The sequence below is a fragment of the Oncorhynchus mykiss genome, chromosome 24, assembly GCF_057628025.1.
Source record: "Oncorhynchus mykiss isolate SJ-2025 chromosome 24, ASM5762802v1, whole genome shotgun sequence".
NCBI classification, from domain to species: Eukaryota; Metazoa; Chordata; class Actinopteri; order Salmoniformes; family Salmonidae; genus Oncorhynchus; species Oncorhynchus mykiss.
The window spans coordinates 22,210,685-22,271,632 of NC_143045.1; the positions used below are offsets into that span (position 1 = coordinate 22,210,685).

Here is a 60,948-nt window from a genome sequence, read left to right on the forward strand (position 1 = left end):
ATTTTACATCAATAGCAGTCAACATTAATCTTCATCTTACTTCAGTCTCATAATCTGAAAGTTGTAAATTATTTTATCTGCAAGAACCCTGGCTAATAATTTGAATCAGCAATACAAAATTGGGGTTAATTATTTATTTACTAAATACCTAACTAATCACACAGAATTCACATACACACAATTTGATAACTTGATTACAAATTACGTCATAAAGGAAAATGTCCCTAGCGGGCGGAACAGATATGACGGCTTGTTACACAAAGGAAAAGGGGCTGGGTTGAGTGAAAGAGCGGGAAGACAGGAACAAAGGCGAAGCTGTGCTATCGTAAATACTGTATCTTATGCATTCTAAGTTGGTCATTACCGCCCATTTGGAAAAGGAAAATGCAATAAATATTTACTCTGAGCTGCGCTTCAGTAGGTTGGTGGTAGATGGAAGGCCGTGTTGCCAAACCGAGTCCTCTGTCCTTTGAAGAATGTCTCTGGTTGTCAATTGAATACGTTGTAGTAATGTCGTTGTGTGATAGACGGGATACTCTGTCTGTTCCTTCCTAACCTGCATTTGCAGCTGCGGTCGCTAACTCAACAGCTAGGAGGTATCACTTCTGTAGTGAATAAGAGTTCAAAAGTTCATACCATTCGCAACCAAAGCTCATGCTGATCTTGGCTTCGTTCTGTAGTTATTATCTGAACCATTCTGACATAGGACCGTCGCCCTCATATCCTCGGAACAGGAAGTTATATTGTCGTCAAGGGCTTATATAGGAAGGGAGAAGAGGGTGTGTTTGAGGAGGAAGAAGGGGGGAAGAGGTATTTATGACTGTCATAAACCTATCCCCCAGGCCAACGTCATGACACAGGTCAAGAACCTGGTGAAGACGACGAGCACGCAGTTGAGCTTCCCTGAGACAGTTTCTGACAGTTTGTGTGGAAATTGTTCGGTTGTGCAAACCCACAGTTTCATCAGTTGTCCGGGTGGCTGGTCTCAGACAATCCCGCAGGTAAAGAAGCCGGATGTGGAGGTCCTGGACTGGCGTGGTTACACGTGGTCTGCGGTTGTGAGGCCGGTTGGATGTACTGGATGTCACTAAAAGGACGTTGGAGTCATCTTATGGTAGAGAAATTAACATTCAATTCTCTGGCAATAGCTCTGGTGGACTTTCCTGCAGTCAGCATACCAATTGCACACTCCCTCAAAACTTGAGACATGTGGGGCACACATTTTAGAGTGGCCTTTTATTGTCCCCAGCACAAGGTGCACTTATGTAATGATCATGGTGTTTAATCAGTTTATTGATATGCCACACCTGTCAGATGGATGGATTATCTTGGCAACAGAGAAATGCTCAGTAACAGGGATGCAAACACATTTGTGCACAAAATTTGTTGAGAAATAAGCTTGTTGTGCATATGGAACATTTCTGGGCTATTTTATTTAAGCTCATGAAACATAGGACCAAGACTTTACATGTTGCGTTTATATTTTTGTTCAGTTTAGTATTTAGTGATTTAGGTCAACCAAAAGTTCTACGTGGTTCATGAAAGTTTTTGCAGATCTGTTCATATACCACATGTAATATACCATATTCACAAATATTATATATATATATTACAAATATTATATATATAATATATATTGATGCATATCAATTATGGAAAGCACTAGAAGTACATTCTGTAATTCAGAATATTGCATCATTGTGCAATATATAAATCTTCAGCACTTTGAGAATGAATGTAAGTTTGAAGCATCTGTTCCAATGTCCATATAAATAGATTAGACATTTTTTTTATTTTTTTTTTAATCTGCCCATAGATTTAGGGAAGAGAAAATACTAATATCTGGTACAACAATATGTGAGCGTTGAATATAATTTTCTGAGAAAGTATGAGCAGTTCATTGTTATTTCCTGTTCAGATCAGAGGGGACAAATACAACACCTGCTATTCCTGTCATTTTGCCAGTGTTTTGACTTAAAGGCAAATCTGCTCCCTCTGTTTTGTCTAAGTGTTCCTGTTATGGAGAGATGGGTGGAGGGAGGGGAGGTTATGGGCAGAGAAGGAAGGATAGAGTGACTCTTAGGTGTTATGAATCAGAGATTTGAGGGACTTCTGTTTAATTCACACAGAGCACGACCCAGACTGTGACGACTAGCTGAATCAAGTATTACCAGCTGTTGCATCTGTTTCAACAGATTCTGACTGTAATTACTAGGGGCTGAGGTTGCAGCTGCTCACCATACAATGTCCTTTGAATTTTTTAAAAATGTAACCTATATTTAACTAGGTAAGTCAGTTAATAAGAACAAATTGTTATTTTTTTACAATGACGTCCTACCCCGGCCAAACCCTCCCTTAACCCCGACGTTGCTGAGCCAATTGTGCGCTGGCTTATGGGACTACTCCCAGTCACAGCTGGTTGTGAAACAGCCCGGGATCAAACCAGGGTCTGTAGTGGTGCCTTAGACCGCTGCACTACTCGGGAGCTTTACTTGCCTAGCACTGATATCAGACATTGGACGTCACCCGGTGAGGTGGGACTACCTTCAGATGGTTAATCAAGGTGTGAACATGCTATCAAAAGGAGCGAGCTGGGTAGCTGTAACCACATGAGGGCCTACTGTACATCGCACAGAGCCATGAATAATGTCCTAAATATGAAATCGCTAAAGGAAGGTTTATTTTCATTACTTGTATGTATCTTGTTCTGAACCAAATCCAATCATATTATTTTTGGGGAAGTAATATGTTGAGTTTCAGAAAGAGACCCCACTGTATATTGAAGTGAATGTAGTATGTGTGATGTAGTGATGATTGCAGGTTGTCTGAGGTCCTTGGTGTAGGATTTAAGATGGGCCATTTCAGTGCTATTCACTAGAGATATTTGAACAACAATCAAGATCACATAGTTTGTCTTGTTGAAGTGGTTTATTTACAAATATGGACAATTATATCAAATTAAATTTAATTGTGGAAGTGTATAAAAAAAATTATGCACAACCACCAATACTGCAACTGAAAAAAACAGGCATATTTGTCACTAGTCAGTCATGTCTACGTTACAAAAATATTGACCTATTTTCTATTTTACAAGATCTACAACCAATTTGATATCACACACAAACATTCCTAATTGTTCTTCAGGATCGGTGGGTCCCCTGCGGGACAGTTGAGCTAACGTAGGCTAATGCGATTAGCATAAGGTTGTAAGTAACAAGAACAATGGACATAGACATATCTGATATTGGCAGAAAGCTTAAATTCTTGTTAATCTAACTGCACTGTTCAATTTACAGTAGCTATTACATTGGAAGAATACCATGCTATTGTTTGAGGAGAGTGCACAGTTTTAAACATGAAAAGTTATTAATAAACAAATTAGGCACATTTGGACAGTCTTGATACAACATTTTGAACAGAAATGCAATGGTTCATTGGATCAGTCTAAAACTTTGCAGGTACACTGCTGTCATCTAGTGGCCAAAATCTAAATTGCACCCGGGCTGGAATAATACATTTTAGCCTTTCTCTGCATTTCAAAGATGATGGTACAAAAAAAAAGTTGGTTTTGTCTTTGTATTATCTTTTACCAGATATAATGTGTTATATTATCCTACAACTCTTTCACATTTCCACAAACTCCAAAGTGTTTCCTTTCAAATGGTACCAAGAAAATGCATATCCTTGCTTCAGGGCCTGAGCTACAGGCAGTTAAATTTGGGTATGTCATTTTAGGCCAAATTTGAAAAAGAAAAGGGTCCAATCCTTAAAAGGTCTTATTCAGTATTATCTAGACTGTCTTCAATGTGCACCAGAAATCACAGATGTCCGTTTTGACGTGCCTCTCTTAGGCCCTTTAAAGGAGACGTTGTCAGTTATTAAGACACACCAATAGTCACACTGCCATATCTGTGATACTGTTGCTGCTTGTCACCTACATAAGTAGATGTAAGACATTCTTAAGCAGACATCAGAAACAAAGGGGATGGCTTCTGTTTACTTTGTACCAGTCAACAGTCATTTTGTCATCATTTGAACTTCATTATATCAGCCTCTGGCCCGGCAACATCGCGTTGTGCATAGATTTCTTTTCAGTCTCTGCTCTTGTGCTTTATTTTACAGTGAAGTGCTTTTGTTTGCATTTATTTACATAGTCGCTTCAGATGCGTGACGGAAGGCCGTGGGTCACAAGCCGCTTGAAAGAGATTGTGTGCCACACACTATTTTGAAATTGGTGTGTGGGCTAATGTAATCTGAAACGGGATCTTTCTGGATTGTTTTCCGGTCCAGGGTGGTTCAAGGGTGGAACGCGAGCCAACTAAATCCATGTCATCCTGGAAAAAGAGAGAGGAGAAAAGCACACACGGTCATTAGTAATCTATCTACCTAACACAGGCCAGGCAGGGACCGAGTCAGTTAAAACAATATCATCAGAAAGCTCGGCTAGGATTGCGGCCTGGCCCTATCTTTGCTTCCAGTTTCAATGGACACCACTGTCCCTGCCGATCAAAGGGTGTGCAACAGTTATGGTAAAATAATTGTGTGTGTGTGTGTGTGTGTGTGTTTGAACTAGGCTGGTAGGACACAGAATGTCTTCTCTGTCCTGACGCCTCTGTGTTATAGCCTCTGTGTTGTAACTTTCTACATGACTGCTTTGCTGGGGCTTCTGCTGCTCTGCTCTGAGCTCATTCCCACTCACTGGATTCCATCAGTTCAGGCAGTCTGCTCTGGTTCTGAAGCTCCATTTGGCAGATACACGGAAGCTTTTTCCATAAATAGTGTGTATCTGTTTTAATGGACAACCATTTCTTATCGGTTCCATTTCATATTAATCCGGTGGGAACCTGCTATGCAGAAGAATTCTAAATAGTTTTTGAAGGGAAGGAGAAGCAGTGATGTTTCTTTACAGCACATTCCTTTCATGGCATAGTTTACCTAAGGCTTTTAGTTTCCTGAGCTTAATAGTGTTTGCACTTGCATACTTTCCTCTTTTCTTAACACAGTGAAGAATAGTATGTTACTGAGTTTGTTAATCGCTCATTGGCTTGGCTCATGTATAATTACTGGGAAAGCTTACCCTACTGTAAGTGAGCATTTTAAGTATGTTAGATACCAAGCATCGCTCAATTTCAAACTGTATGTACACAGAGGACCATTCTGTCTGTGTCTGCATTAAAGGTCATACAGTACAGCAAGACACCACTGACCTTCCAGTGAAGATGGCTGCTGCTTTGGAAGGAGGACCTCTGTCAAGGCACCAGTCTTCTCCTGGCTCTGATCAGTTGGCTTCTCCTGTGTGTCCTCACTTAACGTGCAACCCTCTTCCTCTTTCTCCTCGCCCTCCTCGCACCTTTCTGTGGGTTCTGGGTTGTAGCGGGGCGATCCCAAGCTCTCGACACAGTCGGGGTTCTGCATGAGTGGCCATGTCTCGCCAGCCTCTCTGGAGATGCAGGGCTCTGGATGGGCTTTCAGATAGGGCAGGACGTTCTCCTCACAGGGGTTTATGCTGCATCTGTAGGGGAAAATGGAGGCTGTGTCAGCAGCATAAATCTCTCCCATTCCTAGCAATAATGATCCAACCACAGTCCCAGGGAGGAACTTCTCTGACAGTAATCTCCCAAACAGACCCAAAGTTAACACCATAACAAGACTGTTGTTGGCCTTGTCTGTGTTTCTCTTCCTGTTCTGAACCAGAGGTGTGTAAAGGAATGTTGTTTGGTTTTGCAAACATTATCCACCACAACAATGGTTGTCTGTCTGTCTGTCTGTCTGTCTGTCTGTCTGTCTGTCTGTCTGTCTACACTTCTAGGTCTTTCTGGGATTCCAGGAGACATGATGTCAAACAATATCAGTTGCTGTGCTTGTTACCTGTTCTTCTGACTGTCATATCTGGGCTAAAATAGATGGTGATTTTTGTTGATGAATTATGATGGTGTTGAACAATGTTAAGTGATGTTGATTGGTGGTTAATTAATGTTGGTTGATGGTTTTGAGTGGAGGTGAGTGGTGTTGTGTCATGGTCCTCACCCCTCGTTGAGGCTGATCTGGGACTGGAAGGGGCTGGTGTCTCTGCTCCGGCCCAGACTGCAGATTTCATCACAGCACAGGGAGGGGATCAAGTGCACTGGGCCTGGAAATCACACAGGAATAACCGTGTGATCGACCGCCAACCATTAGAACGCATGGATGACCTGGCCAAGAAGCCTCAGTGTACAGTAATGCCAGTACCATAGTGATAAAGTCAAAGACTCCATACCACTTGATGTGCTTGTAGAAGCCCACCAGTAATTGGACCTACCACAGGTGTGGCCTGGCCCATGGTGACATTGGCAGCATGGGCGCTGAGGGAAGTCATGGAGCTTCCGTCGGTCCAGGCAGGACAACTCTGCTCCACTGTACGGACCATCCTGGGACCTTAGAGATGCTGAAGCAAAAATACACTTTCATAATGGAGACCCCAAACAAGTGCAAGATAGCAGCTGCTATATTTAAATAGCAAAGCCACCTGTTGGTCCCAATGCTACACTGAGATTTCCACACCATTGTAATGACTTCTTTCAAATTCAAGTTGGTCACTCACCACTGGGCTTCTTCTCCAGCAGCTGTCTCTTGAAGTAGATGACACAGAGGATGAGCAGGGCCAGCAGCACGGTGGCCAGAGCGCTACAGATGACTGCTGCCAGAGCCATGTCCCGAGGGCTGGTCACCACCGGGGGGATGGGAACCAGGTTCACCCGCCCGCTGCCTGCAGGGGCAGAGATAGAGACGGGGAGAGAGAGAAGGTCAATATGAGCATCAAACGTCACCACTGCAGTTCTTCTGACATAATAACATCGGAAATTACAGTAGAAGTTGTAAAAAGTTCAATTAAATAAAACATTTCAATTGTATAGTTTTAGAATGACTATATTTTAGAGTCGACTGTGTCATGTCTTTGTCTGACCTTGGTAGTACTATCTGGCCATATTGAAAACAAGTATTTTTCTACACCTGAATTGTGTCCATTCTAGGTTTATGTTTATTACTGGCATGTAGTAGCTGTCTTTGACCCACTGAGTCCTCCAAGGAGACAGGCTCAAAGGAGAATGTCTGGAGTAGATTCCCCCCCTCCCCCTCCCTCCGGAGGATGAGTTATTGCCATCATTCATCCCCCCACCCCAAGGCCCTCTCATGCCAGTCACACAGCCCCATCATTATGTCTGTGTAGTCTGGCCAGACCTTTGAAACAAGCCTGGTGTGTGTGTGTGTGTGTGTGTGTGTGTGTGTGTGTGTGTGTGTGTGTGTGTGTGTGTGTGTGTGTGTGTGTGCGCGTGTGTGTGTGTGTGTGTGTGTGTGCGTGTGTGTGTGTGTGTGCATTCGTGCATGTGTGTTTATCCCATGACTGCAACTGCTGCCATTGTCTAGGATCCCCACCGCCAAACTGTTCACACACTCTCAGATTAAGGGACCTGGCCTTGAGGACAGCTTCTCATTAAACACTTTCCCACGGATATGGAACATCAGGGCTTAATGTGCCAGATGTCATAACAAATTAGATACAATCTCCTTATGCTAAATGAAGGTTCAATGACTAAAATGTCATTGTAATGGTTCTTTATCGGATATAACTATCTGCTTAATTCCTCAACAAAGCAAACAAACTTTGTTGGGGAATAATTTCGTACATGACGGATGTCTAGTCACAAGGCAAACATGTGCAATAAGGCCACTGATATTATTTTAAAAAGCAACAGAAGTATGATTGTGTTATCTGTGATTAAAATTTTAGGTCAATATTACTCTCCCTCATCACAATTACATTCTTATAGAATTTAAAGTGAGTCAAGAGCTGTGCATAGTTGATGTGTAGGTTTACATAGAGAGCAAAATACCTAAAGTAATACTACACCTACTATGACAAAGTGACTGGCTACCCGCCCCCTATAGAGAAAATAGTGATTATGTGAGATCTGTTTAATATATTTTTTGTTTGAAAAATATTTTTCAATAGGCCCCTTCAATCACTGTTTGCTTTTTAGTACATTAATCATAAAACAACGTGGGTTTGGTCTTTTCAAATTCAAGAGCTTTGTTGTGCAATGTAAACATTACTTTAGCCTTGGGAAAGGTTTTATATTCCAGCGGGATAGAGGATAGGGGAGAAGGGTATTTGTACATTCCATCTGAGGAAGAAAAAAATCACAAACTGCCGGTGAAGCTTAAAATGTCAGTTTGACCCGGTGGCAAAATAAATAAGCATTTAAAAATACATTCTAAACAAACAGGTGATAATGGCTTATTAAAACAAGATTAGGACGTTTCAGGGGAGATAGGTCTTCAAAACTGTTATGACAGAAACCAAGTGCCCTTTTCTAACAATGTTGACAGGAGTGCACTGCTCAGATCAAGGCAAATACATAAATTACACTAGACAGTTTATATAGCGGAATATAACTTGATATATATTGAGATGATTTTGTGAGGATACGGTAACATTCTCCACTAAATCAAACAACTTGAGAAAACAAACAACTAAAGAAAATCTTTGAATGTCCTTCCTATCCATCTTTTGGAAAGTCCTCTATCAAAGTAACCCAAAATGACTTGCTGAAAGATTTTGACTGAACACCTACACCCATGCTTACACAAGCAAGGTACATCCTTTTCTCACCATGGTGCAGAAAACCTCTAAGACTTTTTCTTCCACTGTACAGTTGTGGAAACCCCATGTCATGGCCGTCTGATCCAGCCAGCCCTCCCCACTCCCCTCCGCAGCCAGCTGTCTCCCCCACACCCCCAGCCCAGTGGCAGCCCTTATCACTCCCAGACAGCTGTCTCCCCCACACCCCCAGCCCAGTGGCAGCTCTTATCACTCCCAGACAGCTGCAGCAAACACAGATTAAGGCTGACCCATTGAGGAGACCTCACCTGCCGATCGTATCAACCCACCGCACTCTGCCAATAAACTGCTTGTTTTGATACATGCTCTCCTCTCTCCCTGTTGACTTTTGGGAATGCCAAACGTAAAGCCATGCATGGCCTTGTGTATGACAGGCCACAAAGAGACAGGGAACCACCAACCCACTGGCACAGACGTCTAGTTCAATGTCTAGTTTTGATTTACATTTGATTGAGTACTCAACTAACGTGAATTCAATTTGAAATCAACAAAAAAAATCACCTTGTCATTAGATTTAGGTTAAGAAATCAGAAATTATCTTATGTTGATTACTTTGTTCAAATCCTACCAGTTTTCCACGTTGATTCAACATCATCATGTGAATTGTTTGGTTGAAATGATGTGGAAACAACATTGATTTAACCAGTTTTTGCCCAGTGGGAAGTATGAATGGCTCCTTCTGAAAACTAATGGTGACCCCATCCACATTCATCACCTGTGAAACTGGAATGACTTCCCATTGCCAAAGAGGTATGAGCCCTCCACAACCAAGAGTTTGTATTTTTGACTAAACAGACTTTCCTATCATAAATACACCCAACACCCATTTTAGTGTTGCAAGAAAAACAAACTAGCATTGCCATGGGGTTGTGGGTTTATACATTTACATGGATACTAGATTACGGCATTGGTGAGGCGCTTTGCTGCTCTGAGCATAAACACTTTACTCATGTCAATTCTTAATTTTTTATTTTACCTTTATATAGGCAAGTCAGTTAAGAACAAATTCTTATTTACAATGACGGCCTACCCCGGACAATCCCAGACAACGCTGGGCCAATTGTGTGGGACTCCCAATCCCGGCCGAATGTGATACAGCCTGGATTCAAACCAGGGACTCTAATGACGCCTCTTGCACCGAGAGGCAGTGCCTTAGACCGCTGCGCCACTCGGGAGTCCTGATTGGCTCTTGAGTGACTTTGTTTTGGTGGACTTGATTTTAAGGGTTGACCGCTCTCATTTGGCTTGTGTTGGTTTTCAACTCAATCTAGATAACTCTGTGCATGCTGCTAACACTACTTTTTTACAGTCAGTGGTCAGGAGACATGACACAGACCTTTGAAGTTAGGAAAGTAGAAGTAGAAGAAATTAAATACTGAGATAAAGTTGTCTGAATGTAACAAGTTGAGAGAAATGAGGATGGATATTAGTCGGGTCATGAGTTTTAGGGTCTTGAGTAGCCCTGACCACAGGCCCTATCTCTAGGAAAAGTATTACAGTTGCATTAAGAGGTGATAAGAGTCTGCATTTTGCTTCAAACAAAATTGGACTGACTTCCTTTTGTGTATGCTGTGAAATCCTGGTTTGAGATACAAGTGTCTAAAAATATTTCTCTGACTGTTAAGCTTCCATCTTAAATAAGAAGCAATGATTATTGGTTTGGTAATAGAAAAAACGGACTAAATTCCCATATGACCTTGGCGTAAATCTGTTTGGAATGAGTAAAAATGGCGAAACGGTTCTGGAGCTGGGGATTGGGGGGTGCAACGGTCGGCCTCTCTCCAGACAACTGTTACAGCTCTACCGTGACACAGAAGAAACTCCTGCAGATGAAATACATTAAAGCAACTGAAGGAACCAATAAAACACAATCTAAGTTTTACTCTGCCCCAGAAACTGTCCAGGAGACTGAAGTGCGTTAAGATTTACGGCCTCCTCCAAAAGCGGCCTCCCTGCACAGCTGCAGCTTCGCCCCGAGCCAGTGTAGCCTATTATAATGATCTGCCCTTTAAGTTTTCACCACCCTACACAAGATAACACTAGAGGAAGAGAGATCAAGGCTTTCAAACATTTGGAAGACTCCCTGTAGTAACTACCAGCTCTGCTCTCTCTGGGAGACAATGGCCATTTTGATTCATGGGCTTCTGCATTCAAAATGGCAAGCCAGACAGCCAGCCAAACATACAGACATGCATAACTTAGATGTCCCAAGGCCCATGTTCAGGGTGATTTCATATGGTCAAGTCATATGTAGACTCTATCTAGACAAATACTGCATGTTTTACAGTTATGGCTAGAAAATAAATATTTATTGTCCTATCCAAAAATGGTAGTAGTTAAACAAGCTCATATTGAGGGTGTGACACAGATTTACATACTGAATGTAAGTAGATTTTTTTTCCCTCTCCAGAAAGAGCAAATGTAAACTCAGTTTGTGAGTTCAAGTTGTCTGATATCCTGGAGACGTTTTCATTTATCTAACAGAGGGGTGCTAGACCTAGCTGGATACACACACGCTGCCAAACCTTCTCAAGGAACAGCTGCGGCCTCCACAAGCATCAGGAAGTCACACTCATTTACCAAAGGTATAAGTTAGCTAGCCCACTCTCTCTGTGTGAGTGCCGAAAATCATAAGGTTATACTTAATCACTGGTAATGGCTGGAAAAAGGTGGCTAATGAGATGTAGTAGTGTCCTACTGGAATTCAATCCGCTGCTTTGTGAACAAAAAAAACTTTAAGAAATGCTTAATAGACCTCCGTGGATACATGCTAGCAAATTACACGACAAAGTTTAAGAATTTTACTGTACATGATGTGACACTACACTCTCTTATTTAATTCAAGACCTAACTAAAGAAGCATGATGTAATGCAATCATTTCCACACTATTATTTAGACACATTAAAGCTTCTTTTTGTCTTGAAATATGTGGATGGAGGCTTTTACAGTCCCTGAGAATGGAGTCCCTGAGAATGGAGCGATGATAGTGGGTCTTATTGTCGCAGCTAAAATAATCCAGTTCTGGCAAGACCGACTGTTATGCTAGCAGTATCCATTTCAACATTTATGGGCCTACTTGTAAAACTAAGCATTTATTTGGGCATAAAACATAGTTGGCTGGCTCAATGAGAATTCACTGAATGAACAGTGATTTTCTCCACCCATTGGGGTTGTGGTTCTGATTACTCTAAGGGCCTTGTGCTGGCATGTTTTAGATGAAGGAATGTGCTTTGTTATGGCATTATGGCCTGACATGTTTTTGGGGTCTTGGCTGTACTTTTAGCCTGGAGTTCAATAGTTTTAATTAATGATGTTCTCAACTTCTCATTCAAGCTACGGATATTCCTTATTTTGCCTGTAATTTCACTGGCTACATTCCTTGGCCTGATGTGAACGGTTCAACTTAATGAGAACTTTTCCTCAGAGGCTCTTCTGATGTTACACAACTTCCAGTAAAGGAAGAGAAAGTAAGTCCTCACAGTGTGGTTCATATGGAGGTGGAGGGTCCCCACATGGTATGCACTCCATATCTTGGAATCCGCTCAGCTTAGTTTTCCTGTAAAACCTGTTAAACACAACATAGCATTGGATTATTATGAAATATGTTTAATTGATTGTGTGAAGTAACGAACCAATACTTTGACAATTTATCTGTAGTAACTGAGTAGTAGTACACTGGTAGTAGAAGTAGAGTAGTTGTTGTAAGTGATTAAGCTCTTCCCTCACCCAGGCAGACAGTCTCCGCACACAGCATTTCTGGTGGTGGAACAGTTGCCCTTCTGGAAGCGGTTGTTCAGGCCACAGTCCAGGCAGGGCTTGCACTTCTGCAGGCTCCTATCTTCTTTGAAGCGGCTGCTTCTGCAGGGCACACACCGGGCATCCTCTCCGTAACCAAAGCCACATTCCTGGAGGGATTAACAGGAGAAACCCTCTGGGTGAGAGGTGGGGCTGGGGGCAGCTGGAAAAAGGCTCTGAATTATTTCTTTTTATTTAACTAGGCAAGTCAGTTAAGAACAAATTCTTATTTACTATGACGGCCTACCAAAAGGCAAAAGGCATCCTGCAGGGACGGGGGCCTGGGATTAAAAATAAAATAAAAAATACAATATAAATATAGGACAAAACACACATCACAACAAGAGAGACAACACAACACTACATAAAGAGAGACCTAAGACAACAACATAGCAAAGCCGCAACACATGACAACACAGCGTGGTAGCAACACAACATGGTAGCAACACAAAACAGAGTACAAAAATTATTGGGCACAGTCAACAGCACAAAGATCAAGAAGGTAGAGACAACAATACATCACACAAAGCATCCACAACTGTCAGTCAGTGTGTCCATGATTGAGTCTTTGAATGAAGAGATTGAGATAAAACTGTCCAGTTTGAGTGTTTGTTTCAGCTCGTTCCAGTCGCTAGCTGCCGCGAACTGAAAAGAGGAGCGACCCAGGGATGTGTGTTCTTTGGGGATCTTTAACAGAATGTGACTGGCAGAACGGGTGTTGTATGTGGAGGATGACCAGGGTGTCTAGAATTAAAGAATGATCTTGGCTTCCAAGATCACAAGGTAACATCTTACACTGGCAATAATCTCCCTGACTCTCAGAATCAATGCATGACCTTCCGCAACAGGATCCAGAATGGGCGGGTATTTCAAAGATAAAGGCCCTCGGGGACAACCACTGTTGTATTATTGCAAGTATATTGCTGGGTTTATGTATGACTGGTTCTTTCTGGAACAACTCAGTGAGTGTCCTGGTGATTGAGAGGCCAGTGTATGTAGGCAACGCTTCAGTTAGATATGGGGCAGGGATTATGGAGAGGTGCACAAGAGTAAGAAGTTGAATACCTCTCCTGGTCCTACAATGGGTACTGCACTTAAAAAGCAGAGCATCTATTACTGAATGAGTGATCTAATATGGAATCAGCTCAGTTGTCAGGCTTAAACCTCTATAGCGAATCTAAGATGGAAAATATTACTGGACCCATATTAGATATACAGTATTATCACCTTGTATATATTATCTATATAACATGAGTATATCTGTTTACTATTGGATTAATGGGTACACCTCATAAAATGGGGACAAGAGAATATAGCCTATTCTGTTTTGACCACACATGTATAATGGGGTGTATGTAGTAAGTCTAATGTTAATGCAATCCCTATTCAATAGTACTTATTTGGCACACAGAGGCTGGCAAACTTGTTTTCCTGTGGTCATAGGAACATTTACATTCCTGCTGATCATCACATCCCACGCCAAGTAAAAGGACTGTGCTGGAATGACATCAGTCATTGTGTTATCTGCAGCAGCTGCCCCCGTCCACTATTAAACCACTGTTGCCACACTGCATTCCCAGACCAGGCTGACTGATGGAGGGGGGGCTCATATATCATTAACGTGAAGGTGAGATTCAAACAGGGCACTTCTCTCCTTGACCTTGTCACGTTTCACCGCCTGGGCATGCAGTCCCACCAGAATGTGGGCAGACTGGCTAAGAAAATGTTCAAAAGTGAGGCAAAGATGGGATCCCGTGATGGCCCCACAGAGTCGGGGCAGAAGACAGAGGAATTTAGCCATTTCAGCTAAACACATATAAGACGACATTGGGCCTTGGCTCTGGCCGGAGGAAGGCTATGACAGGACTGCAGCTGTTGTTGTGTGATCTCCATATAAGGACCTTCACACCAGCAGAGCAGGGAACAGTGGAAAGATGAGAGACAGAGTGAGACAGAAAGAGGGAAGGGAGATGATGACAACGGAGAGAAGTAAATAAAGTTACAATTTTGATTCATGGAGGATGGTGAACCCTGGAGCCTGGGTTTCTCCTAGTGCACGCCATGGAAGGCTAGCTGCTGCAAAGCAGTCAGAGCAGAGCTGTTTAGAGTGGTTTTGGACAGAGGAGCGTCATCCAACTTCTAGATGAAGGGGCCTTAAGAGGATTGATCCCCACAAAGCTGGGCGCTGGCACACTGTTCATGTGGCACTGCATGGCAGTAGATGGGGCTGCCATGTACACAGGCCAGGGCACAGAACAAAAGGAGCACTCAGCCAACTTGTCCCCTCTCCACCCAGGCAGAGCTGTAACATCCCGGAATGATCTAATTCAGTCCTTTGTCTCTGGTAATTGGATGGAAACACCTTTTTTTTTTTACAATAAAGATGCTGTCAAGGTATCCCATCTTTGGATGCAGCCAGGAATCACATAATGCTACTGTCTCGTTTAAATGGAGCTAATTGGGTATAGGTAAATTAGCTTTCAAGTGTGTCATTACTTCAATGGGTTTAGGATGATCTAGCCTAAAAAGTGAGCACAAAAGCCAGTGCTTACAAGTCTCATTTTACTCCTATCTCCAGATCTAGTTTTTGGTGAGAATGCCAAGCAAAACAGCACAGAGGTAGAGCTGTGTGGAGGGAAGAGAGAGAGAGAGCTGGCTGGCTGGGGTTAAAGCATGTTCAGACGGGGAGATAGTTCAGAGATCAGGACGGAATTACAAGAGTCTCTAGGGGGGCCAGTCATCTGATCCAGTAATGAATGAGTTCGTAAAACAATATGAGTTTGTTAACGCAGTGTGCCATCTAATGTTCTCCACACACTGCCACACTCTTTCAATGTCTAGTGTCTACAAATCAAAGACATGTTGCCTCTTTGCCAGTGGCTTAATGCAGTTCCCAGCTTGCATGCACTATATGTGGGGCAGTCACTCCTATGTGTACTGTATGTACTATGTGTACTGTATGTACTGTGTGTACTGTGTGTACTGTATGTATATATGGTTTGGAATCGTAGATTTGCGCAAATGTGACGAAATGCTGGATGAAAGACAAGGCGAGGACTTCTGTATTTTTCGAGGATTTAATAGAAAGAAACCAGAGTTGTGTGATTCTCAGAAGAGCTCGCAACAATCTGACCCTCAAGGCCAGGAAGCTTGTTAAATACCATCCCTGGTCAAAATATTAATCAAGATTGTTGTTGAGACCACTTGGTTCAAAGTGAATGGTATATTAGCTATCTCTGTCATTTGAAACCACTGGTGGCTGAATTTATAGCCTGGGGGGGTTACCTACTTAATGGTGACTCCAAAGGGTCTGAGTTCAGATTTAAGCGGGACCGGGGGGACGGGGGGGACAGGAATGTAGTTCTTAACAGTATGTATGTTTGATATGGGGACAAAAACAAAGCAACCCTTGTAGCTATTAAGTTATGTTATGTTGATGAAAATGACAAATATCAGATCATTTTAATAAAAGACTTCCCTGATGCTTTGGTGGTTCCCTGAACGAAGACCTAATTGATGTTTGGGCAGACATCCAGAAGATGGTATAATCACATTCCATATGTCTCTATGGCAGCCACACAGCCTTATTAGAGCCTCCCTCCACTGTGAGATGGCTTCCCGCTACCACTTAGAATGAATGAGGCAGCCAATTATTAACCAGGACCCCCAGGGTGTCTAGCATTCATGACTGTTGAACTGGCAGAGAAACATGGGGCCCACTGAAGCGTACCACCACTGACTGCATGTCTGTGTGTAACAAGATAAAAGGCAACCTGGTAGAAATGTATGTGTGCAACAGATGATACGAGAGGGCAATTTAGTATAAGATGGACGTTTTTTTTTACCTGTGCTTAGCTGAGCACATGTTGAAGTGGTAGGAGGAAAAGCATTGCTAAACTAACTTGCTTATGGCCTCCCAACCCGTTTCTACACAGCCCACACAGAGCACCATGTCTTTGGCAAGAATTGTGATTAAAGGCATTCCCCTCTCACTGTACAGCAAGTTTATGCATGGTTTCCTTCAAACAATTGAGACAATAACTTGGACAGGGAACTTGGGGAAAAACAATGGAATCCATTCAGCAACAGAGGGTCGAAGTATGGGTGTGACTGATTAAAGAGCGGTTGGTGTTCTACAAAAGCCATTTGGCCCTTTTCTCCATGAAACAGAGGAAGTCATAAATAACCTCAGTCCCCTGGATAATATTCACTATTCTAAACACTGGAATCCATTCTATTGATGAACGCAGGTCTTTCCCAAAAAATATCTGTGTTTTGTTTTTTTACCAAGTGTATATCTTATCCAGAGGTTATTCAGGTTTATGAAGTTCCAACATGATTTAAGTGATCTGTTAGTATCCAGTTTTATCATGGTTTCACTCTCTTTCATTTTTATAGATGAAGGTTTCCTTTCAACTGTGATGAAACATGCTATAAACTTGTTCAACTGAGGTGTAATCATCTGGACTAAATTTCCTACATATTTTTTAAGTCTGTATGTAAAGTACAGTACATTTAAAGGCACTCTTAAGAAGAACATAATATGTTGATGTCTAAGTTTTACTGTCTATATAGGGTACATTACTAGGCTTCAGACCTTTGATAGCTCCTGTCCCGCGTCGCACTGCTTGCAGGGTTTACAGTTCCCAAGCTGATCCTTGTATTCCTGTTCTCTGCATTCACTGGTCTCCTCCTCCGCCGTTACAGGAACCTGAGAGGGAATAATAATTTGATACTGAGCAGCTAGGGATTCCTGCGTTTCATCATGCCTTTCATCAGTAAGAGATAATGTGAACCGAGTCCAGAGCGGACGTAATCCCCCTACAATAGTGCCACTATTTCACCCACTGGCTTTTACTCCTCAAACTATGTAGACTACTATATCTGTCCGTCCACACATTGATGTCCTGCCAGATCTGACAACACTAACTTAGAATGGAGACTGTTACAAAGGCTATTATACGTGGACATTACAGATCACAGATCAGACTATAAATGGCCTGTCAAAAGCCTGATATCACACTAGTTGGGTAAATTCAATGCAGAACACTTACCAGAGATGAGTATATTACATGAAATGTCAGCAGAAGTAACCAGGTTTGACCAAACATCCAGGCCATTTTGAGGGGCTACTGTGGAATGAGTCTGGAAAAGAGAGAGAGATATAGAATGAAGATGAGAATTTCTACTCTGTTCAACAACAACAAAAAACATAAAGGAATATTGTGGAACCTTGTATTGGTGTCAACAAGACCAATGTGTGGCCAGTGAAAATGTGTACAATAATCATGAGTAGGTACATATTTGTTCTCAGCCACTTTCCTCCAAACAGGTAGACATAGTGACCAATCACAACATACCGGTTTTGTAACAACTATTGTGGAACATTGTAACAATGTTTTTGATGAGATAGTTTATATATTCAGCGAGGACAATGATGCGACGTCATGCATCAAAACCGGTCAGGGCTATGACAGAATTATCTTATCAAAAGTCAAAACTTTTATGTTAATAGTTTCAGTTTGTTGAATGTCTCAAAATCATATAGGCTACACAACAACTGCAGCCCTCTGTACGCTTTACCTGGTATGTGCTGCTGTAGTCTGATCGGTTCTTTAGTTATCCCTTCCTTTAGTTATCCCTTCCCTGGCTGTAGTTTGAGACAGATATCCACTCCTATGCGTTCTGCATAGGACTCCAGACCATTCCAGCCATGCGATGTGCTCTCTGCCCGGCTGCGCTGCTCCAGTCCAGAGGAATCCCCGGATTGAAGACAAAATCAGCGTGGAGATCAAAGGCAGGGGATGGCTGCGATCTAAAACATGTAATCTGATCTCTGATCGGCCTCTAGGCCTACATCAAAGCGCAATCACAGGGCGGACACTAGAGCTACAAACAGGTCATTATGATCGCATGACAATAACCTCACAATTCGATACAATTGCATGCAAGACAGAGGTATCACTAAAGTGGAAATGCAAAGAGTTTGTAAAGTGCAAGGCGTCGAGATCTGGTTGTGTTGTTATTCCACTTCCAGGGCCGCCTCCCTCTGTGCGATCCCCGGTCTGTTTGTTTGGTTTATCTGAGGGCTCGCTGTTTGATGCCAAGCTTGGGTTTGAAGTTGAGCACAGCCCTCAACATTCCCTTTCATCTCAATGAGCTGCAGATGCCATGACGTCACTCTGCTGTTCTGGGATTGGTCGGGCCGACTGTCTGCAGCTTTTAGAGAGGAAACCAGCCACAAAGTTAACAATCTGAAAGAGGCTGAGAGCAAACAAACTGTCTCTACTTTATGGTGGTCAATTTGGATAAGATAGGCTGCAGCTACCCTTTATGTTTGGAGTTTATAAAGGGTTTATAACCAGCTTATTTTTAACTAGGCAAGTCAGTTAAGAACAAACTCTTATTTTCATTGACGGCCTAGGAACTGCCTGTTCAGGGGCAGAACGTACATGTTGTACCTTGTCAGCTCGGGGGTTTGAACCTGCAACCTTCCGGTTACTAGTCCAAAGCTCTAACCACTAGGCTACCCTTATAAAGAGTTTAGAAGATGTTTATAGACTTGTGGCTTAAGCCTTAATTGTTAGAGCAACAACATTGACCTGACCAATAATACCATATAATAATTTACAATTGACCTGTAAATAATGTATGCAATTATTAACAACCTATGAACCCTTACAATATAATACATGAAGGCCTAATGCTAATTTTAACAAACAGTGTCCCTTCTCACATAGGCCTAGCCTTCAGTGTTTCACAAAAATCATAATTTTACTCCTGCCCTAACTAGGCCTACTAACATTTCTGTTTTCAAAGCTATTTAAATAGGAAGAACTCAAACACACAGAGAGAGAGAGAGAGAGAGAGAGAGAGAGAGAGAGAGAGAGAGAGAGAGAGAGAGAGAGAGAGAGAGAGAGAGAGAGGGGGGGGGGGCAGAGTGAGAGGAAAGTAACATTATGCAGTCAAACAGAGCAGCCAATTAGTAGACATGTTAGGGCATGTTGTAAATAAATTCTAGAGATTTGTGTCATGATTGTACAAACTTGAGGTAGGCCTTCTGCATGTTTTCATTAATGCCCCACATTTCAAATAATGGAACTACAGTATTTCTACAGCGGAGGGTTGCTCCGCTTACTATTTCTCTAATAATGTATCTGGCAAATATCTCTAGTTTGAATACATTACAATAAACATTAAGTTAGTTATTTGAAAAGTCCAAAATGCCTACACATTTCTTATGTGTTGTATATCTTTTGTGTACTAAAAGATTGCAGTCCTTGACTTTTTAATGAATGGCACACATATATAATGGTGCCATTCACAAATAGAAAAAAGACCTCCTTCCAATACACAAGTATAGCAACCAACTGTAGGTGTTTTCATCTATACAAGTATGTGTTCATCTCAGCCTGGTGGACACACTGCTATGGGACTGTAGTTATAAAACTGTCCATCTTAGTTGTTTCAATGCATTGTTCAATATGTTTTGATATAATCTCTTTGTGGGACTGTTGACTGGGGTTTATACGTTGTCTCCATCTAGTGCATATAAACTGTCATGATATTTTCATGCATGGGAATTTGTCAGCAGCAGGATAGTTTATTTTAGCGCACCATTCTCTTCGTCATGACATTAAGAGGTTTGCACCATAAAATCATATTTTCTAAAATATCTGCTCCCTAAAGTGAATACATGAAGGTATATGCCTGAGCCTATATTTGTCTCAGGTGTGAGGGACCACTTTGAACACACTTATTTGATTATATCCACAGAAACGTCCAAAATAAGCTGGATATTTTTAACACATTAACACATTTTGATAAATATATTGTGGTTTGAGCCACCGTGGTGCAACTTGATGATTGGAACCCCAAATTGGAACCCCATGCATCTTTCTTTGGGACAGCAAAAACACGTTTTAATTGCATCTGGTGATTGGTTAATAAAGGTGCAATAACAAACAGGCCTAGGCCTATTGGCATATTCAAACAGGAAGTACCAGTGACATGCTAAATGCGGAAGTGGTCCGATGAAGTGGATGCCAAGCTACAGGACTGTTTCGCTAGCACAGCACATGTTATCAGGATTCATCCGATAACATTGAGGAGTTTACCACATCAGTCGCTTCATTAATAAGTGCATCAACAACTTTGTGCCCACAGTGACCGTACTTATATATATTAGCCTACTTTTTTATTTTTTATTTATTTTTTGTCATTTAGCAGACGCTCTTATCCAGAGCGACTTACAGTTAGTGCATTCATCTTAAGGGACAATCACATATCACAGGCATGGAAAGTACATTTTTCCTCAATAACGTAGCTGTCAGTAGAGTCAGAGCTAGAAGGGGGAGTAGGGTGGTGTCAACTGCAAGTGCTGGTTAAATGTTTGGGTGAGGAGTCGTGAGGAAGAGGATTATTTAAGATACTGTTTGAAGAGGTAAGGTTTGATATGTTTTCGGGAAGATGGACAGGGCTCTGCTGTCCTCAGGGGGAAGCTGGTTCCACCATTGGGGTGCCAGGACAGAGAAGAGCTTGGACTGGGCTGAGCAGGAGCTGCCCTCCCATAGGGGTGGGAAGGCCAAGAGACCCGAGGTGGCAGAACGGAGTGCTCGGGTTAGGGTGTAGGGTTTGAGCATAGCCTGAAGGTTGGGAGGGCCAGTTCCTTGTGCTGTTCCATAGGTAAGCACCACGGTCTTGTAGTGGATGCAAGCTTCAACTGGAAGCCAGTGGAGTGTGCAGAGGAGCGGGGTGACATGAGAGTATTTTGGGGGGAGTATTTTATTAGGATCCCCATTAGCTGTTGCAGTCCTCACTAGTCGCAGGATGTCATCTGGAGAGAGAGGGGAGAAAGAGGTCAAGGTGTAGGGTAGTTCTGTGTGAGTGAGACATGTGGACTCAATAGGCTGAGTGAATGTGTAGCGGATGTCGTCAATAGTTTTTTCAAAGTGGTTGACAAAGTAATCTGCAAAGAGGGAGGAGGGAGGGACAGAGGGTGGAGCATTAGGAGGGAGGAGAATGTGGAAAAGAGTTTCCGAGGGTCAGAGGCAGAAGCAAGTGGCTTCAGCAGTTCACACACCAAGTAGGCCACTGAGGAAACAGGCAGCACTTGAAGGAGATGGCCCTAGCTAGCAAAAAGACAGTGCTAGATCACAACAGATAAATACAAAAAATATATATACTTATATATACTATCAATCAGATATCAGGACTCCTCTAACTATAGAATGAAGCACACTGAGATGGAGCCTGAGAAGCTCAGAAAAGAGATGAAACCACTTCCCCTTAATACAGCCACTGATTACCAAAACAAGTCACAAATTGCCCTGCCCATTGAACCCGGTTGATGTGCCAACAACGATCTGCAAGTTATGAGCAGTCAGCAGTTCACACACCAAGTAGGCCACTGGCAAAACAGACAGCACTTAAAGGAAATGGTAGCCCTAGCTAGCAAAAAGACAGTATTAGACCACAACAGATAAAGACAAAAAAATGATGCTTATCACTCCTGGATATAGCAGGAGTCCTCTAGCTATAGAATGAATACAGTACCGTAGGCAACAGCCACACTGAGCTAAAGGCAAGAGCTGCCGCTTTCAAGGAGCGGGACACTAATCCAGATGCTTCTCGTTGTACGACCTCAGACCAGCAAACTCAGAGCATGCCCTGACCAGCTGACAAGTGTCTTCACTGACTTTTTAAACCTATCCTTGACCCGGTCTGTAATACCAAGTTGTTTCAAGCAGACTACCATAGTCCCCGTGCTCAAAGACGCCAAGATAACCTGCCTAAATGACTATCGCCCTGTAGCACTCCCATATATAGCTATGAAATGCTTTGAAAGTCATGGCTCACATCAACACCTTCATCCCAGACACACTGGACCCACTCCAACACACATACCGCTCCAACAGATCCACAGATGACACAATCTCTATTGCACTCCACACTGCCCTCACCCACCTGGACAAAATGAATACATATGTAAGAATGCTGTTCATTGATTACAACACTATAGTCCCCTCCAAGCTCATCACCAAGATCAGGACCCTGCGGCTGAACACCTCCCTCTGCAACTGGATCCTGGACTTCCTGACGTACCGCCCCCAGGTGGTGAGGGTAGGCAGCAACACATTCACCACTCTGACCATCAACACCGGGGCCTCTCAGGGATGTGTGCTTGGTACCCACCAGTACCCCTGTTCACCCACAACTGCGTGGCCGCAAATGACTCCAATACCATCATCAAGTTTGCTGATGACACAATGGTGGTAGGACTGATTCCCGATGACAATGAAGCAGCCTATAGGGAGGAGGTCAGAGACCTGGCTGTGTGGTGCCAGGACAACAACTTCTCTTCAACGTCAGCAAGACAAAGGAGCTGATTGTGGGATACAGGAAACGGAGGGGTGAGCACGCCCTCATCCACATAGATGGGTCTGTGGTGGAGTGGGTCGAGAGAATCAAGTTCGTCGGTGTCCACATCACTAAGGAATTAACATGGTCCCCCACAAACCCACACAGCCTCTTGCCCCTAAAGAGGCTGAAAAGATTTGTCATGGGCCCTCAAAAAGTTATACATCTGTGCCATTGAGAGCATTTAAAAAATACATTTATTTTACCCCCCTTTTCTCCCCAATTCCGGGATATCCAATTGGTAGTTACGATCTTGTCTCATCGCTGCAACTCCCCAACGGACTTGGGAGAGGCAACGGTCAAGAGCCATGTGTCCTCCAAAACATGACCTGCCAAGCCACACTGCTTCTTGACACACTGTCGGTGGAAACACCGTCCAACTGACAATCAGAGTCAGCTTGCAGGCGCCCTGCCCGCCACAAGGAGTAACTAGAGCACGATGAGGCAAGGAAATCCCCAGCCAGGTCCTCCCCTAACCCGGACGACGTTGCGCCAATTGTGTGCCGCCCCATGGGGCTCCCGGTCATGGCCAGCTGGTATCTAACCCGAAGCTGTAGTGGTGCCTTAGACCGCTGCACCACTCGGGAGGACATTGAGAGCATCTTGACTGGCTGCATCAGCTCGTGCTAAGAGCAACTGGAAGGCATCCTAATGCAAGGCGCTGCAGAGAGTACAGCCCAGTACATCACTGGGGCCGAGCTCCCTGCCATCTATACAAGGCGGTATGAGAGGAAGGCCCAAAAAATGGTCAAAGACTCCAGCGACACAAGCCATAGTCTCTTGTTTCTGCTACCGCAATGCAAGCGGTACCAGTGTACCGAGTCTGGATCCCTGCTAAACAAGACTGCTAAATAGCTAATCAAATGCATTGACCCTCTTTTGCACTAACTCTCTTGCACTGACTCTATGCTTATGTAACAGTATAACTTTAGACCATCCCCTCGCCCATACCCGGGGGTGAACCAGGGACCTTCTGCACACATCAACAACAGTCACCCACAAAGCATCATTACCCATCGCTCCACAAAAGCCACGGCCCTTGCAGAGCAAGGGGAACCACTACTTCAAGGTCTCAGAGCAAGTGAAGTCACCGATTGAAACGCTATTTAGTGCGCACCACCACTAACTAGCTAGCCGTTTCACATCCGTTACACATACACACACTGGACTCTACCCACACATGCACACATACTTACACTGACACCCCAACGCACACATACATATGTGTGCATTTATTATCTATCCTGTTGCCTAGTCACTTTACCCCTGGATGATGTCAAAGCGAAAACTGGTTAAAAATGTATAAAAAATGAAAATATGCCAAGAGTGTGCAAAGCTGTCATCAAGGCAAAATGTTGCTACTTTAAAGAATCTCAAACATAAAATATTTTTTGATTTGTTAAACACTTTTTTGGTTACTACATGATTCCATGTGTGTTATTTCATAGTTTCGATGTCTTCACTATTATTCTACAATGTAGAAAATAGTAAAAATAAGGAAACACCCTTGAATGAGTAGGTGTCCAAAGTTCTGACTGGTACTATATATGTATATATATTTAACTCTGCATTGTTGGAAAAAGACATAAGTAAGCATTTCACTGTTAGTCTACACCTGTTATTTACGAAGCATGAGACAAATACAATTCGATTTTATTTTGATTTGGTGTGCAGTCGGTTCGGTCACCCATTCATACTGTAGCTTTAAGAAATGCATGCACGAGTTCTGCAGTATAGAACTTGTTCAGAGATGTTTGGAGGAGACCATTCGATATAGGATTATGTCTCGCGTGTACAGTTTCTCGGAATATTTCTGTTGGAAAGTGGATACTGGATAGTCCTATACATTCATCTGATCACCCCAGTACAGGTCTCCCGTTTTAGAGACAGTCAAGCAGCGACGTTTGCACTACAAGCTATGAGAGGGTGGAGAGGACAGGGCAGATGCCGCACAATGCGTGAGTCTGATGATTGTGGTGGAATCTTGCTCGGATGTAAGTATCCCTGTTCGTATAGGCTTCTGCGGCATCAACCGTATTCTGAAAAATGCAAACTGGTTGATGCTGTTCTTTCCCCGTATCATGAATATGTTATTGTTTGTTTACGAGTAGGGTAGCCAAATAGGCCTAGCAATGTGCCCTTCGTTTGTTGCACACAACAGTGTCAGTCTTTCATAGATCATATTTTGCGAAAAGGTTTGTTGACATGCTAAGCATAAAATAATGTCAACGCGTGGAGATGAATCGTTTAAAGTGCTGAAAGTCCTTGATTACGGTTGGGTGATGTCATTTTTCTACGTTGCAGTGGATACTGATGCCAATTGCACTGCACCAAAATCATAAATATTATCTAAGCATTTTCAGAGATGATTACTTTATATTTAATTATACAACTACTTAATTCTAAAGACTATAACATAGATGAGAAACTGAAATTGATTTACTACAGACATAGAAAGTGTAACATATAACCTAATGCATCACCTGCAAAATATTCATATTATAACCATAGCTTATTTTGCAACCCATAATAATATGGGTTTATATGAGAAAGTAGCTAGATGGACGCAATTTGAGAGGGACTGCAATGTGTTTCTAATCTTGTTACTGTCGTGACTACAACTACCAGAGTTCATTAGCTTCTCACCAGCAGTCCAGCCAACCCGCAACAGACGCAGTTATCACATGCACTGATAATACATTATTAGAAACAGCGCCTTTGAAGGAATTACCATGTAGGAAGTAGCCTCACAAATTTGCTTGCTTACGACTTCCATATCTATAATTTTCAGAAACACAGATTCTATTGAAAAGATACAGCTGGATTACAAGATCATGAAACGAATGTCTTGGCGGGATACAAGTGAGTGGCCGTTTTACTGAATAGCTGATAACTGAGCACCGCAGTGATACATTGTAGCCTTAGCGGGGGACCCATTGAGGGGGAATGGCTAAATGAAGCTTCTTACAACCGCAACATTGGCTAACTGTACGTATCCTATGGAATGTAAACCAATAACAATAAATATACATTAGATAAGTGACTCGAGTGAAAACGTTGTGAGGTGTATTGTGAGAAAATAACGGTCCTGTTTATTTGTATGACAGTCTTTTCCCGGGTGGAGTTTCCCAACGCTCAGTGCAGAAGATAGAAAGAAGTCCAATGAATGTGTACGCGGGGACATAGCACGAAAAAGGCGTAGAAGTGATGGCAAACTGTCGAGACCCATGGTAAGTTCGATGTTTACACATTTCAAATTTAAACATGGGGGCTGAAGTAGGCCTAATCATCAACATCCCCAATCAAACGTTATGTCAACTGCTGTTAAACTATGTTGAGGTGTTAACTCACCATTATTCTCTCTATCACCAATTAGTTATACATTGCAGTATTCAGCACCTGTCTTGACACCCTGGAATCAGATGTCACAATCATTTATAAAATAAAGGCCTAATCACCTATAAAATAAAGGCCTAATCACCTATAAAATAAAGGCCTAATCACCTATAAAATAAAGGCCTAATGTAATTTCTGAAGTGTCTATAGAAGACGCATTGCCATTATAGTGAACCTTTGTCTAGAACATGTTCCATCCATCTCCCTGTTGAATGCCCCACCCATTTTTTTGTAGAAATATGGACATTGCAGAGATGGCAGCTTGATTCAAGTGGTTTGCAGAATAGGCAAAGCTATTACCCTTTATTGCTGCCTGCACAATCAATATTTGTTGCATAAGTAAATATATGCATACAGATCTCTGTATTTAGTTACTCAGACAGAGCCTAAATAGAGCTATAAACAGTGTTATTGCTACACTAGAAGATATTACTGTCAGGATCTAGCTATTCTCTTTCGGGAAAGTGCTGATATTTGTACTTGAGTGCACATGGCCTATGTCCATATTGCCTTTCACCATCTTTAACCTTTTGGGATTGGTGGTCATTTTTCTGACAGTATTTCTCAGATGCAGAGGAGAAAACACAAGAAACACAAGCAATATTGAAACGTTAGATAACAAATGGATGTGACTTAGGTTATATACTCAGGTTTCTCTTTAATCAATACAAACTGCAAGCAAGCATTGCTGACCCCATTGTTCCCTGTGTTTAAGTGCTACCAGTATTCTGTGCTCTTTACATATCAATAGAAGAGCCATCTGGTCTTGTGAACTCAGGATGACCAAGGAAACATGTACACTACAATTATACACAAATTTAAATTTGTGATGGAATCAGTGCACTACTTGAATAATATCATCCCTGAACATCACCATGTAAGCTTGACGTTGCTTTATGCCTGTGACCTACCAAATGAAGAATGCCGTCTATGATTTACTGTGCCATTCTTTCCAGGACAAAGAAATAACTAATACATGGATTTTTTTGTGTATATTCTAGGTTGCCATGGGTGACAGTCCGTCATGAGTATATTGGCCAGAGGGCCTACCAGGTCCCTCATTCTGCAGCTGTTAGGGACATCAAGCAACTCATCTATGAAGAAAGCGACCTGCCTGTCATCGAGCAGCAGCTGGTTCACAATGGGAAAGTGGTAGGTAAAAAAGCTATTTTACAAATTGTAGCTATTTTCACTACTGAAATGACCGAAAATGTAGTTTGGCATAGTTTGACTACAGTAGATTAAATGCTTGACATGAGAGCACAATGGTAAAATTCATTGACAAGAGACAATCCCTTGTCTGTACATACATCCTGTGTGAGACACTATTGTTTAATCTCGTCTGCTTCTCATACTCCTCCATTGTTTGTTGTTGTGTGATGTATTTAAAAGGTCTTTAATAGAGTAAGTTAAAGTGCTCCATCCTGAGGGTGCGTTTGTAAATTCACTCTGGCTATCTACTCCGATTTCAGAGCATTCTTGTCTGGGTGTACCAGAACGCAGAATAATTGAATAATTTACGAACGCTCAACACCCGTTGAATATGACTGGTGTCGGTAAAAAACGTAATTAAATTAGTTACATGCTAACCAGACCACTTACACGCGTGCATCCGTGCGCCATCGCGTGCATGTTGATTTTGCCCACCCACACCAGACGCGGTCAGGACATGCAATGTATAAATATGCATGCATGTATAAATATCAAAACAAACTCTGAACCAACTATATTAATTTGAGGACAGGTCGAAAAGCATTAAACATTTCTGGCAATTTAGCTAGCTAGCTTCTTCTTCTTTGGCAACCAACTTTAAGGTGCATTACCACCACCAACTACTCTGGAGTGTGGACCTCAGTTAATTTTTCAATCACCCGGTATATGCTCCTAAAAACCAAATATGGGAGAAGAGGGACTTGCAGTGCGACAAGCGTCACAAATATAACCAAGTTCTATTTTAGCGCCTGGCTATTTTTTTATTTTACCTTTATTTAACTAGGCAAGTCAGTTAAGAACAAATTCTTATTTTCAAAGACGGCTTAGGAACAGTGGGTTAACTGCCTGTTCAGGGGCAGAACGACAGATTTGTACCTTGTCAGCTCGGGGGTTTTGAACTTGCAACCTTCCGGTTACTAGTCCAACACTCTAACCACTAGGCTACGCTGCCGCCCCATGCAGATGCTCGCGAGCAATGTGGGTCCATTGATTAAATAACATATATGTGTCAATTATTTTGCAAAGCTCACACACTCGATGCGAGCGGTGTGGTCAGCATGTTACAGTCACCAACGTTCTAGATAACATGAAAATAGTCTAACCAGCTCTGTAGGGAAAGTAAAATGGTCAGAGGGAGATGTTTTCTCATTTATGTCTGGAATGAGCTAGCAAGCTAGCTAACTTTAGCCAGTTAGCTTGGGTGCTTGACTGCCGTTGTGAGTGTGAGGGCAGAACGCTTGGATCAACCCCACTCCTTGGACAGAGCATCCAGTGTGCGGTCTGAATGCTCCGAGAGCGAAAAGCTTACGAATGGACAATCTGACAACGCTCTGAAATTATGAAAGCCCAAAGCGCACTCCTGCACTCCAAAGTGAATTCCCGAACACACCCAACGTCAATGTAGGCTACATAAGTGCTGGTTAGATTGTCAGAAAATATGTGTTCTACTAGTAAGCAACATTGGCCACTTTGTTTGACTACATAACAACAAAAACATCCAGAAATGTAGGGATTTAGGGAATGTATCACAGCCAGTGTTGCTGATTAAATACCCATTGTGTTTCCAGGGCAGGATTAGAACTCATGACATTCCATGTTTTGTTTTTAGTGTTGATATCTTTGTGCAGTCAAGCCTGTCTCTTTCCAACATGTCCTTATTCAATATTGGAACATGTTAATACCATCTTCATTATATCACATTCTGTGCATTGACCTGGTCAAATTTCCCCTTACTATAGTGGCTGAGGGAATAACATGATGTATTTCCTTGATTAATATTTTCCCCAACAGATACATTTCCGAAGTATTTAATGGCTCTCCATTGCGACAACAACATTACAATGACGTAATCTTCACCATTGACAATTTCATCATTGAGTGGACTACTTTTTATTGGTTTATCACCAGTCTGATAGGACAGTGTATTGATTCAATAGTTTCAAGACCCTTTGGTTTTTATCTCTTGATAGAATTCCAGTCATTGTGATCAAGAGTGCCTTTGATTACAGACACAGTTATTTTTCATGTTTTGCTAAAGTAGGCTCTATGTGATGTAGCCTGTGACGTATTCTCTAATATGAGATTAAGGCGAACTAATTTATTCAGGTATGTACATTCACATATATGATCAGTGAAGCTTGATGACAGGTCTCACCTATTGCTAAACTAGGCAACTATACTGAACAAGAATTTTAACGCAACATGTAAAGTGTTGGTCCCATGTTTCATGAGCTGAAATAAAACATCCCATAAATGTTCCAAAAAGCTTATTTCTCTAAAATGTTATGCACAAATTTGTTTACATCCCTGTTAGGGAGCATTTCTCCTTTGCCAGGTGTGGCAAATCAATAAGCAAATTAAACAGCATGATCATTACACAGGTGTACCTTGTGCTGGGGACAAGGCCACTCTAAAATGTGCAGTCTAATACACGCATTCAGTCAGGAAAGCAAAGGCCAGCTTCTTCAGGCAGAAATTTGCATCCTGTAGCTCTAACTCCAAAAAGTTCTGGGACAAAATCAATTCTGGCCTATTGTTTATGGCCTATAGAACAAACATTTAAGAGATCAGATTTTTTGTTTATTAATACTTTGCTACAATGACACAGTTATCTACCCACCTCATTCTTTTATTTTAGCATGTGCACGTAGTAAGTACACCATCATGCTTTCGGGATATGTGTCTTTTCAGATTCCACAATGATTCTTTAGTTGTGGACACTACATCACTGCACTACCTCTCTTACGCTTGGTCCTCATCTTTGTAAGTCACTGTGAGTTTAATCAGTTTCTTTCTGAAAATATTTAGTGAACTCCATGACAGTAGCTAAAGCAAGGGGCTATAGCAGCACACAAGTAGACTACAAATGCATGCAGGGCCGGGCATGCCCTGAGCTCGTGAAGTGAGCGCTACTGAAGCGAAATTGGAGCGTAGGCGAGAAGACCTATGCTTCAGTCTTTGGGAATTTTGCTCTGCGCTCCAGTCAAATTGGGCACACTCCGCTCCAGCTCCACTCCACTCTGCTCACATACTCTGGTCTGGGGATGGTTGCTGAGGAGTATTTCTGTCTGTTTAAAGCCCTTTTGTGGGGAAAAACTAATTCTGATTGGCTGTGCCCTTGCCCAGTCATGTGAAATCCATAGATTAGGGCCTAATTAAGTTATTTCAATTGACTGATTTCCTTATATGAACTATAACTCAGTAAAATCTTTCAAATTGTTGCATGTTGCGTTTATGTTTATGTTCAGTAAGTCCTAGGCCTACTGGTAGGCCTACTGCTAAGAGCAGGAGGCCTACCAGGAATCAGGAATCATTTCAGGTATTCACACTCCATGAGACCACCACAGTTCAGGATTAAGGTTTGGGATTAGACAACTGAGTGTTTGCTGCTACAGATTGTTCACCATGCGCGGGTCTTGGTGGCTATGTGCATTATGGGATAGAGTTTTATCTCCCGTTCTTTCATGGAAAGCCCTCCTGTGTGCCTAGCTCATATTAATAGGAAGCATGACTGCGCAGACAACTTTCTTTGTCACTTATGCTCTTATCATGTTACACATTACATTTTGTAGCTAATCATAACTTTGATCAACATTTACATGATCTGTAGTAGGTACATGTTTACAGTTTTAGCATTGTATTCTATGTTGTGTTGCAAAACGTGGGTTGTTATGTATGCCATGATTAACATGATTGCAGGACCCACTGTTTAGCTGAGCCTTTACTGACTGAAGGAAAGGAGCAGGTGGATCCCTGCCGTCAGCCCCTCTGATGTCACCCTCAGAAATTAGCCACAGTCCACACCCACAAACTATCCTAGATCAGCTGCAATACCCACAGGGAGCCCTCTCTCTGCCCAGTCTAACAGAGTTGAGAAGGGTATCTGACTGACTTTTATGCAAGTTGAGATCTAATTTATTTGATTTGATTATGAACACAGCTATCTATCTGAAGGGTTGGCTCTGTCCCAGCGTCCATACTTAGCTTGGTAATGTCTTACTTAAGGGTGTAACAAGTTTAGACTTAGTCTCCATATTCTTCAGTGTGCCTCTGAGAGTCAGCTGACTCTGAAAAAATCATTAACTAAGATGGTTAAGTAACCATCTGAAGGAGAAAAAAAACACTGAATGTCAACTGTAAATTGAAAACATTAAAGTTCTTTGGAGAATTAGGGGCTTTGAAGCTTTTCAAGCTCAGAGGTAGGACATGGCACCACTACCAGTATCGTATTAGTAGGCCTATTATGGTCAGTCAGAATATACTACGATTCATGCCTGCTTCAATCAGATTGAAAGCCCTGCCTTCTCTTTCAACCTTTTACACCATTTTTTGCTATTATTATACACATCTCATTGGCTCAACAATGGGGCCATTCATTGGCAGGTTAAGACCAACAACCTTAATGCACTCTCACTCACAAGATTACATGGAAAGTTCATTTAGGCCTAGCCTAGTACCTTACCTGTGTTGAATTTAGTTGCTGAGTGAGATCTTGTGATTGCACTTGATCAAATCAAAATGTATTTGTCACATGAGCCAAATACAACAACCTTACTGTGAAATGCTTACTTACAAGCCCTTAAAGCCTTAACCAACAATGCAGTTTTAAGAAAAATATAAAAGAGAAATAACGAGGCTATATATAGGGGGTACCGGTACAGAGTCAATATGCCGGGGTACAGGTTAGTTGAGGTAATTGAGGTAATATGCACATGTAGGTAGGGTAAAGTGACTATGCATAGATAATAAACAGTGAGTAGCAGCAGCGTAAAAATAAAGAAGCTTTGTGGGCACTATGGTGTTGAACTCTGAACTGTAGTCAATGAACAGCATTCTCACATAGGTGTTCCTTTTGTCCAGGTGGGAAAGGGCCGTGTTGAATACAATGGAGATCAGTCGTCATCTGTGGATCTGTTGGGGCGGTATGCAAATTGGAGTGGGTCTAGGGTTTCTGGGATGATGGTGTTGATGTGAGCCATGACCAGACTTTCAAAGCTCTTCATGGTTACAGACGTGAGTGCTACGGGTCAGTAGTCATTTAGGCAGGTTACCTTGGTGTTCTTGGGGACAGGGACTATGGTGGTCTGCTTGAAACATGTAGGTATTACAGACTCAGCCAGGAACAGGTTGAAAATATTAGTGAAGACACTTGCCATTTGGTCAGTGCATGCTCCGAGCACATGTCCGGATAATCCGTCTGGCCCTGAGGCCTTGTGAATGTTGACCTGTTTAAAGGTCTTACTCACAACAGCTACAGCGAGCGTGATCACACAGTCGTCAGGAACAGCTGATGCTCTCGTGCATGCTTCAGTGTTGCTTGCCTCGAAGCGCGCATAGAAGTCGTTTAGCTCGTCTGGTAGGCTTGTGTCACTGGGCAGCCCGTGGCTTGGCTTGGCTTTGTAGTTCATAATAGTTTACAAGCCCTGCCACATCTGACGAGTGTTGGAGCTGGTGTAGTAGGATTCAATCTCAGTCCTGTATTTACGCTTTGCCTGTTTGGTTGGTTCATCTGAGGGCATAGCGGGATTTCTTATAAGCGTCCGGATTGGACGTATGGACATACATTTGTCTTATTTTATTGAGTTTGTCCACAAGGCCTATGTTTTGTCCATTTGCAATATATGATCATATATGTGTTCGGCTTCTGAACACAAAAATCAGTGAACCATGACCAAATGGCATAAAAATGTCCAAATGGAATATATAAGTATTGAAGGTACCAAATCAGGATGTTATATCCATTTGCCATATATGATCATAGGAAATCGGCTTCCAAACCCAAAAGTCAGTGAACCATGTCCAAATGGCATTATAAATCTCCAAATGTCGTATATACTGACCAAATGATATATATCACTATGTTAAGCCCTGAATCAACCGAGAAGGTCTATTTGTCATGTTTGATCATAGGAAGTAAGAATTTCTCATTAATGTTGATTCAGCATGTCCATTGCGTAATGGAAGTCCATATGGATATACATTGGCAATGGACACTGTCAACTTGCAGAAGAGCATGTTCACACTGACAGTATAGCATATGTGTGATGGACACTGTCCAATCGCTCGTTGATGTTGATTTCAGCCTGTCCAGTTGGTGATGGAAAATCCCGGTTTAAATAGATTGCAAATGGACAGTTTACATTTGTCCATTTCCAATGTCTTACAATGGGCATTTACCATCACGAATTGGACATGGTCTAATATACTGCAGAAATGCCTTATTGACTGGTTCGTTGAACTCGGAATGGACGAGCAGTGATAGTGGTTCCTTTCCATTGCTCGTTGGCGCAATGAGAGAGAAGTGGGACTGTCGTTTTTTTAAAAACATCCCCCTGACGCCATTTGAACTCGGGATGGCCGAGCAGTGATAGTGGTTCCTCTCCATCGCTCGTTGGTGTTGATTTCAGTCTCCATTGTCTCCATGTCCATTTGATGATGGAAAATCCCTCATTAAATACATTGGAAATGTACACTGTCCATTTGTCATATAAAATGTACAATGCCAATATATTATACGGCCATCAAGTCAGCCATCAGTCAATAAGATAACTTACTTTGTTCAACTCTTTTAGAAGCCAACTATCACATATTTCAGAGCTGGCCCACAATTCATAGCGCCTTCTGTTAAAACCATAAAAAAACATAGTTACATTCAAGCTGCGGATCCTGTTCTGACATTATGTGTAGGCCTAGCTGAGGGACCCCGGATCCCGAGTTTTGGGTCGATAGGTTATTCAGAGCCCGAGTAGTGACCTTAATTAGTGCTGAAAATTCACTTTGTCCGGGCATTGCTACAGGTTCCCTGAAAGAGCTATCGGACAGAAACTTTAGAGTCCAAAGGCTGTCTTGTGATTCTGGGACTTTTTTAAGTGACGTAAATTTTGCGACGTTAAAAATGAATTGAAGTTAGTGCAAATGGACAAGGCTGTTTCTCGGCATGAGAACTTTTTAGAGCCACATAACTCACAGTGCACTACAAACTGAATCCATAGAACAGGTTTATAAAGTTTCAGAGCTCTAGGTCTGACGGTTCTTTGATGGTTCGAACGCAGTTAACTATTGCAGGCTGCAGGCTGTAGGCTGTGTCAGTAAGCCCCACACTGTGTCACTCCACAATGACCGTGTGGGTGGGTGAGTACAGAAAATCACATAGAGCACCTGAAACCCGTCTTAACGAAATTCGCCTTAACTGGATCTGTAACTTTTTGGAAAAAAACACATTTGTTTAGCCATCACTAAACGGACGTTGTATGATTTCTCGTCAATTACAATAGATAAATGTCTGGTTCTTTTTTTCCTTACACTGTAGGTTTATGTACTTTAATGTGAAGTGGTCAAATTAGCGCTGTATTACCGTTTTTCACCTTTAATCCTAGAAAATGGGCATTAACTCAGAGCGTTGCGGCTTCGACACCATTTTGTTTCTGGGCTAAAAGTACATTTGGCCAAACCTGTGCTCACCAAGTTTCATCTTTGAAGTCTTTTCCATTTACAAGAAACGTCCGTGTCCGTTTGGTGATGTTTTGTCAATTTGCAATAAGCAGCCAGTCACCATCTGGTGGAATCAGCCTATAATAATAACACCTGCGGACGTCTAGTAAGGGACCGTACATTTGAAATATGGAGATCCTCATCAACCATACGGGAAATGCCACTCATGCCCCTTATGCAGGTGAGCAAAACCTTGAGACTTCCTTAATATTTGTTTTTGCACACCAGCTGTTATTGACAAATAGACACAGAACGTGCATCAGCAAGACTGAACAGATGCCTCCGGTAAGACGAGGGGTAGCAGTCTGTGTCTCGTTAAAGAAAAAAATCTTTGTTTGAGGTGAGTAAACGCTGTTCTGATATCCAGAAACTGTTTTTGGTCATAAAAGACGGTGACAAAAACATTGTGTACAAAATAAGTTACAACAACGTGAAAAAACACAAAATAGCACAATTGGTTAGGGGCCTGTAAAACGGCAGCCATTTCCTCCGGCGCCATCCTCATTCATTTCAACTATTAGACTAATCGTTTACATATCAGTAACAATATTGTACAAACCATGCCCAGCAAGAAAAAGTGACAATCGGTATTAGCCAGTCAGTTACAGTATGTGAGTAGTCAGACGGCCTCTGTGATGAGAGGTTTGGTTTGCAGAGCAGGGCTCGTCGTGCTGGACTGCTTGTTCATGTACCAGAAGTGCTGAGCGAAGCAAGTGACGCTGCAGATGAGGGTTTTCACCTTGGAGAGCGAGAGATAATGGTCTTAGTGTAAGCCTACCTGCCTGCTGCTGGTGCACGTCCAGCCTGCTCTGTTCAGTATCGATCCTGTTAGGTGCAGAGGGGGATTGTGTATCACACTAACACCTGTACAATAACGCCACCCCAAGATTTTACCTGGTTGACAGTCAAATGTACTTCATTATGCTGTGAAGATTGTTCAATTTAATGGTCTTGTGCATTATGATCATAGGCTGCCTATATGGCAGCGAATAAATAAATGTGATCTGATGTGCAATTCAAGATATTTGTCAGGTTATTAATCATTTGAAGCATTCATATTTAGGGTTTTGCATACAAGATGTTAATTACAGGTCCAGTGCAGTTACTAAAGCTTAAGGACAAGCATATTGTATAGTACTCATGGTGTGTTCTGTCTCCCCTAACTTCAGCTGGATGACAAAGTACAGATTGGGACCCTGGTGCCCATGGGAAGCCTTGAAGTATGCATGACACTGGAGGGAAGGGGCCTGAAAGGGGGAGGTAAGATAATAGATTACTGGAAACAGTTCTGGGATGAATCCATTCTTACTTTTCACATAGGTGTTCATAATCCTTTAGTTTAGTTCTTCATGGGTAGTATATGTTTCACGTAACATTCTATTTCACTGCTATTTTTACAGGGAGATTTGGACAGACGACACCACCATTGGTCGAGTTTTTGAAAGATATTCTAAGAAGGTATCCTGAAGGTGGACAGATTCTGAAAGTAAGTACAATGTATTAATGTTGTCTGGCTTTAACTTACTGTAAGAGTCCATAGTAGCCAAACACATGGACTCATTGATGGTGATGATGAACAACCATGCCTAGTAGTATGACATCCAGGCAAAGGTGATTATACTCTTGAGAGGAAAACACATTGGTTTGGTTCCGAAAATAGGCCTGACACTCACTCTCACTGTTAAGGCAATGGAAGCTCATTACCTAGCGACGTTCCACTCATTTCACACTGCCCTGGAAGATGCAATACCTCTGGGGGAAGGAAAGGCTCCTAAAGTTTGAACCTTTCCGTGAAGATGATGGTTCAGAAGCTCTGTGACTATGGAATAGTGTGATAATGCACTGATATCGACATGCACAAAACCCTGTATGCACATAACATCTTTCTTTATATCAGTATGTATCATATGTATTTATGTATGTACAGTATGTATGTATCTTAATGTCACAAAACAAAGCCCTGAACCTTTATATTGTTTTAAAAGATCTCAATGTTTTTCTCTGCAGGAGCTGATACAGAATGCTGAGGATGCTGGAGCCACAGAGGTTAAGTTTTTGTATGATGAGACAGAGTATGGAGTGGAGTCACTTTGGTCACATGACATGGCTCAGTATCAAGGTAGGTTTTTATTAATTCTCACAGATTATTCAGTTGACCAGATATAGGGACATTTTTGTTTTCAGTAAGAAAAGTCGCAGAGTAGTGAGATGGTTTTGTTGGTTTTTCCATAGCAGCAGCAAACAACTAAAAACTGTCATCAAGATTATGATCTTATTTGGATGATCTTATTTCTTGTTTTGGTTTTAGGAACGGCCTTGTATGTGTACAATGATGCGGTGTTCACGGCTGAAGATTGGAATGGAATTCAGGAGATAGCAAGGAGCAGAAAGAGAGAGGATCCTTTGAAAGTTGGAAGATTTGGTATTGGGTTCAACTCTGTGTACCACATAACAGGTGAGGCTTTTATTGAAATATTATTTTACCTGCAAATGAGTAAGGTGATTATTCAGTATTATGTTTGATAAATCCTTCAATGTGCAAATTTTTTAAGTTACCTTTAATCAATAAATAAATACATTTAGTTTGAATGTTTGTTTCAGATGTCCCCAGTATATTTAGTGGAGAACAGATTGGCATGCTGGACCCTCACCAGACGCTGTTTGGTGCCCATGAGTCTGGGCAGTGTTGGAACCTGAAGACAGATATGAAGGAGATCACAGAGCTCACCGATCAGTTTGCGCCCTTCATCGGCTTATTTGGAAACTCCGGTAAACCCATCGAGGACGGCAGTTTTTCTGGAACTATGTTCCGCTTCCCCCTCCGCATTAAACCCTCCCAGCTGAGCGCCAACATCTACAACAAAGAGAAGGTGCTGGAGCTTTTCGAGTCTTTCAAAGCCGACGCTGACACGGTGCTTCTCTTCCTCAAGAGCGTTCAGAAGGTCTCCCTGCATGTGCGTGAGTCAGACGGTACAGAACGCATGCTTTTCCAGGTGACAGCAGGAGAGAACCCAGAAGACAAGCTAGAGCGTCCTAACTCTCTAAAGACCCTGGGACTGGCCACAGACAGCTACAGCAACGGAGTGCCCAGCAGTACTGTCATGTGCGCCACCTACCAGGTCAACATCGAGACCCAGGACGAGACAGCCAAGGAGATCCAGAGGACCAGCTGGCTTGTGTGTAATGGAGTGGGGGGCCGGGGCTTGTGCAGTGACCTGGACTCCCTGGCAGATGACCTGAAGTTCATCCCCACCATCGGCATCGCCCTGCCTCTCACCCGCATCGACGAGGACAAGGGTGCCACGTCTTGTTTCTTGGGGCGAGCCTTCTGCTTCCTGCCTCTCCCCCCTGGAGAGGAGAGCCTGACGGGGCTGCCGGTCCATGTCAGTGGCTTCTTTGGCCTCACAGACAATCGCAGAAGCATCAAATGGCGGGAGGTGGACCAGTGGAGGGACCCTGCAGCGCTCTGGAACGAACTCCTCATCGTCACCATCATCCCCAGGGCCTACTTCACCCTCATCATGGAGGCCATCAAGAGGATCCAAACCAAGAAGGACCAAGACTTCCCCCTCTTCCCTAGAGGTACTTACGGGGCCTGGCCAGACCTCAACCGGATCAGGCCTCGCTGGAAGCCCATACTGGAGCCTCTGTTTCATGACTTGCTACAGCAGCAGGTCATCTACTCTCTCACTAACAGCTGGATCCAGGTGGACGAGGCTGTGTTTTCAGAGCTGGACATGGACGTGGACATCACAGAGACAGTAATCAGCTACCTCCAAAGCTCAGGGATGCAGGTGGCCAGGGTGCCTGCCGCTGTAGACGCGGTCCTGGACACATACGTAATGGGGCCTGCCTCTGTGAAGAAGGTGACCCCTCATCTGGTGCGGCAGGTGATCAGGAAGGCCAAACATAAAGGGACCTCTCAGGAGAAGCTGCTTCTGCTGGAGTTTGTCCTCAGCGACAAAGGTTACAGCGACCTCATTGGACTAGAGCTGCTGCCTTTGCAAGATGAGACATTTGCAGCGTTCTCCTCCTCTGTCAGTGATAAGGATGCAATTTACATTGCTTCGGAAGAATACCCCAGGTACAGAATTTCTCTATGCCTTAGCAAAACCACAAAAAAAAACACATTTGAATGCAAGTATTGTTGACTATCAGCAATATGCTAGATTGCAGCCTGTGAGCTAATATATAAAAGTGTGTACTCTCTCTTTGTTTTGTGTTAAGGTCTCTTTACCCTGGACTGGAGGGACGATTCATACTGGAGGGCATTAAACCATCAGTTATGAGCAGCCTGAAGGATGCAGCCAAAAGCAGAGGTAAATCCCCCACTCACATGTCTGGGGTGTGTCAGTCATCGGAGGATCCCACCTTAATCCTAATATTAGATTTGGACACCAACATTAATTCTAGGAAATAGAATCGATGAATCTAGAAGACATGCAGTCTAAACTGTAGTTCAACATACATTAGATTAAAATTGTTACACGGTAGCTTCACTGCCTTCACTGCCTAGTTCACCCTGTGTTCTTTGAGGGATGTGTAAGGTTCGTAGCCAGGTAGTAATAACTCCTGGTCACCCCATTCCCCTGCTGCCCCCGGGGGACATTAAACCTGGTGCACTGCTGATAGATAATTTATGACTGCTAAGTGCGTGTGTGAGCTGGCAGATGGGGGTGACTCACATTCCATTCACTGCTATCAGATCCTGGACATGCTTGCTCCCATACCCAACCAGGAGTGTGCCAAAAGGGCCTGGAGCCAGTCAGGGGGAATATGCAGATTTGTCAATTAAAGCCCTTTGCTGCACGGTCCAGAGAACATAACGTGTCCACATCCTGAGCGCCACATAACAAATAAATTCAGAATCAAACATCGTTTTCACAGTGTGTGTAATCTGGACATAATATAGCATTGAAGTCTTCTTCATGTTGAGCTAGGAGTTCTCTGTGAAACAGTAGAAATGTCTAGCCAGGGCAGAGAGGTACACTCCATCATTCTGACTGCTAGTGGTAGCTAGATTGAAGGAGTGAGGCAATAATATGCTGCTCTAACTGTATCCAGTATATTTCTGTAAATAGACATGGATTCATTTGGAGTACTGCCTTTCAGAAAAATACTGCAATCCTGAATAATATTTATCATTTTAATTTTACGAGTTGACAGAATTCCAACTGTCTACTTTACTCAAAGCCTAAGTAATTTTCCTTACACCTCTCTGGCTCTCTGCTGGTCTGTCATTGCCACCTCATAGCTAGGACACAGCCTTGGGTGCTGCTACATGCATCAGAGATTGAAGTATCCTCATTACACTTCATTAAGTGGGTCACATAGAAGGTCCTCTCACACAATAGACCCTTCACACGTAGCCATTGAGAACGACATCTGTATGATCCTCAGCTAGAGACACTAGAATTCCCCTACCTCGGCGGTGTTATATGATCACTGCCCTACAGTGGCTGTTACAGGCATTGACTGTCTGCCACTGTAGCCACCCATGTGTGATCTGGGGACTCATCCTCAGAATCACCCCCTTGTCCTCACATTCTCTTGGCAGGTTGATTGTATCCTCTGCTATCAATGCAAGCTAGTATATCAAAGTAAAATCCATTACAGTTACATTTTAAAATAACATTTATACAACTATAATGACATCATTTAATTTTTGGGAATTGGAGGATGTAGTTATCAACGTGCTAACCTAAATGTCTAAAACATGTAATTTAAATGTAATTGCAGTGCAACAATTTCTTTGGGGGTGTTCAGGTAGGTACTTTGACATGTGGTGTTGTGTCCTGGAATCATTTTTTACATTAACCCAAACCAATACATTGTTTTAATGGGCACTATACAAACTCTAATCTGTATCATACATTTAATGTGAATAGTAGCTAACATTGCCTCAACATTGATAAAGACTGAACCTTTGTGGAGGCGGGAGCGTTTGAAATATTATGTGCCCTTCCCTCCAATTTGAAAAACATCACATTTCATAGTGCCCATAATGTTTTTGTATTTGTTTAGCTGTGTGTGTTCCCAGAAAAGTGTGTCTCTCTGGCAGTGTGAATTCTAACATGTCACTGGAACGCACTTTGTCTTTGCTCATTGCAGGAATTTGCACAATCTTTGTGTATCAGTCATTTAGTTAGAACTCATTGTAGAATTTTATGTCAGTCTTGTGATGTGACATTGAGTCTATTAAATATTAGCTTGTTAAGTGTGTGTTGTGCTTGCCATGCTGTGCATGGTAACTTAATATAATTGTTATGTTTTGCCGTGCTTTGGATTTTTTGAGTGTTGTAGTTAATCAAATTCTATTAACTAGAAATATTTGTAATAAAATGCTTGTTGTTTGCCTAATTGAGCCCATATGGTCTTGATGCAAATGATTATACACTGCTCAAAAAAATAAAGGGAACACTTAAACAACACAATGTAACTCCAAGTCAATCACACTTCTGTGAAATCAAACTGTCCACTTAGGAAGCAACACTGATTGACAATACATTTCACATGCTGTTGTGCAAATGGAATAGACAACAGGTGGAAATTATAGGCAATTAGCAAGACACCCCCAATAAAGGAGTGGTTCTGCAGGTGGTGACCACAGACCACTTCTCAGTTCCTATGCTTCCTGGCTGATGTTTTGGTCACTTTTGAATGCTGGCGGCGCTTTCACTCTAGTGGTAGCATGAGACGGAGTCTACAACCCACACAAGTGGCTCAGGTAGTGCAGCTCATCCAGGATGGCACATCAATGTGAGCTGTGGCAAGAAGGTTTGCTGTGTCTGTCAGCGTAGTGTCCAGAGCATGGAGGCGCTACCAGGAGACAGGCCAGTACATCAGGAGACGTGGAGGAGGCCGTAGGAGGGCAACAACCCAGCAGCAGGACCGCTACCTCCGCCTTTGTGCAAGGAGGAGCAGGAGGAGCACTGCCAGAGCCCTGCAAAATGACCTCCAGCAGGCCACAAATGTGCATGTGTCTGCTCAAACGGTCAGAAACAGACTCCATGAGGGTGGTATGAGGGCCCGACGTCCACAGGTGGGGGTTGTGCTTACAGCCCAACACCGTGCAGGACGTTTGGCATTTGCCAGAGAACACCAAGATTGGCAAATTCGCCACTGGCGCCCTGTGCTCTTCACAGATGAAAGCAGGTTCACACTGAGCACATGTGACAGACGTGACAATCTGGAGACGCCGTGGAGAACATTCTGCTGCCTGCAACATCCTCCAGCATGACCGGTCTGGCGGTGGGTAAGTCATGGTGTGGGGTGGAATTTCTTTGGGGGGCTGCACAGCCCTCCATGTGCTCGCCAGAGGTAGCCTGACTGCCATTAGGTACCGAGATGACATCCTCAGACCCCTTGAGACCATATGCTGGTGCGGTTGACCCTGGGTTCCTCCTAATGCAAGACAATGCTAGACCTCATGTGGCTGGAGTGTGTCAGCAGTTCCTGCAAGAGGAAGGCATTGATGCTATGGACTGGCCCGCCCGTTCCCCAGACCTGAATCCAATTGAGCACATCTGGGACATCATGTCTCGCTCCATCCACCAACGCCACGTTGCACCACAGACTGTCCAGGAGTTGGCGGATGCTTTAGTCCAGGTCTGGGAGGAGATCCCTCAGGAGACCATCCGCCACCTCATCAGGAGCTTGCCCAGGCGTTGTAGGGAGGTCATACAGGCACGTGGAGGCCACACACATTACTGAGCCTCATTTTGACTTGTTTTAAGGACATTACGTCAAAGTTGGATCAGCCTGTAGTGTGGTTTTCCACTTTAATTTTGAGTGTCACTCCAAATCCAGACCTCCATGGGTTGATAAATTTGATTTCCATTGATATTTTTTGTGTGAATTTGTTGTCCGCACATTCAACTATGTAAGGAATAAAGTATTTAATAAGAATATTTCATTCAGATCTAGGATGTGTTATTTTAGTGTTCCCTTTTTTTGAGCAGTGTATATGATTCTTCTTGATTTTCTAATGCCCTGTCGATCCCTACTACATTCCAGGTCCAAAATGCGAATTTATCTTGTTGATACATGTGGTGTTGATGGGAATGAACCTGGGGCTGTGCAGTAAAGCTAATAAATCACCTAGAATACCTGCAGGACAAACATTGTTAAATGAAACGTTGGGCTATACAGTGCCTTGCGAAAGTATTTGGCCCCCTTGAACTTTGCGACCTTTTGCCACATTTCAGGCTTCAAACATAAAGATATAAAACTGTATTTTTTTGTGAAGAATCAACAACAAGTAGGACACAATCATGAAGTGGAACGACATTTATTGGATATTTCAAACTTTTTTAACAAATGAAAAACTGAAAAATTGGGCGTGCAAAATTATTCAGCCCCTTTACTTTCAGTGCAGCAAACTCTCTCCAGAAGTTCAGTGAGGATCTCTGAATGATCCAATGTTGACCTAAATGTCTAATGATGATAAATACAATCCACCTGTGTGTAATCAAGTCTCCGTATAAATGCACCTGCACTGTGATAGTCTCAGAGGTCCGTTAAAAGCGCTGAGAGCATCATGAAGAACAAGGAACACACCAGGCAGGTCCGAGATACTGTTGTGAAGAAGTTTAAAGCCGGATTTGGATACAAAAAGATTTCCCAAGCTTTAAACATCCCAAGGAGCACTGTGCAAGCGATAATATTGAAATGGAAGGAGTATCAGACCACTGCAAATCTACCAAGACCTGGCCGTCCCTCTAAACTTTCAGCTCATACAAGGAGAAGACTGATCAGAGATGCAGCCAAGAGGCCCATGATCACTCTGGATGAACTGCAGAGATCTACAGCTGAGGTGGGAGACTCTGTCCATAGGACAACAATCAGTCGTATATTGCACAAATCTGGCCTTTATGGAAGAGTGGCAAGAAGAAAGCCATTTCTTAAAGATATCCATAAAAAGTGTAGTTTAAAGTTTGCCACAAGCCACCTGGGAGACACACCAAACATGTGGAAGAAGGTGCTCTGGTCAGATGAAACCAAAATTGAACTTTTTGGCAACAATGCAAAACGTTATGTTTGGCGTAAAAGCAACACAGCTCATCACACTGAACACACCATCCCCACTGTCAAACATGGTGGTGGCAGCATCGTGGTTTGGGCCTGCTTTTCTTCAGCAGGGACAGGGAAGATGGTTAAAATTGATGGGAAGATGGATGGAGCCAAATACAGGACCATTCTGGAAGAATGGGGAGTCTGAAAAAGACCTGAGACTGGGACGGAGATTTGTCTTCCAACAAGACAATGATCCAATAAATAAAGCAAAATCTACAATGGAATGGTTCAAAAATAAACATATCCAGGTGTTAGAATGGCCAAGTCAAAGTCCAGACCTGAATCCAATCGAGAATCTGTGGAAAGAACTGAAAACTGCTGTTCACAAATGCTCTCCATCCAACCTCACTGAGCTCGAGCTGTTTTGCAAGGAGGAATGGGAAAAAATGTCAGTCTCTTGATGTGCAAAACTGATAGAGACATACCCCATGCGACTTACAGCTGTAATCGCAGCAAAAGGTGGCGCTACAAAGTATTAACTTAAGGGGGCTGAATAATTTTGCACGCCGAATTTTTCAGTTTTTGATTTGTTAAAAAAAAATTAAATATCCAATAAATGTCGTTCCACTTCATGATTGTGTCCCACTTGTTGTTGATTCTTCACAAAAAAATACAGTTTTATATCTTTATGTTTGAAGCCTGAAATGTGGCAAAAGGTCGCAAAGTTCAAGGGGGCCGAATACTTTCGCAAGGCACTGTATATATGTAGTTCCTATGAATTGTCATTGAGAAAGTCATCATTAAGGTTATATTAACTAGCGTTTTTGTATCTTCTACAGGAAGACCCTGCACTCAGGTACAAGTGCTAACTCCTGAACGGTCAGCTCGACTCATAAAAGAGATCCTCTCGACAGTCTGGCCTACCAGAGACTTCACAGTCCAGTGGGACCATGGGAACCGAGAGAAGAAGCATCCTACACAGTCTTGGCTTAAGATGGTTTGGAAGCATCTATATATAAACTTTGCTGATGACCTTAGTACCTTTGAAGACATGCCATTGATCCCAAATGTGCCCCTTGAAGAAAGTGTGGACTCAATTGAGCTCCATCGTCTCAAAACTCCATCCCCTATTATCATTGTGGATGAGCAAGAGGCCCTAATTTCTGAAAGCCTTCTTGAAATCATGAAAAAACTTGGGGTAGTAGTGATGAAAAAGTTGGACCTGTGTTTGCAGCATCCTCTGTTGAAGAACTACATCCATCCTTCATCTCCCAGTATGCTACTGCAAATCATGGACAGGTCGTCAACACAGAGAGTGGCAAGCCTGGTCTCATCCTTCTCTAGCAAACAGAAAGTGGCACTGAGGGACTTCCTGGCAGGACTGTCTGACATCACAGAGAAAGAGAAGCGTATCCTCCTGGAGCTGACAATATTTGAGAAAGTAGGGCCCTGTTCAGAGAAAGGCATCCCAACATATACCTCACTGAGAGGAGCCAGGGCTTTACACCATACTGCGAAGTATCCACCAGACGTCAAACTATCCATCAATGTTGTGGGCTGCAGTGATGAGGCATCCATTCGCCTCATTAAGATTCTGAACGTGGAACAGGTGAAGACCACTGACTGCTTGAAGTTGGTTGTTCAAGACATGGAGAAAGGGTTTTACTCAAAAGAGGATATCACTAAGATCATGCTCTGGGCCCTTAAGCATCTGTCATTCCTAAAGAATGAAAACAAAGCTGTGATTGGATGGCTTTCGGCTCTAAAGTTCATTCATACATCTGCAGGGAAAATTGTTGCAACTACAGACCTTTTTGATCCTGAGCTGGAGATTTTACAGAATCTTTTCTACATGGAGGAAAATAATAGGTTTCCCACAAGTACATATACGTCTTCTCCTGATATGCTACATTCACTGAGACAACTTGGACTGAAAAACGAAGTACAACTCAGCGAAAAAGATGTACTCCAGGTGGCACAGAAGATTGAGGAATTGCAGGGTGGCAATGAGCCAGAATGGGAACCAGTTATACAGAAAGCGAAAACACTGCTGCAAATACTGAATAGACAAACCAAGCTGGTAAAGTCTTCAGAAGCTCAGAATTCCTTGAAAAAACTGAAATGGGTGCCAGTTTGCAAGGACAGACCTGTAAATTACCCAAAGTCCCTTGCCTGGATGGGAGACACCCATAACATCTGCTCATTCTCAGAAATGTGCGATATATCCCATGCAGTGCTGGTAGGCTCTTCAGTTGCACTTGTGGAGCGCACTTCTGCCGGCATGAAGAAGGCCCTGAAGTTATCTATAGAGCCACAGATTGATCAAGTGTTACAGCATTTAAAGGCAGTGAATGACTGGCACAGATCTCAAGCATTTACCACAGAAGACTGGTATCAATTCCAACAGATCCTTATTGAGATTTATGACTTCATGCAAGCACACCTTGAAGATGCAAGAGAGGCAATGAAGTCACTGCCATTTGATTGGGTGTGGACTGGCAAGACCTTTTCATCACCTAGTCACACAGTTCTAAAACCCATTTCTGACCTCGATTTGCAACCCTACCTGTACTCTTTGCCAAAAACCATTGCAAAGTTTCACAAACTTTTCAAATTCTGTGGTTCGGTTGAAGAGGTTGTCCCAAGCCATGTGTTCGATGTGATCAAAACAGTAAGGCAAAGGTGTGATGAAGAAATTACTAAAGAGGAAAGTAAGCATGATCTCCTCCTCCTGATAAATATTCTGAGATGGCTGTATAACAGTCAAATTTCTGTGGACATTGACATGCATGTACCAATCCTTTGCTACAAGGATCCAAGCAAACTGGCCATGAAACCCATTCATGAATGCACCTACTGTGACATTAAAGTGGAGGATCTACATGACTTGCTTGATGATACATCAGAGCCCATTATCTTAGTCCATGATGATATCCCCATGAAAACAGCAGAATGGCTGAACGTGCCTTGTTTGAGTACGAGACTGATAAACCCAGAAAACCTTGGCTTTGAACAATCAGGCCAACGGGAGCCTCTGACAGTGAGAATAAAGAACATTCTAGAAGAATATCCATCTGTCGCAGATATTTTCAAAGAACTTCTTCAGAATGCTGATGATGCGAGTGCTACGGAGTGTAGCTTCCTGATAGACATGAGGAAGAATATTGACATTCGAGAGAACCTGCTTGACCCTGGCATGCTTATATGCCATGGCCCCTCCTTATGGTCATTCAACAACTCTACATTCTCTGACACTGACTTTCTGAACATAACAAGGTTAGGTGGGTCAATGAAGAGATGTGAGGCAGACAAAGTTGGCAAATTTGGCCTAGGTTTCAACTCAGTTTATCACATCACTGACATCCCCATCATAATGAGCAGAGAGTTCATGATCATGTTCGATCCAAACATCAACCACATTAGCAAGCACATTAAAGACAGGTCAAACCCGGGAATTAAGATCAACTGGAGCAAACAGCAGAAACGGCTGAGAAAGTTCCCCAATCAATTCAAACCCTTCATCAATGTATTTAATTGCCAACTTCCTCTTGCACAAGAGTCTCCGTACAAGTACGATGGAACACTGTTCAGACTCCCCTTCAGGACTGAGCAAGAGGCGTCAGTGAGTGAAATCAGCAGTGTCTACTACAACACCCCAGACATCTACTCCCTTGTGGATGAGTTCAGCATATGTGGCCACCGGCTCATTCTCTTCACTCAGCATGTTGGCTCCATGGTACTGAAGTACCTGAAATATGAAGAGCCCAATCCAGCAGCAGCACAGGATGTTGTCACTATCAACAAAAGTGTATGGTCATCCAAAGCTGCATATGGGCCTCTGAGCATTCTGAAATCTGCAGCAAAAGTCATGAAAAAGGTGGCAGCCACCAACAGGGTACCTGCTGACACTCCCAAGTCTGGCTGTATCATACGCATTGTGGTGGAGGAGTTTCACAATGTGTTCAAGCGCATAGTTGATCTCCAGTCACCCCTTTTCAGAGGTTCAGAGGAGGATCCTTCCTCATACTTTGAAATGGCTGCCAAAGACGGAAAAAACAGACGACTCACAGACGAAATGCCCCAAAAGGCAGTTGATCTCACAAACTGGCTCATTTGTTCATGTATGGATGTGACCGAAGCTCTAAAATTTTCACTCAGTGAGAATGGAAAACGACTTGGACTAGTGCCTTGTGGGGGTGTAGCTGTTCTGCTCTCAGAGGAGGATAATCGAAAATGGACAGTGAAGGATAATACCAACCACATCAACCCGATAGGAGAAGTGTTTTGCTATTTACCCCTCAGAATCAAAACAGGTTTGCCAGTCCACATAAATGGCTGTTTTGCTGTGACATCTAACCGCAAAGAGATCTGGAAGACAGACACCAAAGGACACTGGAACTCAGTGTTCATGAGACACGTGATTGTCCAGGCATACCTAGCAGCACTCAATATGCTGCGTTCAATGGCAGAAAGTGGAGAACTGCTTGACTACAGCTACTATGTAGCATGGCCTGATCCAAGTGTAGTACACGATGACTTCACAGTGATCAGCCAAGGAGTCTACCAAGAGATCGCCAAAGGGGGTGACGGGGACCATGCAAAAGTTTTCTCAGATGGCAAAACCTGGGTATCAATCAAGTACGTCAGATTCCTAGATGACTCCTTGCTCTGTAGACCAGACATTGGCCCTGCTGCCTTCAAGATATTCCTAAAATACCTCAAGAAGAGCAGCTCGCAAGACCTCTGTGCTGTTGAGCTGCCTGACTGGGTCAAGGAAGGTTTTGATGATGCTGGATGCAAAGGGAAGCTGATAGAGAACACCCTGACTGAAAAGCAGTTCTTCTTAGATGTATTTTTCCCACATATTCAAGACATCGACAAAGAACTTCGTGACCCACTAATGCATTATGTCTTGAATGGCAAACTGGATGAATTTGCATCAATTCTTAGAGAGACTCCATGCATCCCATGCTCTGGCCCCACTCATCAATTAGTCATACCATCCAGACTAATCCATCCAGAAGGAAGAGTTGCAAAACTGTACAACGCTGAAGATGGAAGATTTCCAGAAGGAACCTCAAAAGACTACATGAATCCAGTCTGCTTGGTCAAGCTAGTACAGCTGGGAATGGTCAAAGATGACCTTTCTTGGAAGGATTTGATTGAACGTGCAGAATCTGTGTTCGATCTAAATGAAACTGATCACACTGCTGCATGTCTTCGGAGCAGCATTATTCTCAGTCTCATTGATGAGAAGCTGAAAATGACAGACTCAGGAGCAAGTAAACTACTGGAGAAGCTACAGGACATAAAGTTCCTTCCATTTCTGACAAAGCCTGCAGGATTTTCACTACCATGGCATGGGAATACTTTCCACCCGTCCACCATGTTTTCTGCCAAAGAGCTTTTTACGACTGACCACCAGGATACAGTGTGCTTGATGAAGCCTATCCTTAATGAGAACTCTCCATCTTTCAAAGGGTGCGGCACAATCACATTGGCAGTAAAAGACTCTCTCGGATTGATAAGAAAGCCAACAGTTGGACTAGTTGTCAGTCAACTTAAGGAACTTGCTAAGTCATTTGACGGAGTTACTTTGTATCAGGAAAATATCACCAATGCCTGCTACAAATACCTACATGAAGAAATGCTCCAGGATGCCAAAGCAAAGACACAGATCAATGAGGAGCTGAAAACCTTCTGCTCCATTCTGGTGGAGAACACTTATGTTGAGCCCTCCAAAGTTGCATTCTACCAGAACTTTGATGCAGCACCATATCTCTACCAGCTTCCCAACAAGTACAGAAACAGTTGCCGTGAGCTCTTTGAGAATGTTGGGGTTCAGTCAAGCTTCACAGTTGAGAACTTTTCAGCAGTCCTTGAATTAGTGAAAAAGGAGTGTGGGAGAAGAGCCCTCTCTGAGGATTACTTTCAGCTCTCTCGCAGAATCATTAGTGAAGGAATATGGGGCTTAATCAGAGACAAAAACCAAGAATTCTGCCAAGCTACCTACGGGGAAATTCTCCTTCCTGACACTCATCTTACACTGCAGCCATCAAAGTCTCTGTGTTACAATGACTGTCCTTGGATCAAAGTCAGAGACACAACTGTGAAATATTGCCATGTAGATATTCCAAGGGAGGTTGCTGTGAAATTAGGAGCAGTTCCCAAACGTCACAAAGCCCTGGAAAGGTATGCCTCAAATATCTGCTTCACTACACTTGGAAGTGAGTTTGGACAAAAAGAGAAACTCACAAGTAGAATTAAAAGTATCCTCAACGCTTACCCATCAGAGAAGGAAATGCTAAAGGAGCTCCTGCAGAATGCAGATGATGCTAAAGCCACTGAAATCTACTTTGTTTTTGATCCAAGAATCCACCCCACAGACAGAATATTTGATGATAAATGGTTGCCAATGCAAGGCCCATCACTTTGTGTCTACAACAATCAGCCTTTCACTGAGGATGATGTCAGAGGAATCCAGAACCTAGGAAGGGGAACAAAAGAAGCAAATCCTGGTAAAACTGGACAATATGGCATAGGATTCAACTCTGTGTATCACATCACAGACTGCCCGTCTTTCATTTCAAACAATGACATTCTTTGCATCTTCGATCCACATGCACGATTTGCACCCGGGGCGACATCTGTTAGTCCTGGCAGAATGTTTAGGGACTTGGACTCTGACTTTAGATCTCAATTTTCTGATGTGCTAAATCTTTACCTGGGATCTCATTTCAGGCTAGAGCGATGCACAATGTTCAGATTCCCCATACGCTCAACAGAAATGGCCAAAATATCAGAGATCAGCTCTGTTCCTGCATCAGACAGAATGGTGCAAAACCTTCTGGATAAACTAAAAACCGATGGGGCAGAACTCCTCATGTTCCTCAACCACATGGAGAAAATTTCCATCTGTGAAATAGAGAAAGCTACAGGTGACCTGAAGGTGCTATACTCTGTGACTGCTAAAATCACAGATGGTGACCGTCTAAAACGCAAGCAGTTTCATGCCTCAGTGGTGGATAGTGTGACAAAAAAGAAGCAGCTCACTCAAATCCCAGTCCAGCAGATAACCTACTCAATGGATATAGAGGACTCCGATGGCAATCTAACAACTTGGATGGTCTGCAATCGATCTGGCTTCTCCTGCATAGAGAACGTCTCAAAGAGTGTGATTTCAGCCCACAAAAATGAAGACATTACTCTCTTTCCACGTGGCGGGGTGGCTGCATGTGTAAGTCACAACTACAAGAAGCCCCACAGAGCATTCTGCTTTCTGCCCCTTTCCTTGGAGACTGGCTTGCCCTTTCATGTTAATGGGCATTTTGCCTTGGATTCTGCCAGGAGAAACCTATGGAGAGATGACAATGGAGTAGGAGTGAGGAGTGACTGGAACAACAACTTGATGACATCTTTGATAGCTCCTGCCTATGTGGAGCTTTTGATTCAGCTGAAAAGACGATACTTCCCGGGACCCGATCCCACCATGACTGTGTTACAGGGAACACCAATTCACATTGTCAAAGACACTTTGAGGAAATTCCTGTACTTCTTCCCAGTCAACAGACTTGACATCCAGCCAGATTGGTACTGTCTTGTCAAAGCAGTGTACACCTGCATTCATGCTGACCTGAAACGTCTCCTTCCTGTTGTTAGGGCTCCCCACATTGACAACACAGACATGCACTCTGCCGTATACATCTCCTGGGTGAACACATCCTCTGCCAACAAAGGTCGTGCATTCTTTGACAATCTGCTGCAAGATGAACTTCAACATCTGAAAAACTCAGAATACAACATCTCCTCACGCAAGTCTGTTGCAGAAAATGTCTTCCGACTCAAGGCCCTGCTTTCGGATGTGGGGTTCAACTTGGTCCACAGTTGTGACGAAACAGCCAGTCTTTACATCTGTTTGGATGATGCAGGCATTCCCGTGAGCTATGTTACCCCAGAGGATGTACGAAACTTTCTCCTCACATTCTCGTCCCCAGACACATCTTGCCAAGTTGGGAAACTTCCCTGTCGACTCCAGCAGTCAAATTACAAGCTCTTCCACAGCCTGAAGCTTCTGGTTGACTACTGCTTCAAAGACGTAGAGGAGGATGGAATCAGCATAGAGGGGCTACCACTGATGATGACAATGGACAACATACTCCAGGTGTTTGATTCCAAGAAACCAAAGTTTCTGTCAACACACCATGAACTGGTCTCATCAAGGAAAGAGCTGTTCATGAACACACTATACATGAAGTACAACAACATCCTGATGAATTTAGGTGTTGCAAAGGTCTTCGACATCAGCAGTTTCGGGGAACTTTTGAGTTCTGTTCTACCGCGTGAATACAGAACAAGGATCCTTGTGAAGTGGAGAGACAGCTATGCCAGTGAGTCTTGGCTGAAAGGTGCGTGGCACTTCATCAGTGAGAACATTGCAGTCAAGGAAGAACAGGCAGGCATCAAACCCAATTTTGAGACTGTACTCGACCTACTGAAAGACTGGGCTTTGCTGCCAGGAATCAAATTCATGGTTTCAAGCAATAAGTTGGTTGTCCCTGATCACGACGTGTTACTACCCCTGAGTTTGATAAGCGCAGCTATCTTTCCAAATGGGCAAAATGACAAAATATTTCACATCCTAATGAAAGGGGGATGCATTCAGCTTGCCATCAACAAAATATGCTTCAAAGAGAATCCTGTCCTGCCTTTTTTGGCACAACATACAGCAAACATAGACAATCCATCCAGCATCCTGAAAGCACTGGAGTACATGATTCAGACGGCAGCTTTCAAAACAGGAAGTTTAACTGACAAAGAGTTTGAGGCTCTTCTGTTGTACTTCAACTGCAATTTGATCAATCTCACCCAAGAGGACGCTCAAACTCTGAAACTGCTCCCATGCTTTAAAGCAGTCAGTGGCAGATACATCAGCATTGCAAACTTTGGGTCATGCTATGTTCTGGCAAAAAGCATTCCCTCTGCAGATATGGAAAAATGGGCTCACACAACATCCTTCGCCTTTCTCGCAGACAATCCACAGTTGAAGGAACTGTACAGTTTCCTTGGATGTTGCCCAATTGATGATCTAGAAGTCTACCTGAGGCATCTCCTACCAAAGTTTGACAACCTGTCATACGATGCCAGAATTGAGCACCTTGTCTATCTGAAGGAGAGACTTATGGCAATGGAGGAGTCATGTGGGATGAAGGATCATCTGTATGAGAAACTAGAAGGTCTGTCATTCATCTACGACTACACAAACAGACTCAAGTCTACCAAAATGTTCTATGATCAAACAGTGAAGGTGTTCGAAGTGATGCTCCCTCCAAAAACATTCATACCCAATGACTTTTTCAAGAAGGTTGAGCAAGTGTCAAAGCCAAAAAATGGGACAGCATTTCTCACCTCATGGATCACATTCCTAAGGAATATAGGCCTCAAACACATTGTCTCTCAGCAGCAAATTCTCCAGTATGCAAAAGAAGTCAGCATCAAAGCTCAGACAGAGAACTGGTCCAAAGAAAAAGCCCAAATGATTGTTGATGTTCTCCTTAACCACATATTCAATGAGAGGACAGACCTATTTGTTGGCGCTTTCCTCAAAGAGCTGTCAATGATAGCATTCCTTTGTCCTGAGCGTGCACCCACTGAGCTGATCCGGCTCCATGCTCAATTCCAAGAGATGAATGGCACTCTCCCTCTGATACGTTTCAGTGGGTCTCAAGTCAATCCAAAATTCAAGCAAACTGATATCATTCAATTACTATGGACATCATGTCCCATTCTCCCAGAGAAGGCCACACCAGTAGCCATTAAAGACCAGGAGGGAAGCACGCTGACTGGCCAAGAACAACTGAACTTAGTGCTGACCATGTTAAGTGTCAACTTGGAACCCCCCTTGGACAAAGTGATAAGCAACTGCAAAAATATCTGCAACATATCCAATCCCGATGATGATATGGTGAAAACAAGAAACAAAGTCTTGAGATCCACCTACGAAATTCTCAATGCAGATAAAAGAGAGTTTCGCTTCCAGCTACGAGGGGTGAGTTTTATCATGGTTGAGGAGGGCTGGAAACTTCTAAAGCCAGAGGAGGTTGTCATCAACTTGGACAATGAATCGGACTTCAAGCCGTACCTATACAAACTACCACTAGAGCTTGGCATCTTTCATCAGCTGTTTAAGCTTTTGGGCACAGAGGATGTTGTATCAACAAAACAATACGTTGAAGTGCTGTGCCGCATTCACAGAAATTCAGAGGGTAAGCAGCTTGATCCGAATGAAATGAGAACTGTGAAAAGGGCTGTCTCAGGGCTATTCAAAAGCCTACAGAATGAGCCAGTTCAGATACGCAAAGACCTTGAGAGCCTCAGAGATTTGATATTTTACCTGCCAAGTCACGATGGTAGATTAGCCAAATCCAACAGTTTAGTGTTTGACGATGCCCCACACTACAAGAGCAGAATTCAGGGTAATGTAGGCGTTCAGATGCTTGTGGACATGAGTCAGTGTTATCTTGGCAAGGACCATTCCTTCCACACAAAGCTGATCATGCTGCTCCCACAGAAGCTAAGACCAAGACTCCTGAGTAGTATCCTTGAGGAGCAGCTGGATGAGGACTCTCCAAAAATGTGCCAGTTTGGAGCTCTCTGTTCACTTCAGGGTCGCCTTCAGCTTCTACTGTCATCAGAACAGTTCATCACAGGACTGATACGAATAATGAAGCATGAAAATGACAATGCATTCCTTGTGAATGAGGAAAAAGCCATACGATTGTGCAAAGCACTTTGTGAGGGTTTGAAGGTGTCTTGTTTTGAGAAACTCCAGACAACACTAAGAGTCAAAGGTTGCAACCCTATCCCACACAGCCGGAGTGAAACACTTGCCTTCCTGAAAAGGTATGGTACAGCTGTTATTCATCTGTACATCCAACACTCAGACAGCAAAGACATTAATTTTCTCTTAGCGCTGGCGATGACACTTAAATCTGCAACAGACAACTTGATATCTGACACCTCCTATCTAATTGCTATGCTGGGCTGTAACGACATCTACAGAATCACAGAGAAGCTGGACAACCTTGGCGTCAAGTATGACTCCACAGAGCCCTCAAAACTCGAGCTTCCTCTCCCTGGGACACCCATACCAGCTGAGATACACCATATACTCCTCATGGATCCAATGAATGTGTTTTACCCAGGAGAATATGTGGGTTACCTTGTGGACTCTGAAGGAGGGGATGTCTATGGCGGATATCAGCCCACGTACACGTATGCCATCATTGTTCAAGAAGTGGAGAAAGAAGAGGAGGACAACCCAAGCTTCCTTGGGAAATGCTTCCAAATTGACATTGGATATTCGGAGTACAAAATAGTCAGTTCTCTTGATCTATACAAATTCTCTAGACAAGAGGAAAGTGCTCATATCCGAGACAGCAGCGCCCCATCGACTCCAACAACCCCCCCAGAATGTCGCTCTCCTGGTCCTGGTCCACGATTGGTGCCTCCCCTTTTCACTAGAAAGGAAAATCACAAAGTCCCTCCCACAAAACAATCTCCCAAAAAGATAAGACTTAGTGCATTGCCAGAAATCCTAAAAGATGTGACCTTAGTTATTGAGCAAGCTTGGAAGCTCGCTGAAACGGAAAGGAAGAAGATCATTCGCCGGTTGTATCTCAAGTGGCATCCGGACAAGAATGCAGAGAATCTAGACGTGGCTACAGAGGTCTTCAAGCACTTACAGAATGAAATCAACAGGATGGAGAAGCAGACTCTGACAGATCAGCAGAACACCGACAGAGCATCCAGGAGAACTTTCTCAACATCTTCCACCCGCTTCCAGTCAGAGAAGTTTTCATTTCAAAGATTTTACACATCGTGGAACCAAGAGGCAACAAGCCATAGGTCTGAGAAACAGCAGTTCCGGGAGCAGTTCACTACTTATGCAGGTTCATCACATTCTAATCGCTTCTTTGTGCCCCCGACCTTCAAGTCTGTTGGAAATCCTGTGGAAGCCCGCAGGTGGCTCAGGCAAGCAAGAGCCAATTTTTCTTCTGCACGGAATGACCTTCACAAAAATGCCAATGAGTGGGTGTGTTTCAAATGCTACCTGGCTACAAAACTAGCCTTGATAGCTGCTGACTATTCTGTTAGAGGAAAGTCAGACAAGGATGTGAAACCCACATCACTGGCACAGAAAGTGGAAGAGTACAACCCACAGCTAGCAGGACTTGCGAAAGATGTCAACATCTTGGAGGGGTATGGTGTGGACAGCTTAAGAACTCGCTATCCTGACCTCTTACCCTTTCCTCAGATCCCCAATGACAGATTCACGTCTGAGGTGGCAATGAGAGTGATGGAATGTACAGCACGGATCATCATCAAACTTGAAACTTTTGTGCAGCAAAAAATCTAATTCTGCCATGGTATTGGAACATATCAGATATGTTAAATAAAAAAAATATGCATAGATCCTCTGAACAATAGAAGATTATAGTGGCTGTGTGCAATATTATTGTTTTGAGGCTAAATTAAGTATCCAGCTGGCAGCTTAGATATGCAGTAAGCCAATTGGTTCTGTGGCCAATGCAGAATGTATACATGAATGGCTCTTCATATCCTAACACCAAGCTGTCTGAAAGTAATTTGACGTGGATGTACCATTTTACAAAGACACAAATTATCTTTAGCTGCAATGCTGTACATACAATTGCCCCAGCAATACTTTTTTTAATCAAAGTCCCATGTTGAATATATTTGCTGTCAGATAATTGAGTACAACTATGCTGCTTTTTTACTTGACCTTTTATACAAGTATATTTTTCCTGCCATAGACAACCATTTGTCTGTGCTTTCTTTGTTACCATCTAAAGAGTCAAATTGATTGATTTTAGCCAATTCTCTCATGTTGTCACTGTTGTCATGCAATGTGTTCTATTTGCAACATCTGAAAATGAACTAACAAAATTACAATAATATTTGTACTTTTAAAACAGAATAATTGTATATTTTGATGGTTGGTTGGTTTATTTTTATTTTTAATAAGTTGTAAATGTTCCTTTTCTTGTAAATGGACAAAGCACTTTCTGAAAACTCCTCCGGTACTTGCACTTGTAGAGTGTTTGTGACACAGCAGCAGATTGGGAGAAATAGACTGAATGGAAAATGATTCATGTTACAGTACATCTAGGTTTCATATGTCTATACTTTAGATTCTGTTTTATCATCATGTAATGTCTCTCCACTGGACTCTTTGTCCGTTTATCAGACTTTGAATGGCGTCTTTTAGGAGCACAATTGTACACTACATCTACTGTAATTATCTGTATACTGATGAGTATGATTTCTTTATTTTTTTAACCTTTATTTATTTAACTAGGCAAGTCAGTTAAAAACAAATTCTTATTTTCAACAATGGCCTAGGAACTGCCTGTTCAGGGGCAGAATGACAGATTTGTACCTTGTCAGCTCGGGGATTTGAACTTGCAACCTTTCGGTTACTAGTCCAACGCTCTAACCATTAGGCTACCCTGCCGCCCCATGTAATATCAGGTAGTTTTTGGAGGACTCGTGATAAATAAGTAGTTACCTGTAATGAAGAACCATGGTGTTCAATGGATAGATAATGTAACACTATTTTGCCAAAGTTGAATCAAGCTTTGTTTCATTTGGTTGTCTGATCTTTTCATATTAGAGGAATATTGCAGGTGGCATCCTTGTGTGGTGCTTGTTTTTGTCAATTTTCTTTACTCTTTTCGTGTTTTAATATTCATTCATGATTTTTGGGACTATAAATACACTGGCAGCATATTGTTGATACACTATACATACAAAAGTATGTGGACACCCCTTCAAATTAGTAGATTCGCCTATTTCAGCCACACCCGTTGTTGACATGTGTATAAAATCGAGCACACAGCCATGCTATCGCCATAGTTGAACATTGGCAGTAGAATGGCCTTACTGAAGAGCTCATTGACTTTCAACATGGCACCGTCATAGGATGCCACCTTTCCAACAAGTCAGTTCGTAAAATGTATGCCCTGCTAGAGCTGCCCTGGTCAACTGTAAGTCCTGTTGTTGTGAAGTGGACACATCTAGGAGCAACAACAGCTCAGCGGTGAAGTGGTAGGCAAACAAAAAGCTCACAGAATGGGACCGCCAGGTGCTGAATAGTGTAAAAATCGTCTGTCCTTTGTTTCAACACTCACTGTGAAGTTCCAAACTGCCTTTGGAAGCAATGTCAGCACAATAACTGCTAGTCGGGAGCTTCATGAAAGGGGTTTCCATGGCTGAGCAGTCGCACACAAGCCTAAGATCACCATGTGCAATGCCAAGCGTCGGCTGGAGTGGTGTAAATCCACCGCCATTGGACTCTCCACCGCCATTGGACTCTAGTCAGACGGACTAATCTGTGTTTGGGGGATGCCAGGAGAACGCTACCTGCCTGAATGCATAGTGCCACCTGTAAAGTTTGGTGGGGGAATAATGTTTTTCATGGTTCCCTTAGTTCCATTGAAGGGAAATTTTAACGCTAAAGCATACAATGACATTCTAGACGGTTTTGTGCTTCCAACTTTGTGGCAACAGTTTGGGAAAGGCCCTTTCCTGTTTCAGCATGACAATACCCCGATGCACAAAGCAAGGTCCGTACAGAAATGGTTTGTCGAGATTGGTGTGGAAGACCTTGACTGGTTTGCACAGAGCCCTGACCTCAACCCCATCGACCACCTTTGAGATGAATTGGCACACTGATTGCGAGCCAGGCCTAATCGCCCAACTTCAGTGCCCGACCTCTCTAATTATCTTGTGGCTGAATGGAAGCAATTCCCCGTAGCAATGTTTCAACATCTAGTGGAAATCCTTCCCAGAAGAGTGGAGGCTGTTATAGCAGCAAAGGGGGCACCAACTCCATATTAATGCCCATGATTTTGGAATGAGATGTTTGACGAGCAGGTGTCCACATACTGTTGCTCATGTTTTTAATTTGATATCTGGAATTCTTTGAATAGATTTTTGACAAACTTTACTAAGGGAAAATGTATATCTTGATGTACGCAGTGCCATAGTTAATAAATTCCCCCCCAAAAATTGACTCAACCTTTCTTCTATATAATACATATCCAGTAAAATACACTTAATGGTAACCGTAAAAGTGAGAATATATTAAATAATTAAAGGTACAGTTGCTGGCACATTTATATATATGTTATATATTTTGTTTTATTTGAACTGTAATGGCGTAACTAAAGGATTTGTTATAACAGCTACAGGAATTAAGTACAGAAACACTGGAGAAGTAACAAGTATCCCAATGTATGGGCATGCATTCTGTGACTATAGGCAGTGACATGGGATTGTCCATGGACCAGGAAATACTGCATGTTTGACTATTTTGTCTCTTTGAGCCATGGCTGGGGGATTTTTTATGATGTGCTACTGTTGCAGAAGTGCCTCACTAGAGTGCATCAGTGCTATACATTATGGAAAGAAAGTAATACGCATTGGACATCATTGTAGAAAAGCTTTAAATATATTTATTGTCGCAAGGAAGGTGATCATGGAACTTTTAAAATAAAGAGATTGATCATCCTTTTTTCCCCATGGTATTTATAATGTTCATGGAAAATGTATTTTCAGATACATCATTTCAAACAATGATATATACAGTGGGGATAACAAGTATTTGATACACTGCCAATTTTGCAAGTTTTCCTACTTAGAAAGCATGTAGAGATCTGTAATTTGTATCATAGGTACACTTCAAATGTGAGAGACGGAATCTAAAACAAAAATCCAGAAAATCACATTGTATAATTTTTAAGTAATTAATTTGCATTTTATTGCATGACATAAGTATTTGATCACCTACCAACCAGTAAGAATTCCGGCTATCACAGACCTGTTAGTTTTTCTTTAAGAAGCCCTCCTGTTCTCCACTCATTACCTGTATTAACTGCACCTGTTTGAACTCATTACCTGTATAAAAGACACCTGTCCACACACTCAATCAAACAGACTCCAACCTCTCCACAATGGCCAAGACCAGAGAGCTGTGTAAGGACATCAGGGTTAAATTGTAGACCTGCACAAGGCTGGGATGGGCTACAGGGCAATAGGCAAGCAGCTTGGTGAGAAGGCAACAATTATTAGAAAATGGAAGAAGTTTAAGATGACTGTCAATCACCCCCAGTCTGGAGCTCCATGCAAGACCTCGTGTGGCATCAATGATCATGAGGAAGGTGAGGGATCAGCCCAGAACTACATGGCAGGACCTGGTCAATGACCTGAAAAGAGCTGGGACCACAGTCTCAAAGAAAACCAACACTACGCCGTCATGGATTAAAATCCTGCAGCACACGCAAGGTCCCCCTGCTCAAGCCAGAGCATGTCCAGGCCTGTCTGAAGTTTTCCAATGACCATCTGGATGATCCAGAGGAGGAATGGGAGAAGGTCATGTGGTATGATGAGATAAAAATAGAGCTTTTTGGTCTAAACTCCACTCGCCGTGTTTGGAGGAAGAAGAAGGATGAGTACAACCCCAAGAACACCATCCCAACCATGAAGCATGGAGGTGGAAACATCATTCTTTGGGGATGCTTTTCTGCAAAGGGGACAGGACGACTGCACCGTATTGAGGGGAGGATGGATGGGGCCATGTATCAGATCTTTGCCAACAACCTCCTTCCCTCAGTAAGAGCATTGAAGATGGGTCGTGGCTGGGTCTTCCAGCATGACAACGACCCAAAACACACAGCCAGGGCAACTAAGGAGTGGCTCCGTAAGAAGCATCTCAAGGTCCTGGAGTGGCCTAGCCCGTCTCCAGACCTGAACCCAATAGAAAATCTTTGGAGGGAGCTGAAAGTCCGTATTGCCCAGCGACAGCCCCGAAACCTGAAGGATCTGGAGAAGGTCTGTATGGAAGAGTGGGCCAAAATCCCTGCTGCAGTGTGTGCAAACC

At 42.9% G+C, this 60,948-nt stretch overlaps 2 protein-coding genes across 4 annotated transcripts; one reads left to right on the forward strand and one right to left on the reverse strand.

Annotated features, from left to right (window-relative positions):
• Nucleotides 1-2,909: 2,909 nt before the first annotated feature.
• Nucleotides 2,910-19,255, reverse strand: tnfrsf19 (tumor necrosis factor receptor superfamily, member 19). 2 transcript variants are annotated; one of them, XM_036961476.2, is made up of 10 exons: nucleotides 18,039-19,255; nucleotides 17,510-17,600; nucleotides 17,053-17,166; nucleotides 12,387-12,565; nucleotides 12,140-12,225; nucleotides 6,581-6,745; nucleotides 6,257-6,424; nucleotides 6,028-6,130; nucleotides 5,208-5,512; nucleotides 2,910-4,334 (listed from the first exon to the last, which is right to left on the reverse strand). In XM_036961476.2, exons 2-10 carry the CDS (start codon nucleotides 17,573-17,575, stop codon nucleotides 4,330-4,332), a joined length of 1,191 nt encoding a protein of 396 aa, XP_036817371.2. In that variant the 5' UTR covers nucleotides 17,576-17,600; nucleotides 18,039-19,255; the 3' UTR covers nucleotides 2,910-4,329. The 2 variants fall into 2 exon arrangements, with proteins under 2 accessions (XP_036817371.2, XP_036817372.2); XM_036961477.2 differs by having other exon boundaries at nucleotides 6,299-6,424; nucleotides 18,039-19,252.
• Nucleotides 19,256-24,446: 5,191 nt separating this feature from the next.
• sacs (sacsin molecular chaperone) lies at nucleotides 24,447-59,579 on the forward strand. 2 transcript variants are annotated; one of them, XM_090218722.1, is made up of 12 exons: nucleotides 24,447-24,868; nucleotides 25,666-25,736; nucleotides 25,982-26,104; nucleotides 27,272-27,422; nucleotides 36,143-36,233; nucleotides 36,374-36,459; nucleotides 36,981-37,092; nucleotides 37,282-37,428; nucleotides 37,575-39,057; nucleotides 39,201-39,292; nucleotides 40,713-40,739; nucleotides 44,828-59,579. In XM_090218722.1, exons 3-12 carry the CDS (start codon nucleotides 26,082-26,084, stop codon nucleotides 56,401-56,403), a joined length of 13,788 nt encoding a protein of 4,595 aa, XP_090074848.1. In that variant the 5' UTR covers nucleotides 24,447-24,868; nucleotides 25,666-25,736; nucleotides 25,982-26,081; the 3' UTR covers nucleotides 56,404-59,579. The 2 variants fall into 2 exon arrangements, with proteins under 2 accessions (XP_090074848.1, XP_021438457.3); XM_021582782.3 differs by lacking the exon at nucleotides 40,713-40,739 and having other exon boundaries at nucleotides 24,513-24,868.
• The last annotated feature ends 1,369 nt before the right edge of the window (nucleotides 59,580-60,948 follow it).

Bases quoted from the DNA above. Each gene is read 5' to 3' on its own strand.
- sacs (XM_090218722.1), top strand. From the start codon at position 26,082: ATGGCAAACTGTCGAGACCCATG. The intron at 26,105-27,271 runs GTAAGTTCGATG...TGTATATTCTAG, and splicing joins GCAAACTGTCGAGACCCATG to GTTGCCATGGGTGACAGTCC. The intron at 37,429-37,574 runs GTGAGGCTTTTA...TGTTTGTTTCAG, and splicing joins CTCTGTGTACCACATAACAG to ATGTCCCCAGTATATTTAGT.
- tnfrsf19 (XM_036961476.2), bottom strand. From the start codon at position 17,575: ATGGCCTGGATGTTTGGTCAAACCTGGTTACTTCTGCTGACATTTCAT. The intron at 12,566-17,052 runs GTCTGAAGCCTA...TAATCCCTCCAG, and splicing joins CGGGACAGGAGCTATCAAAG to GAATGTGGCTTTGGTTACGG. The intron at 5,513-6,027 runs GTGAGGACCATG...TTTCCCCTACAG, and splicing joins CAGATCAGCCTCAACGAGGG to ATGCAGCATAAACCCCTGTG.